At 39.7% G+C, this 70,278-nt stretch overlaps 1 protein-coding gene across 1 annotated transcript; it reads left to right on the forward strand.

The window, feature by feature from the left end:
- The first annotated feature begins 1,855 nt into the window (after positions 1–1,855).
- Positions 1,856–53,116, forward strand: AGPAT5 (1-acylglycerol-3-phosphate O-acyltransferase 5). The gene is made up of 8 exons (XM_054383699.1): positions 1,856–2,074; positions 16,545–16,614; positions 16,799–16,914; positions 21,850–21,939; positions 28,635–28,725; positions 37,037–37,198; positions 51,034–51,157; positions 52,891–53,116. Exons 1-8 carry the CDS (start codon positions 1,856–1,858, stop codon positions 53,114–53,116), a joined length of 1,098 nt encoding a protein of 365 aa, XP_054239674.1.
- Positions 53,117–70,278: the final 17,162 nt, after the last annotated feature.

The raw sequence follows: 70,278 nt of genomic DNA on the forward strand, positions 1-70,278 counted from the left end.
AACCCAGCCAGCTTAATTTCACCGTATTTTCCCAATCCCCAGCCATTTCCCTGTTCCAGTTCACTTTATTTTACAGGCTGCTAATGTACATTTTTCACTCCTGATCACAGTCTCATTAGCAAAACACACCTAGGTGCTCTGAATCCTAGTCTCTTTCTGCAGTCAGCTTTCTGAACTAGCAGGTCTGGATCAACTTTCCAGCTTGTCTTGCCATTCCAACCACACCACGGCATTTGTTCCTGCATACCTGGCTCTGCTCTACTGGCATCAAGTTTACTTTGTGTTGTGTTGGATTATCTTCTCCTCCCTGTATCATGAATTACTTTCTCTTCCATTGTGGCCATGATATAGACATCACAAAACAGCAGCTTCCTCCACAATTTTCTGTCTAACTTAGCTTTGCTTAGGTTTAAACAGAAAAATTCCTTGCTAAAAGAAGCCATGATGGGGGAAATGCCTCTATTCTGGTAGTCCTGAGCTGAAAGTAGCAGTTACGTAGTGGGAACAGAAATGTATGCACTGATAGGATGAGGAGCCCTGACAGAAAAGCTGCCATGACCCCTTCTATCTTGGAAGGAAATAAAGAACATTCTGTCTTCTGTCAAATGTGAGTTCTCACTGCAGAGCTCTGGACCTCTGAGAGGGTTTGGAGAGCACTGCCACAGTACATCAACCTGGTACCGTTGCCCATCCTATTTTGCTGTAGTATTCAGGATACAAATGTCAACACACATTAAAAACAGCTAGTAGGAGGTAAACAAAAGTAAAGGACAAAGCTCGTCCCAGTTGAAGCCTGGCAAACTAAATGGGTCTTAGCATAAGGTGTTTAGCATCTACTTTTAAAACAATGAGATATTCACAAGCTTCATGACAAAACTAGTTTTTAAAAAACAAGGCATAAATAGTTCACTGTGGGCTACAGCTTAATAAAAAATTCCCTTGGGGAAGGTTATTACTGTTGTTTTCTGCTAGAATTGCGTTTTCTTCAAAAGTAGCTGGTGCATTTGGCTGCTGCTGTCATCAGGGTTTTGTTTGTTTGTTTGTTTTTGGGTGGGGGGACGAGAGGGAAGGATATGAGGCAGGCAGCTGCCTGCTTTTGGGAAAACCTAGGGGGAATCAAAACACGTACTGGAAAGCACAAAATATGCACAAACCCCTGACCATCTCTGCGGCTGCAGCTGGTAAAAGTGAGCCGTAGCATTTTTGGTGCTCTACTCTGTACTCATGGCAGCAAGTGCGTGTGCGGGCGTAGACTTTCTTCTAACCTATGCTAAATTAAAATTAATGCTGATTACAGCTGATCAATTCTAAGCGCCAGGATGTCTCATTTCGCCTGGTGCCTCATAGCCCAACACCACATTAAGGGGGTGCAACTCTGCACCCTCGGCCCCGCAGGGCCGCTGTAGCCACTTCGCTGTGCCGAGCGTGTAGAGAGCGTGATGAGGATACAACCCCGAGCCCGCCCCCGGGCAGACCCCGCAGGAGGCAAAGCCTCCCTCAGCAGCAGCTACCAGACCCGTACTGTCAGCTGGCAGCCAAGGCGGAACCACGGTGCTGCCCGCCTGTTCCGGAAGTCCCCTCAGCCACCGACGGGCCGCCTTCCTGCCGGCGCAGCTCCTCCTCCGGCCGGTCAATATGGTGGCAGAGGCGGCGTAGGGCGAGCTGTAAGCTGGGGCTAGTGTCCGTTCTGCCTCTCTTCTTCTCTCTCAGCCGGTGGTGGCCGCCGCCGTTGCTTCCCCGCCCTGTGGCGGGTGTTCCCGGCGTGGCGGGCGATGCAGTCGGTGGGGCTGCTAGGCTGTGTGTGAGCGCGCTGCCCATGTGGGTGTCCCGGTGAGGCCGGAAGGGCAGCGGGAAGATGCTGCTGTCGCTGGTGTTGCACACCTATTCCATGCGCTATGTCCTGCCTGCCGCCGTCATGATGGGCACGGCCCCCACCTACATACTGGCCTGGGGCGCCTGGCGCCTGCTCTCCGCCGTGCTTCCCTCCCGCTTCTACCGTGAGGTGGACGATCGCCTCTACACCATCTACCAGAGCATGGTGCTCTTCTTCTTCGAGAACTACACGGGCGTGGAGGTGAGCCGGGCGGGGAGGTGGGCTTCGGCCTGGCGATCCCCCGGGAGCCAGCAGCCGTTGGGGAGCGACTGTCGATGATGTCTGCCCGGGCCCGCTGCTCTCGGCTGGCTTCGCGGCCGGCGCTGCCCCCCTTTGCCTGCCAGGACGCAGGGCCTGCCCGCCGCCATGTGAGGTCCGTGGGAAGGAGAACGGCCGCCGCCGGCAGCAGGTGCGAGCTGTGGCCTTTTCCTGGTACCGGCCAGGACTCCGGGTCCGCAAAGGATAGGCTTGTTTCACAGTTGCTGCTGCACTTCTGGTTATGCTTTTCACGGAGTACTGGTGTGTTCCTTTTGCAGGTCGGGAAAACGGAAGGGATGCGACACCGGTTGTGCTCTGCCAGCACTTGAATGGCAGCCTCCTTTGAGCCCTGTGGCCTGTGCTGCAGATGTGTAGTATTAAATTGGCAGCTTAAAAGAAAACAATAATCAACTATAAGTTATTTAATACACGTACAGGTTTTTAATAAATAAGCTCTAAATTATTAGAGCTTCTCAGTTTTTGTGCAGTCTACCCACTGTCAGTCTTTGGCCCTTAAATTCCGGATCAGTTATGGATTGTGATTATTCAGTACCTCAAAAAAACTGAACTCCAAGGTTTCAGGTTAATAATTTGAAATTTGAGTCTCTTATGTGACATAGGGAGTATTTGCACTAAAATAATACTTCACTTATTTCATGAAGCATTAAATGATCGAAAAGTTACATATTTGTCTACAGATGAGACTTAATTCTACATATGAACAAATAATTATTTAGTTATATAAATGACAGGTGCTTGCTGTGCCTGAACTCGAGTTTCGAAGTCTGAATATACAGAAGTGTATTTGAAGTTAGTGTCAGCTGTAGGTGCTTGAGAGTAAAGAATAACAAGTGCTTACATGTGCATTGGCAGGTAATAGAGCTGGTACAAATAAGACCTTCATATTTACAGCTAAAGCATTTGTCTGCTCTCATAAAGCACTATTTAAAAATCATCTTCTTAAAATTGTACTCTTGAGCGGGAGTGGTAGGCCTCATTTTATACCAGTTCTCATGGAAATGCCCAAATCCAGTTAAAGATAGAAGAGTTGCACAGTTTAACATCAGAGTAAATAGAACCGGTATGGAACAGAAGAAATGAGATGATCTTTTAGTGGTAACAAGTTTTTGATTCATCTTGACTCCTGTAATTTAACCTTGTGTCGTCTTGTTTACTTTTTTTTTTTCCCTTCAAAAAAAGGAAGAGAAAGTAGTGTATAGATTTGGTACTTAATGATTTATGTGCCTTTTTTATGTAGCATCTCTACTTCAGATATCTTGATGTGTAGTAATACTCTTTGGTTGTTACCTGCTGAAAGCAGGAATATAGTAGTTCCATTTAACCCATTCGAAGAACAAGAGCCAAAAATCAAGAAAAAAGTAGTAAGAGAAAAATTACGCAATTTTCCCACAAATAGTGTGCATACAGTAGCAATCAAATTTTTGGTAAGAACTTTTAGGGAAAATAAGCATGTGACAGGTTCAGAAAGGAAAATGCTAACTGAAAGAAACACGGCAGCCATCATCTGTTGACTTCTGCTTCCTTTTATTGCATTGATAAATCTTCATCCACAAATGGAAAATAAGTAGTGGGAGACAGTACAGGTGATCACTTAGGACAATATTAAAATTGAGCTGCTAGGTCACAGTAAGCAACAGGTGTATGCAAAGCTGAAATGAAGGATGGTAGAAACAAAACCAACATGGCATATATCTTAGAGTAAGTAAAATAGTAACTGAGACTAAAGGGTAAATAAGGAGTTGAAAAATACAATATATACAGAGAGAGGTAAAGGGTAAAACCCTTACAATACATAAATCATTAAACTGGACAATATCTCCATTTGTTTAAAGGAGAGAAACAGGGTGTCCTTTCAGATCTAGTCTTGCAAACACTGAACATATGTTGTTAACTTGAAACTCACAATGGAAAGTTAAGCATGTGCCTGAATGTTTGAGGCTGGGGTGGTAACCTGAGAGCTACTGTGAACTGCCTGGTTTCAGGCATATGATTAGATGCAGAAATGTATCATCATTAAATTTGAAAAAAAAGGCAAGAAAAGTAACTCCTGTGGCTTCATAAAGGCAGCTGTAGGGCTTTAGCAGCATTAAAGCATCTTGATAGCCATGGGAAGGAGGATCTATTAATTTATTCAATTGATTAAAGTGTGTTGGAATATTTTTTTGTGACTGGATAAATGGGATGCCAACAACCTCATCCATCAGAATACTGGAACTTGCTGCATTGTCTCACTGAAGTCATCAAGATTCTACAGATGCTTAAGTGCCTTACTGAATCAAAGCCTTAAGTGTCTTGGCAATGCCGCTATTTCACCCTGTATAAAAAGTCTTTAGCATTATGTACTGCTTAGCATTCTTTGATTTATTACTCAAGAGTATTTGTGATTTTTCAGGATGGTGACACTAAGGCAGGTGTGAATTTTGAGATGTCCAAGTGTGAGTGAGACCTTAATAAAGTAAAGTTGGTTTTGATCATAAATGTGGACTTTTTTTTTACTGAATGAAATATTAATGCATCTTGATACCTAGTTTTTATTTGTTTTGTCAGGAAGTGCTGGTTCCGTGTATCATCACAGAATCATCTGTTAGTCCATCAAGTATCAAAATCTCTCTCCTCTTCACAATCATACGCACAAATGTATATTTCTTTGGTTTTGTTTTCCTTGACTTTGATGTTTTTATCCAAGTTTATTAAAGCAAAAACTACATGCTAGGAAGGCATTTTGTCTTTGAAGCACATTCTTTTCAGTTCTGAAATAAGGTGATAACCTGATCTGCGTGACAGAAAATCCTGAAAGAGTAATAATGCCTTTTCTCTTAAATATTTGACTTGACATCTAAAATAATTACAGAGCTGAGTATTTATGTTCTAGAGAGTGGCTCACGAAGTGTTTTTTTTTTTACTTTGTCATACTGTAAATTGGTTTCCATTTTAAATTTTGGGTCAGACCTGTTTTTTCCCACCCGAACAATTTATTTTACAAAGCCTAAGCTAAGAAGCCATCTAAGCCTAAGCCACCTAAGCTACAGTGGAATCATTTGGGGTTTTCCAGTAGTACACAGCACAGATAATGGCCCTGCTTTGGCCCTATGTTGCCTTTGATACAAAAGCAGTTGTGTTGCCTTCCACCTATCCTTCGGTAAGTAGGAGAAGGGCTACAGCACTCTTTTCTAGGAGGAGTATATACAAGGTGCTTGAACTCCATGAATTATAAAGTGAGTAGAAAGTCTTACAGAGTAAAGGATGTTAATTTTATCAGTGATGGGACAAAACTGTCACAGACAGAAACAAGTGCAATTCAAATACTTGCTTGTGCAAGTGTACACCAAGTTTCTAAAGACAATCAAGTAGCCTGTGAACTGTGTTTGTTACTGCTTTGTCTTTACTGTGTTAGGGAAGTCTAGTCTCTTAAACTTCTTACAGATGATAAACAGTTGCGTCTTACCATAGAATGTGGAAACCAAAATGACCGCAAATACACCTTGTAATTAGGACTTTTGAAGGGCTTAAAGATCTAGTAATCCAATATGATGAATGCTGTCATCTCTCTGTGACCTTTAGCATCTTATCCCAGTTGCTGTCAGGGTGATGAAATTAATGCCTATTGTGTTTGTGCACATATTTCAGATCAGATGAGGACTAGATGTTCTACAGCTTTTTTTGTTGTAATTGTGTTTGATACTTTGTATTGAGTGGTGTTGAAGAAATAATACAGTAATTATAACTCAGACTGCTTCCTAAAGGATCATTTTCCGTCTGAAAGGTTTTGACAATTGAATAAAATCCATGGCTGAATTAATGTGCATGAATTTTGTTCAGTGCTGAAGTGCTTTTGTCAGCTCACTTCCCTACCCCCACTTCCTGCTGAATAGGAGGTTTTGGAAGTAATGCATTCATTAAAGGTATTATGAAATTCTGTTTTTCATTGTCACTATGAGTCTCTGGAAGGGCTGTGATAATGTGATGCTGCCTCAGTGTAGTTTAGCAGAGCTGTAGTTTTTCTAACAACTGTTTTAGAAACTACGAGAGATCCCTGTTAATGCATTGTGCTTTCTGCTTTGGTACTGAAGCTTGAACTTGCTGTGCCTCAACAAGGTTGAGAACGATTTAGAATTAGAGCACAGTAAAACCTTGCAGAAACACTGTGCTAATGAACTCTTAATGGTGCTTTGAACTGTAGTAGAGCCTTGGCTGTTTCATGTCTTCCTAAGAAATTAGTGAGGAGACCTCTATGGCTGAGCTTGGGATGGATGCTTATTCTTCTAGCTATTGGCCAGTTTGTATTGGAAGTGAGGGTTACAAAGTCTGTGCCCATCTTCATTCCCAGGACAGCAGCCTTCCCAGATGAGGTTATTGTTATTCACTTTCTGCTTTTCTCATTTGAAGCTGTTCAGTCATCCATCAGGTAATTCAGGAGGGTCCATGGTGGAAGTGGGAAAGAAAATAGGTGGCACGAGTCTAGTGGTAAAGATATGGAGCATACTCCCATTAGGGAGGTGCTTCTGATTGCTGTTGGCAAAGTGGGTTGTCACATCTTGGGAAGCTGGTTCTTTCCTCTCCATAGTGGGGGAAGCATCATAACCAGGCTTCATCAAGGCATGGTGAAGGTTCATTCTTGAACTGCAATTCTGTTGGTAGATGAGAGTTACAAAGCTTGATTGCCCTTGGTGTAAGGCCCCATCTCCTGGGAAAATGCCATGACCTAAAGGTCAAAAGGAGGCAGTTTTCACCCTCCTGCAGTTGTATTTGGAAAGTGCTGGCAATTACATTTTGGCATGAGCCTGGTTTTGTGCTTGAGATCACTGAGCTCACCTTCCAGTCTGGTAGCTCAGGAGTGGGAGAGTACTGGTGTGTGGTATGGGAGCTGAGTGGGAAGGCGCAGAGCTGCAGGCAAGGCAAACCTCCAAGCTCAGGTAGTCGCTGAGCAACATCCAAAGACCTATGCTTTCCTAGTCTGTTCCATGTTGTTAGCACCCACTCATGTTGCTACTTTGCAAAACTAAGTTAGCTGTTGAGAAGTTAAGATAATGATAACATGCCATTTATTTGCAGTGGTAGAAATAGTGAAATAACGGTCTTGGGGGAGCAATAGAAATTCGGGGATCGGTGTGGTGTGAAGATTGAAAAGAAACTGGAGAACATAGTAAAGTAAATCACTTTTGCATGGTAAACTTCTGTAAGAAGCTCAGTGAAATTTTTCAGCTGTCCTATTTGCTCCATGGATGAAGCCAATTTCCCCTGTCTTGTCTCATTACGGTTCCAATACACAGCTGTCTCCAGGCATGTATGGCTTTTAATGTATTCAGCAAAGTCCTGTGTGTTACTGTATGAGAATTTAAGTGATACCTGCTAAGCCTGAGAGATGCAGCTTTCAAATTGAGATGGATGCCTAATTTTAGAATCTTACATTCAACTGTGGTGTGAGGCAGCAAAAATAGATACATTAGCTATGTAAGCTTTGTGCTCTTTTCCTTTGTAGATATTGCAAAAGATGTATTTGCATATCTTAATTTTTGCTCTGTCTGCCTTTGGCTATTCTGAAGGTGAAAAGGAAGTCCTTCATGGCTCTAGTTCATCAGGGTATCAGCTAGAGTTCTGGTGTGCTGCAGATTTCGTTCTGCAGCAGTCAGTTGGGTACTGGTCCTGATCACCCACAACTTCCTGGCCAGTACATGAAAAATAAAAGAAGTACATTTAAACTGAGGTCTGTTAGTATTTTAGGAAATCGGGTATCAACTACCTGAACCAAAACTGCCATTTGGGTTCATAAATTATAAGCTTCACCTGCAGATTTCTCTAGCATATGCTTTCCAATTGGCAAGTCACAACTGAATCTGAATTTTATTTCAGCTTTGTCTAATGCAGTCTGCAATTTAAAACTTGTATGTTTATATTTTAAAGTTAGCTACATATATTTATAAAAATCCAAAAAAAGTCAAGGTGGGAGAAGCTAAGGGGTGAAAGGACAAGTTTGAAGGCACTTAGAAATTCTGATTCCAGGTATTTGGCCAGTAAGTTCTACAGTCCCGTGGCTTGATTTTAAAATTTTCTGTTTAAATATACTTTAAATATCTTAAGATTTTTAGTACATTCAGTTCTTGATATAAGATGTCCTGATTTTGCATAATCTGTTACATTTGAAAATAATAATGGTATTTATAACATTTTTTAAATTCCACTTTATTTTTTTTTTTAAACCTCAATGAGATTTACACACTCCCCTCTTTCTGTACTTCACTGTGTTTTCATTGCCAGTGGTCTGTGGAGTTTTACAGTTCTCTTCCATGTCCTTTCCTTCTGCTTACATAATATGTCCAGATATTTTATGTAAGGATGATTGTTAATTGAGAAGTTTTTTTTTCTCCTGGTACTCTACCATCAGACACTGTTCTTGCCAAGAGAGCACTCTATTCATAGTTAAACATTTGACACTAATTATTTCAAACTTATTTCAGACTTACAGACTATCCTTTTTTTTTGTCAGTTTTAGTTCTTCTAGATAAAGTAGGCTTAGATGTCAGGGATTTTGACATTACAATTATGAGGAAGCAGATCTGCTCAGGGGAAAATATTCTTTAATCTTTGTTCTGTCAGTTTGAATGTATGCTATGAAGAGATTTGGGATAAAACCCAGGGAAATTATTTTCTCCTTTTGTTCATTTAATTTCTGTCACATATTACTTGTCATCTTCCCTGTTACAACTAGCTCCTCAGCCTGGGACTAGGAAATCATGGAGTTTATGCTAGTTTGGTTTTCTTAAATGTAAATTTGGCTATCCATGCTTTGGTTGAATCTGTTTGGGCACATAACTAGATGTGAAGAAACCCCCAATGTTTTGGATTATTTTTATTGTATTGTGGTAGATGCACTAATTTTTCCTCTTGAACTTGCAGATTAACTTGGGTTATCTCCCATTTCCTAACACTACTTGGGAATCTGAGGGCACATTTCTTTTTGTGTAAGCAAACATAGTGCACAGTCCTGAGCAAGCTGCAAGTGAACTGACGCATTCACCAACTGTGGTGGTGTGCCAATACTGGGGTAGTTTTAACAGTGCCTATCTTTTGAGGCTGATGCAAGTTCACTGTGTTCAGGTCTGGAGCCAAATGAGTTCCAGCAAGCTCGTACGTGTTCTCTTTTGTGTTGTAATTGATTCCTTCACTCACCTTGAAAATCCATAGTGCTTCAATTATAAATGCTTACTGAAAATGGTGTGTGAAGGAAATTCTTCAAAATCTTATTCCACAATCACCAGCAGAGGACATAGAGCTTTTTTAATCCCTCTTTTTCCCATGTGTGTGTTCTCATTGGTAACTGCATACCAGTTCTCTTTGTATTTGATACAAACACTTGTAGGAGTGTTGCAAGTAAATGTCTAATCAGTTCCTGCTTCAAGTCCTTGGCGTTCAGAAGCAAAGTTCCTATCATAATGGGCTCTAGCTAGAGGAACAATGCAAAATGCCACAAGGTTTCCTGCTTCTGGCTGGTGTGATGTATGCAAAGGACAGCATTTCCAGTATGTGCTCAATGTACCAAGACACTGTAGCTGCTATTTTGGAAGGGATGTGTTGGATGGACATTATGTATTTTCTACTACATAATAGTCAACAATAGCCGCATTGTGTGGGTCACTTTTTCCTTTCTTCTAAGAAAATTACAAAAATCTGTCATACTAAACCTTCAGAGGTGCCAAAGGTTTATTAAGGGAGGCTATTTCCCTCCTAATGAAACAGGTGGAATACTTCCTTCCACTCTTGTGCTGAAAGGCATGTTCAGGCTTTGCATGGTATCAGGATGCCAGATGTTCAGAATAACCCTTCTCTTTAAATTTCAGTTAATAATTTTTTTAATGTGCCCTGTATATATTTGAAATATGTGCAGTACTTTAAGAAAAGCTATAATTACTGTTAGTTTTTCACAAAAGTTACTTAGATGCGCTAACTTTCTCAAGTGGTTGCTTATGGTAATTGTGGGCTGCTCCATGGGTCTGTGCCATAGAAAAGCACTGTAACCAAAAGCAAGTCCTTTGCAGAAATATCCAGTAAATTATTTGGGCACTGAAAACAGGATTTATTCAGAAATTAGATGCCAAAATCTTAAAATTATGTTCATGGTAAGTCCTCCTTTTTTCTGTGACCAACGCTGAAACAGTGATGTTACGTAGATGATTGGTTGGTTGGTTTGTTCTTAAAGTCCTCATATAGCTAAGGAGTGTAGGCAGGAATAAAGTAATTGTGTGTGCTTAAAGCAAAGTTCCTAACCCATGTACATCCCTGATCAGCATTGTTCTAGAAGCAAAGCTTCTGAATCTTCAAAGTACTGTGAAACATATGCTAGCCAGAATAAGGACCTCAAAAAAAGTTTTCACTTTTTTTTTTCCTTTCCCTTTTTAAACTATTTAAACAAAGAAAAACCACAAGGGAATAAATTACAGTACCTTTCTGTAGCTTAACAGAGAACTCAGTTTACAGGATACAGCAGCTCAATTTTCTCTACATGCACATATCACCGTTAGAAGAGAGAATCGTTGCTCCTTAGGTGTACCTTCTAATATCAGTGAGCAGTGTGCTTGGGCAGAATAGGCTTTAAGATCACTGGAGAGATTTGCTGAATTTAGTCTGGGACTGTTGTTTAAATAAGCATAAACTAACTGAAATTGCCTGGACATACTTGGTATTGTGGAAACTTACTTTCTCTGAAATCAGCCCTTTGCTTAGATTGCATGTTCCAGTTATGGGTGTTACCCGGAACTGCTTTGCTTTGCTGTATGCCCATTCTCTAAACAGTACTCATCACCTAAATCATCCTTTTAATGAGAAGTTGCAAAACTATAGACATCACATCTTATTCACACCAGTCTATCATTACCTAAGTGGTCTGTAATATTCTGCTCTAAACCAGCCTCTGAGGCTTTGGGGAGGGCTCTAAGGAAAAATGTACAATGCTGCTGTAGGATTAAGTCCTTCACATGTTATTCCTCTGCAGCATCTGGGAAAGTTGCAGGCAGGTGGGCTTTGAAAACTAATCTAGTCCCGTTAAAAACACGTGATATTGTTTACCTGTTGACAGTGTCTCATTCCTTTTACAAGACTGCAGGAGTTTTGTAGTATTTTTTTTTAGAGTTATATTAACTCCGTTATGAATATTGGCATTGTTTAGCCTGCTGCTGTAACTACATGTGCTGTGCATATACTCCTAATTTTTCACTTTATGAAACTCCATTTCTGCTCTAAAATAAGTGTGGTAGTTATTTGTTGTTGATTTGAGTTCTTTCAATAAGCTAATGGCAGTGAAACCTCTGAGATTTTTCTTCAGACAGCCTGCCTGCTGTGAAATTTACTGAATTCATTATAAAACTCTAGAAAACTAGCAACTAATTTCTTACAGTCTAAATATTCGCAGGTCTCTTTCATGCTCAAATACAAGCAGTCAAATTTGCACAGAATAAGAGGCTCTAAAGCTGTGTTTTTACTGACAGATATTATAAATTTTATTATACACATGTGTATAATATATATAATATGTATAATATATATAATATATACATATTTATACACATGTTGACTTCAGAAGCTGCATAATCCATATAGGTTGCTAATACAGCCTTCTTACAAAAAGGAAATAAAATGGCAGCAACTGTATTTTTCTAAGTTCTCTGCTTTCTGAAACGAATGATTTATAAAAACAATAAAGTTGAATTGCATATAGGAATCTTCACCATATTCCACAGAACTCAGTCTCTTGGCAATGGTTTTCTTCACTGAACAGTAAAATACATAATATTTGAGTGAACTCTCTCCTTCAGTAAAATGAATTGTATTGTGATTTTTTGTGGTTTGATGCTGTGCCTGAGCAGCAGACTTCAGACTTACAAAATTATGTTTTGAGTAGATAGTCTAGTTAAAAAGGCTATGAAGTATAGCAATAATATGGTTGTTACCTAAACCCTGTTTGTGATACAAAGGTATTTTTAGAAAAAAACCCATACTTAAAGGTAAACCTTTTAGATCTAGAGAAAAGGCAATTTAAAAGATGAAAGTACTTTCTCCTTCTGTCTTATTTGTATTCTTACGCTGCAGGCAAGTGAAACCCGTAACTGTTAAATATGAATAAAAGTGCTTCTCTGCCTTCTGTGAAGAAAAATAAGTATTTGAAATTCTTATGTTAGGACATTGGAAAACCTGAGAAATTTGTCATCACCCAGTACAAGTTTCCTATTTATATCCTGTCTTGAGCCTGCTGGCTCAAGACCTGAGGGGTAAATAATTTTGTGATCTGAGGCACTTTTCTTGAAGATCCAAAGACAGGTTATATCATCAGGCAGGTTTTTAGACTAAGAGAAAATTTAAATAACTTGCCATAGGATGCCTGCAGCAATGCTGAAGAAGTCATCTTGCACAGGGTTACACACTGACTTCAGAAGCTGTATCTGGTTGCATTGGTGATTTATTCATACAGCCATCACACTTTCACCACAAAATTATATCCAGGCTTCTTAACAACACGAGAAATGCATCCAAGCATATTATTTATTTTCAGAAGCACTTAACATTGCAGCAGTTCCCAGCTAACAAAGATACTCTTGTGCCAAAGAGCTGCAGTCCTAGTTACGAATGTAGTGAGGAAGAAATAGCAAAATGGAGTGAAGTGCATGTTTTAAGGATAGCACAGCTAGGTATATGAAGTTATGGTTGTTTTTAAGTGAAGTGTTGATGTCTTGAATATTTTGTTTCTCCTCTCTCCAGGAGAGGGAAGGAATGTTTTCCTGCTATTATACTACTGCTATTATTCTCCTTTTCAATAACTGTTGCAGTGTTCAAAGCTGATGTTTTTCCTGATCAGAATGCACCTTCTCAATAAAGGGCCCCAGTGATCTTTCTGAAGTAACACCAAAAAAACGAGTATCATTCTACAGTTCACATCTAGTTTCTTTGAACAGAAAAGAGAGGAGGGTTAAGAAGTCTGAGGAACAAAGAGTGTGCTGGTAGACATGATAGGACATCATATGAAGTGACCTGACTTTTTACCATGACTAACCAGCTGTATTGCTTCTGAAGTAGAAGTGCCAGGTCTGTTTGCACGTCAACTTCTGAACTGCTGTCATTATCAGCCATATCCAATTATCATACTAAGAGGCATTAGGTGTGATTACCAGTTGGCCTGCAAGCCGGTCTTCAGATAGTGTGATTACTTACAACTCTTTAGTTGTTTTCGTCATGGTCCTGTTCACTGAGCTGATGTATCTAGGATGTGATTAAATGATCTGTTCAATTTTCTTTGGTATGTGCAGATTTCATAACCAAGATATAAAACTCTCAACTTTCAATTGTGATTGTCCGCCTTGCTGCAGTGAAAATCTGTGCAAATTCTGAGTTGCTTAGATGTGGCTGCTAGACAGACTGTTTTACATTGCTATGTGACCTACCTCAATAGGACAGTCATAGCTGAATATGTTGCAGTAGAAGAAGCAGAGGCAGCCATGGAAGCTTAAACTGGTGTCACTAGATCACTCAGGAGCTCCCATTTGCATGCCAAGATCAGCCTACCAGTGAATAAGTAAATTCTCCTACCAGGAGAACTTGTAACCTCTTGGTGGTGAACCAGAGCTTCTCTTGGCCATGACACTCCTGAAGTCTGTCTGTGCCTGTTGAGCGTGTGAACAATTTGGTGCATGGCATCCAGGGAAACTGGGTACAGCCTTCCTGCAGAAGAGAATCTGTTAGCAGTTTCCTTTATTTGAGACCCTGCTGAATTGAGTTTGACAGCACTGCTGTGTAAACAGATCCGAAAGACCCAAATTAGCAGTAACTCTATTGCTCATTATTGTGAGCTGGACTGCAAGGCAACCCAAGCATGGCTAAAAGCACACATCTGTACCCAAGTGATAATTGCAATATTAGACAGTAAATCAACTTTTAAAATATTTCCCTTCTGCTTGCTTTGGCTGGCTGTACTGCTCTTTTCATTTAACTTGTTTTCTTTGCTTGACTTCATTGGGGGTTTTTTGTGTTGTGGGGTTTTTTTTATGTATGTATTTTTCTGTGGTTTGGTTTGTTTGTTTGTTTTTTAACAAAGCAGCATCTTTTCAAATGAACAGGTTCCCCACTTGCTTCATTGTGGCAGACAGGACATGGAACTTGTCAGTTTTTCAAGCTGATATATAGGTAGAACTTACATGTGCATACAATACCAGGAACACTAGGGACCTTATGTTACAGAACTGAAAATAGCCTCCCAAACATGTCACAGAATTAACTGGGTTGGGAAAGACCTTTGAGATCAAGTCTAACCTGTCACCCAACACCATCTAATCAACTAAACCATAGCACTAAGTGCCTCATCCAGTCTTTAAATTTTAAATGCTTCCAGGGACAGTGACTCCACCACCATGTACCACTTGCCTGGTGCTGGCTGGTGAGTGCCTCGCAGATGGGAAGACCACCCCATCTTGTGCTCTGCAGACCCTAGGGACCGCACTGAGAAGGAAGACTAGGAGTTTCTTATCTACTCATCTCTTCAGATTGCTTCAAAAGGGGTATGCACCAGACTGGCACTCTGGACATTTGTGTCTGTATTGCTGTCCTTGGTAAATCATGCAAGTATTTGCCTTCACTGTAGTCCCCAAATCTCTTCTGCAGTTGCAGGCGTAGGATCCAGAGACTGCAAATTTTCTGCAGCAGGGAACTGTGCAAACTTAGCTGCAAAAAACAACAGAGAGTCAGAGGTTTTCTGGAGACCATCAAGAAGAGTACTGTATCATTTCATTCTGTAGCTATAGTATTCCTTAGGTGCTCTGGTTCACCTAAAAGCATCAGATTGCTGGAAATTAATGGCTTGTGCTGAGGGGACTCTTCCTCTGCTTAGCCACGAGTAGGTGAATTCGCAGGCGTTATCCCAAAGGGGAAAAGGCAATGTTTCTGCAAGATTCAAAGCTATTAACTGTTAGCCCTGTGCTGTGTAAGGTCTGTGGAAATGTACAAAATTACAGTGGTTCATTCTGAGAAGGAGATCAGTGTGGCTGCCCAGTTAAGTGTCTGAATCTGAAGAAGCCTCTAGAGAATGCAGGTTGGAGGTTGCTATTCTGACTTGGCTGTAGTAAGAGTTGTATTTTAAGTTTGTAGCTCTCAGTTCCTAGCTGTGTATGTCTGAAACATGAATTGCTGTTTGCTGGCCTTCCATGAACTGCACATGATAACAGTGCAGTTGCATTTTCAAAGAAATAACAAGGTGAATGCAAACCGTGCAGCTTTATGTGGGGAGTTTGCTTTGTGTTACAATACAAGGTGTTACCCATCTGGTACCACAGAGAGGTGGGCAGATTTTCCAGAGGTGCTCGTGGAGACCTTCTGTAAGGAACAATATGAGACTCAGCATACTAAATGATACTAATCAAAATCTGAATACTAGTTAGATCTTCCTGTTAAAATTCCCAGATGGTCCAAACTAGGGAAGTGGTGGCAGTAGTGGTAAACCTTCCAAATAGTGGTTTGGATTTTGGTGAATGGAGTTACTATGAAGAAAGGTGTGTGTTTATTACAGCTCACTTCTAGGAGCAAGATACTGACAGAGCAAGGGGGAAATCCTGGTTGGAAAATGTACTGGTTGGAAAAACTAAGTTTCATTAGAGCATGAAAATATTTATTAATTAAATGGCTGCATAGGTTCTTCAATTCAGGATTGAAATGGTTTAATTGAGTTCTCATTTTCTATTTGAATTGCAGGTAAACTAATTAAGCCATTTTAAAAGATTGCTTTGGATTACTGCTTCAGCGCATCTTGCTTTATAGTCATGCTCTCAGAAGGTTATTTCACTATTAGATCATTACCTTTCAAGGGCAAGAAATGACAGGTAAAGGAGAAAAATGTCACAAAACTTGCTGGCTGGAAGCTGAAGACCAATTTAAAGACACTCCTCAACCTCATGGTTTTTTGTTCATTTTTGGCAGTTAGAATAGTGGCAAATGCTTGAGATTCTGTTCTTGATTTAATCCAGGAAAATTTACTGTTTTAGACTGAATTACAATTAGTGTCTGGCTGAAACATGTCTTGTTTGTTAGATGTATAGTGGGTTTGTACACATCTATGATTCGTCTTTACCCTTAATTATATTAACGGATCTGGTGGATGTAGATCAGCTCCCATGGATCTAGTTCTAAGGCTGAAGCACAGGAACAGAACAGCTTTCTTAAGCCCTCATTAACTAATGTTCAGAGCTTTGTTGATAATAAGTCAGTCGTATGCATTTGTGAGTACTGATGCTGTTTTTCTGTCAATGGTGCTAACTTGCTGGCAGTTTTCCAGTAGATACCTAATTACTGCATTGGGTCTCATCACTGTCTAATGCAATGAGAATAATTAATAAAGTAATACTACTTTTTTTTTTTTTTTTAGGTAATAATCTACGGCGATTTGCCAAAAAATAAAGAAAATGTAGTATATTTATCGAACCATCAGTGTACAGGTTTGTATTTTTTTGTTTGTCTTACACTTTTATTTGCTGTGTCTCTAATGAGCAAGGGCTTCTAGTTCAGAACTTTTAGTTAGAAACCTTTAATGATATTTGTATGTACGACTTGAACTTTTTGTTTCATAGGTGGCAATTAAAAACTAATTTAACTAAACATTTGTGGCTTTTGTCTTTGCAGTTGATTGGATTATTGCAGACATGCTGGCAATTAGGCAGAATGCTCTTGGGCATGTCCGATATGTCTTGAAAGATGGATTAAAATGGCTTCCACTCTATGGGTGGTATTTTTCACAGGTAAGCCCAGTCACTTTTTCCTTGCTGTATGGCAGTCACATGTGTAAAGTGTACTTTACCTCCATCATACATGCTGAGAAGATGTAGTTCAAGTCATGGTTTGTAAAGGAATATATGAAGAGTAGGCAACTACAGATGTATGTCCACATAGGAAGCTTTACTCACTCCATCATCCTTGGCTGATCATTGTTCCCTCTCTCACCATTTGTACTCTTGCGTTTTTAAAGCAAGTCAGAGCAGCTGATTGCTAGAAGCTGCAAAAGGGGAAAAGTTTCGAGTATACAGCTGTGAGTGGGAAGAGTTGACATTGAAACTGCCACCAAGAAGCATGTGTAAGTTGGATTTAGAGAGCATTAGGCTGGAGGAGGTACAGATCTGTGAGCTGCCTAGTTAACATACTGAAGAATAGGAAGTGCCTTAAACAGTGGCTTTTCCCAGCAATCAGATGTTGCCATCTAGCTTGAATGTGATATCTAGTTTGAACAGAGTGTTAGATCATGTCACATAAAATGCCCATTGTTAGGGTGTTAACTATGTCACCATTTTATCTTGGAGCAGAGGTTGTGATTGAGGTTCCTGCTGTCTGTTCAGTGTGTCAGAGGTTAGAGTGTTGCCTGACATACTGGGTGATCCAAGTCTGTTTTAGCTTGGTGGTTGAAGATGTTTGTTGTCTTCTGTATGAGTGTCTCAGGGAATAGACTGTAAACCTATGCTGGAGACTGGGCAGTTGCCATCCTTTCTTCTAAAATTGCTTTGTTGGGACAAGAATGTGCTGCAGGGAAAATAAGGAAAGTGTTCACAATTTCTTTTTTATTGGTGAGGTTGCTGTCCCACTCCCCTAAATAAGTATTGACTGTCTCACCCTGTCATACCTCACTGATAGCATCCATTGGGAGAAAATTGAATTCTGTTGTCTAACACTTACCGTGACTGATTAGTCTGGTTTCCTATATTTTCCTTCTATCAAAGTGACCAGTCTGCTGCATCAAAATATTTTCTTCTTTGTCCTTCTCTGTGGTCATTATATTGTTGGTGGTTTAAGGCTGCTTTAATTAAAATACAGACAGGATATATATTCCATCCGCTATCACTAGGTGTCCAGAAATGACTTTGTTTCCAGATTTTGGAAAGTTACTAATGCTGTCTGGAATATCCGGCACTCAGTTTCCTCAGTTGTATTGACTGTTGAGATTCCTGTGGAAATTAGTCCAAATGTAGCCTACATTTTTTAGTCAAACATATATATGAAATAAAACCTATTCAGCTTTAGAGCCTTCAAACATAAACCTTCTACAAAATTCAGTGCAGGATTTTTTTTTTTTATATATATATATAAAGTCAGTGACACAGATGAAAGGCAGCTGACTTACAGTGGTGATGCCTGTGTGTTCAAATAACTGAAACGGGATGCAGCAGGACTGCAGTGCAAGCTAATAGGTATTTTTATTGTTTTTATCACACCAAACAGTGCAAAAACACAAAACACTTCCTGCCCTTCCTGTTGATGTTCTGTCAGTGATGTCACTTACACTCCACTAAAAGTTTCCAGAGCCACGTAATTACGCCATGCTCACGGAATTCATATTCCCTACCTCAGGTAAACATCCTGTTTGGAAATAAACGTGGTCTGGATGTCCAGGAGAGCGAAATTCAGGCACAAAGGAAGTATATTTGTAAACATAATCCATTGTTGACTGAGAGAGGGGCTTTTAAAGTGCAGCGGAAAAATATTATAACCTTAAAAACAGTACTTCCAGAAAGCTGTTTTGAAAAGCATTCATATATTTGATCTATTACTGAAAAGGAAATGCAATACAAATTGGGGAATTTGAGCTGTATACAATTGCATAACTAGCATTCTTCTTTGGAGGCAACTATCTAATAGCAAGAAAAAAATAAAGCAGCACTTAAATTAACCTGTTATGTTCCAGATTTGCTTTTATTAGGTAGAAAAATTTCTTTTCATAAAACTGGCTTTTATTATTTTTGGGTGGATCTGAATTATTTATTTTGCTCCTATCTTTCTCCACCAAAATGCAGCTAACTTCTATTCATCTTATACCACCTGGTGAGGCTGGGATGTAATTTTGATAAATATTTTTCAGACCCCAGAGTTTGCTTGGCTTTTTAACAAAGGAAATATGTCTTTGTCTCTTCTGTTATTCTGCATCAGCTTGTGCAGCCTTTTGGCTGTTACAGAATTTTCACCAAATATTTAACTAGTATGACATGTCTCTCTTTAGCTTTGTAACCTCATGCCATAGGGGAGCTGACATATGTAGTTGGGTTGTTTGCAGTGCGGGGTGATGTTAGAATGCATGATTTATGTTTTCTTACATTTCATGGCTGTATACTTTTATTTACTGGAGAAGTACAAATCTGAGTATTCAAGTCTTTGATGGGGAAACCAAACCCAGCTCTGGTGTTGTGGTGCCCCAAAGCAAACTGTACAAGATTAACTTGATTTCTCCAAGTTCACAAATTAACCAAGGAAAACATGGTTCAGGATTTTCCAAGTTTACTGCAGCTGGTTTGTAATTTTATAAATTGGGAAGACACTGATTCCAGTCTTCCTTCATTTATCAAAGCTTATCCTAGCTGTGCTTACACTGACTTAGCAATTACATGGAAGTCTTGTCTAGTAGATGCAGTATTTCTCATACCAAACTGAGTTTACCTTTCTTGAAAGTGGTCGTTTTGGTGTCACTGTACTGAATAGGACTTCAGCTTTCCTTCAGTGGTGTCAGATCTTAAAAACGGTCTTGTATGTGGAGTCTGCAGATAGTACATGTCTTTCTGTTTACTACGTAGATGTGTGGCAGAAAAAGACCTCAGGGTGCTGGTTGACAACCAGCTGAACGTGAGCCAGCAGCGTGCCCAGCAACTACCAGTAAGGCCAGCAGCGTTCCAGCCTGTATCAGCAACAGTATGGCCATCAGGACCAGGGAAGTGATTGTGCCCCTGTAGTTGGCACTGGTGAGGCCACATCTTGAATAGTGTGTTCAGCTTTGGAGCCCTCACTACAAAAAGGATATTCAGTTGCTGGAGTGTGTCCAGAAAAGGTCAATGAAGATAGTGAAGGGTCTGGAGAAAACGAGGCTTATTATTCACTACAACTATCTGAAAGTAGGTTGTAGTGAAGTGGGTGCTAGTCTCTTCTGCCATGTAACTAGTGATTGGAAGAGAGGAAATGGCCTCAAGTTGCACCGGGGAGGTTTAGATATAGGGTATTAGGAAAAACTTATTTTCTGAAAGAACGGCCAAGCATTGGAACAGGCTACAGTGGGAGGTGGTGAAGTCACCATCCCTGGAGGTATTGAAAAAGATGTGTGGACATAGCATGTGAGCATGGTGGTGTTAGGTTGACGGTTGGACTTGATGGTGTTAGAGATCTTTTCCAACCATAATCATTCTATGAATATTTTTCTGTTCATACCAATTTCTGTCTGGTACTGAACTCTGTGTTGCATGGTGCTGATATCATGCTCCAGCCTGCTAAAGGTCAAGCTCTGTGGATCAGGAGATTCTGTTTTTGATTTTGATTCCCTGCTAGTGACAGTCCCTCCCTGTAGGAGGGAACCACAGACAATAATGTTAAAACAGAACATTTAATATGAAGTTAATGTACCATTGACTTTCTGTTCTTTTTCACTGCAGCTTTTGGAGACCAATGTAAAAGTCATGTCAAATACCACTAAGCAGCTTCACAGCTGTCTCTCTACACCGTGACAAGCAAAGAATGAAAGCACTTTGTATAACTACCTCTTCTGCCTGCCTCTTAACCACTCAAATTTTATTGCTTCCCATGCTATGCAATTGAAATAACGTTACACACATAGACACCTCTACCCCGTTTCTACAATGTACTGTATCTCTTCCTGAATGAAGTTCAGCTCCTGGTAGTTTTCATCTTACTGTCACCTTTCTGTGAAGATTGTGTAAAACCAGAAACGGACAAATGTTACCAAGTTAGGGAATCAGATAGAAAATCCATTAAAGTGATGTATTTTAAAACATATTATTTGGAAGCTATATTTTTTATAATTTTCTTCTTACAATTTGTTGTATCTGTAGTTCCTTTTGGAGTGTGTTTGTTTACAGCCTTTTGTAGCGCTGTAGATAAAGTGACATAAGTGGGAAATGATGAGGCAAATTTTATTTCTTTATAACCCTCTTTCTTTGTGTGTGCTTTGCCATAGTGTTTTTACTGAAGTTTTTGAGATAAATTGTGTGGATCAAGTTATAAAACAAATCTTTTCCAGGGAATGGTCTAATTTGGCTAACCATGGTGGCTTTCAGTATAAATATTTTTATAAAATCCTTTACCTTCTAAAGATGTGTTATTTATTTAATTATTATCTTGGTATATAGCTTCTTATTTGAAGTTTGGTTCTCTAATAGAGTGTATAGAAGTTTTTAAGACCTATGCCACTTACCCTTGTGCTGTTCATAAATGGTTTTTTATGGTAGAGGTATGATACGTGAGGTTCCAGTATTTGCAGTATTTAAGAGCAGGCACATAAAATTGAAAACATTGTCCTATAAATGCTTATGTGTGAGTAACTTCAGCTAAGCTGCTTGTCATTGTTGCAAGGAATAGAGATCCATGCGTTTGATTCCAATGAGTCTTCCAGTTAATTATTTAATACCTTTAAACAAGACACTTCAAGTGTCTTATGCCTTTTTTTTTTTTTTTAATTTTTGGGTTTTTTTAAGGTTTGGTCTTTATTTAAACAGATTCTGTGAACTTAAGTAAATGCAAATGTGAAATTAGATTCAGGTGCTTTCATCCGAGGATAAAACATCTTATGGGTGATTTGCAGCATGAGTCATAAAGATAACTTGCCATTGTTGTCTTGTTTGTTCTTCCGTCAACTATTCTACATTGAACTGCTTGAATATTTAATATTTTTCTCCTTTTTTCTCCTCTCTTAGCACGGAGGAGTATATGTGAAGAGAAGTGCCAAATTCAATGAAAAAGAAATGAGAGAGAAGTTGAGGACCCAGGTGAATGCAGAGACTCCGGTAAGACTATTCCTTCCTTCTCGTTTCTCTGACTTCTTAAGTGGCAAAGGCTTAATGGAGAAATGAGCCTTGCCTGACACCTACAAGCTACAAGACAGTAGTTATGGATTTGTTTTCTTTCTGTATTTTTACAATTATTTTTGATACTGGAGTATCAAAAATAGAAAAAATTGCCTAGTGCTTTATGAGTGACATGAACTTTGTGATTTTGTCTGTAGAGGGCAGGGGGGATCTGGACTAAATCTTAGAACACAAGCTATATCAGCTTTCATGGGGAACCACTGTTTGTGTTCTCTGTGTTTTAAAAGACAACATTAGCACTACTCTATTTTTGTTGGAGACTGGTTTTTCTTGACTTCTTAAAGTCAAGAACCATTCTTACCAAGTTTCAGTCATTCCAATGATCAATCATTTTTAATGGTAGTAGTATCTTAGAACTGAGTAACTTTGCTGTGCCTGGAGGAGAAAAAAAAAAGAAACAACACCCCAACAAACAAACCTAAAAAACCAAAACCTCCAGTCCAAACTCTTGATAATTTTCTATTTGAAGAACAATTGTTAGTTCCAAGTGATTTTTCTCATGACTCTCTGTATGGTTTGTGGCTCAGTGGTTAGAAATACTGTGCTTCACTTCCATTACTTGCTGTGCATTAAAATGTTTTCTGCATTTTAAGGAAACCAACTCAGCAAGCCTTGATATGGAACAGTTACACTTCATTTTATTTAAAATGCTCAAAATACTAAGTGGCAAACCTTTTATAAGATGAAGTTTGGGTAAAAGGAGTGAACGGGTTGTTTTGACCTTTATAATAGTATTTTGTTTTTTTCTTTATCTTTTTTTTTGAGATAATGTGTTTATGTTTTTGTGTGTCTTGTGTTGAAAAAGTAAACTGGCCTTATGCTTACTGAGAGCCTTAAATGAGTAAGGCTCCCTTAAGACAATGCTTATTCATTTTGTCTTGAACTAAGATCTAGCATGTACAGGGAGGGTTTTTAAGATAAGAACATGGATCTATTTCCAGTTTTTAGTATACAAGTTACAGAAGCAAGAAAAATACTCCAACTACTAAACTTTTGTTGTCCAGTGTCTAATCTAATGATGGCCACATGGAGAAGATGTTCATATTTAATAGTGGCAACTTGTGCCTGCATTACTGGGGAGGGTCCTGGAATGTGAAAAGGTTGCATTGCATCACGTTAGTTTCTGTATGTCCAGGGCAAAGACTCTTTTCTGTAAAACCTGCTGAGTAATGGAATAAGCAAAGAAGAATTACAGGATGTATGAAACGTGTCTGTAATCATCCCCCTAAGCAACTGATGACGACCCTCTGAATTCCGTTGTGGAGCCAGTTTGCAATCCACCTCACTGACCAGCCATCTATGCCACATCTCCTGACCTTTTCTATGAGGATGTTATGGGAGATAGTATCAAAAGCTTTACTGAAGTCAAGATATGACATCCACTGCTCTTCCCCCATCTACTCACTTGGTCATAACTTCATAGAAGGCTATCAGATTAGTTAGACAAGATTTCCCCTTTCTTTCCTGCATAGGCCTGTGGATTTCTTGCTAGCCAGAGAGGCAGCTTCCAGTTGAGCCTTAGCTTTCTGGCTTCCCTTTGCACCTCATAAAATGCAGGGGGTGGTTGTAACAATAAGGTTTTGATTGTGATCAGTTTTTATTGTGATCTATGTGTTTATTTGAACTCTGTATTAAATTAGTTTCCTTTATAGAAACATGGATTTTGTTGTAATATAATCAGGAAGATAATTAGGAATATATGTAATATAATCAGGAAGATATGTTTAGAAACTCATCTAATTCCACATATCTTTGGAAACCTGCAAATGATGTTCAGTGTGGCTGCAGTGTTATAAATTGACTGGACAGGCTAGTGTATGGTAGCCCAATGGGAGTGTAAGGAAAATTTTAAGTATAAAGCTTTTCTGTAAAGCTACTACATCCACTGTGGGTTCTGCTTTCCATGGTAGATGTCTACATGTGATAAATAAATCTAGGAGGCTTTTTTTCTGGAATCATCATTCTTCTCTTTCCTTCGTTGTGCGTGGATTGAAGGATTATACCTAACTTATCTAAGCTGATGCCGTATGAATTTTGGATCATTTGGGTACATCTGGGTTTTGATGTAATTTGTCTGTCTGAAGTTCATTAATGTTAGAAATGGGAACAGACTCTGGACATGCTTGCCAGGCAGTTGTTGCCATTTTCCTCATATTATCTAGAGTAGCAGTATAGAAAAGAAAGAAGTGTGTTCTGTTTTAAATCTACTTCAGTCAAGCCATATAGAGAGTGATAAGTTTTACAAAACCAAAGCTGTCAAAAGCCTCTTTACTGAGACAAATGCTTGCATCTGCTCGGGTGAAAGACACAGACCATTGAGTTGTCATTTGAGGGAAGACTAAACTTTCTATAATCCATTTTATCTGAGAATTTAAATGTAAGTGCTGTAAAAATACCCTTTAACCTACAATTACTACTGGGAGAAGAGTATGATAACCTGTGTCCTTATTACTGCATTATTCATGAAGACACTTAGCAGCTCTAGTGTGACAAGCAACCATATTGCTTTTTAAATGAAGACATTTTAATCAGTAAGGCAAGTAGGCTCTGAACTCATCAGCTTCATGCAAAAATAATTTATATACTAGTCTGAAACTGGATATGCTCAATCTGCTTGTTTTATAAAGAAAGTTAACTCTTCTGAATATCAAACTATTCAGTTTGATAACTGAAAATGGAACTTACATTTCTTTTTATCATGCACCAAGAGTGGGAAATCTGCATTTTGAGGAGTGAGATTTCACCCAATACAGCAAATATTTAGCTGGTTATTATATGTTTTGGCTTTTTCATTCAGTCAGTCACAGAATAAATCTTTGCCATATGAAACAGTGCCAATCAAACAGTAAGAACCTGGAGGAAATACATTAATACAGCTACTGTAAGGGTTATTGTAATTATTTTATCATATAGTTACTAATTTGCAAATCCCTAACAACTTCTTTGTAATTCCTGGGTGCCCTTGCCTGCTTTCCTCACGTCACTTTCTGTGTTTCATTCCAATTATGCCAGATAAGCTTTTTCTTAGTTTTTCTCATCGAATTCCCCAGAAGTATATCTTCTAGGCAGTGACCTACATGGACTCAGATATGAATCTGTCCAGTTGTCAGGATGAAATAGTAATAACATTAAAACTAAACACATTGTTTAATGTCATTTTGAACTTTGTAAATAAAAATATTTAACTGTTTTCCCCTTGTCTCCTACCTAGGAACAGCACCATGAATGCAAGATATCTTCAGTTAGTTGTTACCATTTCTTGACACACTAGGTTTTTCTACATAGTAGCTACTCTCTTCAGGACACCCTCCCAAGCTCTGTCCTCTCGCTGTATGTTTATGGTATCTGGGCTGACTTTGTTCTGTACTCCACAGACTTATATGTTGCTTTTTTTCCCTTTTACCCTGATCCACTTACAGCAGCTCCTTTTGTGGTACTCTGATCTGTCTTGAGGACTTCCTTGTCTGCCTCCTCCCTGCTCTAGTAGTATGGCCCTATTCAGTGCCATTGCTGGTTTGGTTTGGTTTTGTTTTTTTGTTTTTTTTTTGCCTGGGAGACCTTGACAGCACTGGGGAAAGGAAAAAGTTTCTATTCCAGGGAAAGCAGTTACCATCATCCCTGAATTTAACCTCTATGGACTCTGCAGGTAACCCCTGCCTTTTCTCTGTTTTTCTGGCTCCACCTTGAATCGGTAGAGTTCTGCTAAATGAATCCTGATCCACTCCTTGAAGCCTTCAAATTGATGAGAGATAGCAAATGTATTGACATCCACCCATTACTTACACAAAAACAGGCATGAGAATACTATGTAACAGAACATGGTGACTTACTCTGCTTAGGTTAAAATCATTGTATCAGTGAATCAGGGACTATGATAAGGCAAAATTTTCTTTGCCATTTCGAACACAAGCACTGAATTTTGCAGTCACTGTGGTAAAGTGCATAATTTCTATATGGCTAAATGCTTTAAATGAAAAAATCTTTATAAAAGGTTGCCTTACCTGCAATTAGTGCTTCTAAGCAATTAAAATGCTTCAACAACTCATCAGTTCTTAATCCAAATTAAGGGGAGCTTATTTAGTTATTAAAATCTTAGAGACTTGTAATTCTTACAGTCTTTGAAAATAGTATTTAAGGATTGAGCTGCTGCCCATGCTGGGAGAAGAGAAACGCCTGTCATGCAGGTAGATTTGGTAAGCTGAATTGCATTGGCAAAATATCCTTGTCTTGTGCAGAACTGTACATGAATACAAGGACGACGTCTATTTACATTCATGAATTTTAATTAGGCAAAGTCCTAATGAGCTGCATAGTAGGTTTACATATGCTGAATTTAAAGCAAATGCCATTTCTCTGTCTTATTGGTGTGCTTTCAAGTCAGAGATACACATTCTGGTCAAAAAAGCTGTTCAGGTGCTTGTGGTTTAGATAGAGGTTTACAAGAATAATTAAAATATCATTTCAGCCCCTGCTTTGTATTGCACACGTAGGACTGGAGTAAGTAGATAGTGTTCTTTGCTATGTAATCAGCTTTCAGTGGTTGATTATCTGCTTTAAAGACCAGTAATGCTCCATGCTTTTGAGTGCTGACCTCTGTACCAAGAATGGTATTCCTATGCTGTGTGCTTTGCTTTCTTTGCTTTGTCAGCTATGAAATGTTACAGCCACTTGTACTACCCTTTGGAGTTGAGCCTTCAGTCTCTAAGTGAGGAGGAGGCAGGAACCTCATCTTGAAGTACCATGTTAAGGATCCAAATTACATGATTTGAATATAAGCACATTTATGAAAAGAAACAAATGAACCTGGATCTGAATACTATAACTTTTACAGATAACTCTGAAAGGTTTTACTTAGTCACTTAAATATCTCAACAGTGTACTTCATAGATGAAATGTATACGTGGCTGGGGGAAGTGTGGACTGCAGCTGGGTCTAAGGATTCCTGTACTCGTCCCTGTGCTTATCCCACTGTCACGTTACAAAAAAGTAAGCACCTTGCCTCTTCAGCAGATTCTGTTTTGTTCTTTTCTCAGCAAATCTGTATACATCTTGGGTTTCTGCCAATCTTTGAACATTCTTGAACTTTACCTTCCTCTGCAATCAGTTCTCCTCCTCCCCACACATGCCACAAGTACAGCCTTTCCTCTAGCCCTGTTTACTCCATTCTACTGACACTGGTTTTGCTATTCCTTTTTTTTTTTTTTTTTTTAAATCCTTGCCAGATTCTAGGCTATGTACTCAGTTCTTCTCTTCCTTCATCTCCTGCTGGCACAGCTCCTAGATTTCTTCCTTTCTCAATGTTTTAGTACATCTTTCAACCTTTCTCACTGTGGGGTGATTCTGGAGTGTTCATTTGCTGGGTCCTGTCTTTCTGCATTCAGCCTTTTCTCTAGCTATTCTGTAATCATTAATATCAGGACACTTTGATGATTTGTGGTCCAGAAGCACAAAGTTACATTCCTGTGTGTCTCTTTCTGAGGTTTTATTTAACTTCATCTTTTCATGACATGCACTCCCACTTGTCAGTGTCTTCCTGTACTCCTTGGAGTGTTTTGTAAATCCACTATCTCTTTTTCTTTCAAGTATTTCTTGAGACATTTCTGCAAAGATAACAAAGTAAGTATTTAGTCTAAGCATAGTAGGCATGATTTTACTGTGAATGTGTCATGTTCAGCTCCACGCTAGTTACCGTTTGTGGCCATAGCCTTTTCTTCAGGTGAGCCCCCAAAATGAAATTTTCAGTGGTGATGTTTTTCATTAACTTTTTATGCAAGAGATGATGCAAGACATACACACACACACACACACACACATACATATACACAGAAAGAGATGGAAGCCTCTGTTCTATTTCAAAAGCAGATGGAAAATTCATCAAATTTGACTACTGTCTGAGTACATAATTTTACACTCATATACAGATACTTAAGCAACTTTTACCTGTGTCATATTTTGAGAAGACATCGACAGTTGTTTCTGAATAGGCAAGCAAACGAATTTACTTGCAAAATCTAACCTTGCAGGCATGTATACTTAAAGGAATGTCATTTATATAGTTCAAATAATGCTAAACTATGCATTTAAGTTCATAATATCTTTAATGCCTAATATAATGAGATGTGTATAGGCATATCGTTGATCTATCAAGATTTCAATTAATAGTATTTCTGATAATGAATGCAATTAAATGTGTATTTCAGTATAAGAAAAGACTAGTATTAAAGAAAAAAAATACATTGTTTATGTCATCTGTGAGATGTTTGACTTCTTTTAAAAATCTTCTCTTATCCCACTTAACAAAACCAGCAGTCCTGTTGATATGGGCTGCTTCTGACTTGATCCATTCTGTTGATGCATGCTGTTTCCCTTTCTAAATCACTTGGGCAAATTTCTGTGGTGTACATTCAAAGAAAAAGTTTTGAACCCTGAACAGTAAGTTTATTAGAGCTAAGAAATTTTAGTTCAAGTATTCTGATTTTCTTTGGATCATTACAGTAATCAGTAGTGTGGATTAAATACAGTATGTACTTATCAAGTGATGGTAATTTCTGTGAAGGGAATTGTCTTACATTCATTATAAGAAGCTGTCTGTTTGTTTCTTTTTAATCCCACAGATGTATTTAGTGATTTTTCCAGAGGGAACTCGTTACAATCCAGAAATACCAAAAGTCATTGCAGATAGTCAGTCATTTGCTGAAAAAGAAGGTAAGCAATAGAAGTTTTTAAATCATTCTTTAGTTATATCATTAACATATGTTATATAAAATTGTTATATAATGTGAAGGTAATCTCACCTTAACTGGACTATTAAGCCTACTTGATTTGATATTTAAGGGTTAGAATAACATAACCCAGTATTTCTCTTCCTACAAAGTTTTCAGAGAGTAGCTTGTATGCAGACATTTCATGCATTTCACTTTGTTCAAGAGTATCAGTTGTGAAGAAAGCTCTTTTCAGGTTCTGTTTATACTTAGGACACTTCCTTTCTTACTCTTTCAGGGACATAAGAATTACCTACACTTGATCAGGGCACTGTTCTATCTAAACTGACATTATAACTCCAATGACAGTTGTTACTTGATTTTAAGAATATTTTACATAAGAGGTTGCTTGTGCCTTAAAAGAAAAAGTCTTCCACTACTTTATTTTTAATTACTATTGGTACTACCATGGCTTTTTGATTTTGTTCCTCTCTCATCTTCCATTCTCTGGTTGAACTTTATTCTGTAGGTGCTTTGATCGTTGGTGTAATCTCTATAACTGCAGATGGAATCACTTCATCTTCGGAAACACTTGCAAAAAATCGAAGGGTGTCAAGCTTTTAAATTTTTTCCCACATCATATGCACAATGCATGTAAACTTTTAAGTCTCATAGCTCAGTGAACGTGTTTCCTGGTTCTGTTTTTTCCTGTTGACGAAAACTGAAATAATTCACTCTAAACATAAATAAAGAGTAACAAATAGGTCTGGTAAATTCATTTCTGTGACACACTGAAATGAATTCTCAAGTCTGTGAATCAGCCTGTTGATATCATCAAGTATTGTTAGCTCTTGTCTAAAAGGATATATGCTTTTCTTCTCCTCCTTGAGAAGAATGGAATGTGATTGCGTGTATGAGCAGGAGAGCTGAAGTCATAATGTATTTATTTATTGCTTCAGTTTCCTTTTGGAAATGAAAGTCAAATATTTTGTTTCGGTTAGCGGTTCTTTGACAGTTCAGAGGGGATGTTTGATAGGGATTTTTTTCATCTGTCCTTTTGGGGAAAAGAGAAGACTCTTATTACTATTATTTTAATAAATAATTATCTCTATAATTCTAAATCTGTACAGTAAAATGCTCATTTTGTGCTTTCAGAGCACCTGTTATTTGCTTCTAGTGGTTTTTTTCCTCCCATATTGGTCTGCTTTTATTTTGTAAGGGCTACTCCTTTATTTATTAAAAATTGAAGTATCTCCAGTTCTAGTGCAGAACCCTTTACATGTGTTTTTCTCCACTGCTAAATTCTTTTATTTGTCTCTCCTCAACTTTTGATATGGAGAGAATGGGAAGCAGTCTGCATGTTCTCCAGCATCCTCCCCTATATGATCATGCAAAAATTGGTATCCACTTGAATTAGAGCATCTCTCTTACAAGCATGCTGAGAAGCAGGGTTGGCTGATGCTGAAAGCTGCATACCTAACTATTCTGACAGCTAAAAGCCACAGAGGCACATACCAGCTCAAGGCAGATACCAGTACCCTCGGAAGCTGCAAGGATGGGGAACTCCACATAGCTGCCAGCAGGAGATGGCAGTGGGTCTCCAGGGTGCTGCCATGCCAATGTGCAGCAGTGCTGTCCCTGGCTTCTGGCTTCCAAGCAGAGGTCACAGTATCACCATGGTCTGGCTACTGGATGTGTGCTCAGACAGCATAGGAGTCATGACCAAATGCTGCACCAGTTGCTTGTGTATAGCCTGAATACTAGCCAGTCTCCTTGTAAGTGTGCAAGGGCTGTCAAGTGGCACTGCTGAAGTGAACTGAAACTGCAAAATCGTGTGTGCTTTTTTTTTTTCTAAAAGATCCTGGAGGTCTCATTTCCTACGGTTTTAGGAAGTTAGTAAGGCCCAGGAGTTCTGCTAGTCAGAGGAATGAAGACATACTGCAACTTACAGTTTAAAATTTGTAGTTAATTCCTCATGGGGATATAAAAAAGCATGATAATTTAATCTTAGCATCTTATGGTATTTATTATAGAGCACAGTGCTTCAGTTTTGGTTTTATTGACCCATAAGGGATTTTTTTTCTTGTTTTATACTTTGAAATGTAAGCATTATTGTGATTTATATTTTTTTCCTTCACTTGTGTACAACTTAATGCTGAGGAAGTAGTACAAGTGAAATATTGGAAAAAGTGGTTTATTTAGGAAGAATTAAACTTCAAATTGATGTTATGATCAGATATATTATACTCGAAGATCACAAAACTATTCCTAGAGCACAAGCATAACTCATGTTTATCATACTCTATAAATACTGTTTGTGTTGTAAGTATGTGTACATGTTTGAGTGGTTTTGCAGAGAGGAATTATGAAAAGGTTTTGTGAGGTTAGTGCTTACTTTTATTCCTTGTGGTCTTGATTCTCTCCTAGAGACTGTATTGTGAGTCCTGTCCCGTATCAATGAGATATGGGAAGGTGCTTACTTCCAGGAATACTGTGTTTGTGTTGATGAACTGAGAATGTTGTCATCTAAGGGTAATGATAGTACCCTCAGAAACTGAAGATTACTCTGTACAGATTTAACAAATGGTAAGAAATTCCAGTCAGATCAGATTCTTAATCCAGGATAGAACACAGAGCATTTTGAACTCAAAATATGTTTGTTTGATTGCACTGGAGAAGAAGAAATGTGCTTCCTGAAGTTTAAACACAAAAGCAAAAATGACTTCTCTATAACTAAGTTGTTTGGTTGCTTGAGGTCGGATTAATGCAGGAGTTGTTCATAGAACAAGTTCAATTCTGTGGAAATGAGAAAATGAATCTGGTATTTATCTTCAGCAATATTGGCTGTGGTGTCACAGCCACAACAAATCATATAAGCAACACTGCTAGAATACCAGATGAAGACTTGTGTCAGGTTTTCTCATTTCTGTTGGAGGCAAAATACTGCCCCCCCAGCTTCCACACCAAAGGAGATATGTGCTACGTAGCCATATCTGAACCCAATACACTAGTTGTCTTCTCCTGATGGAAAATAGATGCCTCTGTGACATGATTCCAGTAATTGCTTACTAGGATGGACTCTTTCTGTTTTTCAGTATCATCAGTCATTTCTGTTTCTAGGATCAGAGAATCATAGAATAGCTTGAGTTAGAAGGGACCTTAAAGATCATATAGTTCCAACCCCCCCTGCCATGGACAGGGTCATCTCCTATAAGACCAGGTTGCTCAAAGCTTTATTCAGCATGGCTTTCAACATGATGAGGTGTCCACAACCTCTCTGGGCAAATGGGACATCTTGTATGGATGGTACCCCTTGTAAGATTCTTATAATCAAATATTTATCCTCTGTTCTCTCAAAGATCTAAGACTGTGACAGTGTGTTTTGCTCCCTCTCTCCTGAGCTTTTGACTTCCAATTTCTAATGCTTAAGTACAGTCAGTAATCCTAGAGTTTGCTTTAGTTTTCCATTGTTTGGGAGTAGTCAGCTAGCATGAATTCTTATCTTTAAAACTGAATTCAGTCATTCAGCTGACTTACTTATTGGTGACCTCTTTTAGGCTCCAGTCTCATAGTTTAGGCATCATAACATGGCAGCAGTTCTTCCACACCAGGCTTGAGTTCTTGAGTCCAGGGAATTATAATATCTAGGTGGCACTTCTGTTTTCATAGAGATTTAAGTCTAATCTCGTCATTATGCTAAATTCATCATTTGATTTATGTATTTCTTTCAAAACTGTAGATCTTTTAAGGCTGCATCTTTTTAATGGTGCAAATTTCTATAAAACTCACTTTTTTTTGTTATTTTTGGCTTTTTTTTGTACCAGCTTCCAGTCTAAAATGTATTCCCAAAATATAACTGTGTAGATTTATGATAATTTTGTAAAAGACCTCTAAAAGGTTCCAAAACAACCACACATTTCCTAGGTTTAGTGGAATATGAGTTTCATCTAAATGTTAAGAAATGTCATTTTAAAAAATAAATAAAATAAATACGAATAAGCTCTCCCTACTTCTAATGTTACTAATGCTGAAAAGTCAAGGAGAAATGGATAAGAAGGTTGTTAAATTTAATTTGGCTTGCTTTTGATGAGTGAAGATGAAACAATCTTCACTGGTGAAAGGTATTTATGGAATTTTGTATTAATGTTTGATTTCTAACAAAGGTCATTTAATCAAGCAAACATTTCAGGTATTCTTTTATCTCCCTTTTAGTCAGAAAAGTTGCAAATGTAAATTTTTTTAATGCTAAGTTTATCATGACTAGTATCGTGCTTTCTGCTGAGATGTTTGTGCATGCCAGATAATGGTTATCTGAAAACTGCTTTCACAGGTCATGCAAAAAGAGAGGTGTTTCAACTGAGTTAATCAAAAATGCTGCCATCCCATATCTTGTCGTTTGCTTTAGATTGTATTTTAAAGCAATCTGAAGTATGTAATGTCATAAATGTTATTTGGAACTATCTCTGATGAACACAGCTTTTGGTGATACTTTTTTCCAGACATGTAAGAAAGCTTGGTGTAAAAGTGCACAGTGAGACATGGCAAGGAGAATATAATTTTTAAAAAGAGTGGGTGTGGACCTCGAGTATTAGAGTGAAGAAAGGATTTCTGGTACTAGAAGTCATCCTTAGGAAATTAAGTTCAGGAAAGCAAGGAGCCACCTTGTATTTCTATAGGAACCCATCACAGAAGAAATTTCACCAAAGTGTGTTGTCCCTCCTGTTTGGCTGTGGGATCGTCATGCTCTTCTTGCACATCCTATGCTTTAGTTCATGGTAAGAGAAAACACTTCCTACAAGAGCATGCATTTTTTAATACTGGCATCAGCTGAGTTAAGTTGATAGAATAGTAGCAAATGAGCTCTCCCGTCAGATGTCATTCTCTAAGTCTAATGCTGGACTCTTTTTTCAATAAGTAAGGTTTTGATCACTGAGGGCATTCCAGAAGGCTCTAGTGGGAGCTCAGTGAGTACTTGAGACACCCCACATAGCTGCAAAGCTTTCAGTCTAATAATCACTTCTGCATACATATACATGCATGTATGCTTGTCAAGTAAAGATGGCTTTTTGGTGGGGGGGAACCCCTCTAATTCTGACATTCACTTTCAATGAGTATATAGCTTTGTTGATGAGATATGGTAATGCTAGTGTAATATGCATAGGGTACTTCTGAGTTAGAACTGTTGCTTTCATTTTCATTTTAAAATGTAGTGTGTGTATGTCAGGGATATGAACGTGACTAATAGAACCTCAGTCTGAAAATGGTGATGGCTCACCTGCACTGAACAGCTCCCTAAGTGTTTGGGAGTGTACTCAGCTATTATATATATAACTGCACTATGAGAGGTTAGATATTTGGTGACTGTTGGTTTGGGGAGTTTTATGTTTAGATGAAACATTCAGTTCTACAGATGTTAAGCATTTGGGCCTTTGTACTTCCCAAACTAAAATCTGACTCTGTTTTGTTAAGCTTCCTTGCAGTTTTCTGAAGTAATTCTACATCTTTCTATCGTCTAGGAAATGAATTGTATTTGAAGTACCATTGCTCACCGTATTCATATTTTCATGTTACTTCACTGTTTTTTTTTAATGTCTGTTTGTCTTTTAGAAGTTAGTTAACATAGAAGAGCAAAGCTATAGCATTTTAAAGTAGAGTACTGCATCATTAGACATGCAGTTCATTTTTGGGTGGCATTTAAAATCTCATGACCTCAAATACTTTGACAGAGAGTCTTAACTTTGTCTTGCACAACATTACAAACAGTTTAAGCACAGTGTGTTTTCTGAATTGGATGCAGGCAGCTTGCCAAGGTAACTATACTCTTAACTACTTCTTACCTTTTGTTCTATTGATTTTAGCAAAGATCATCAACAAATTGCAAGAATATGTGGTTAATATTTTTAGAAAATAGATTCTTTTAAAGGATGTGCTGAAGTCCTGGTGTTGTCAGTGCTTGTTTGTCATGCACTAGTGTTTCTGAATAGTAGATTATGGGCTTTAAAAATTGGTGTTAAGTAGGCGCTTACTCATTTTGTACTTAAACCTTCGAGAGTTCGTTGGTAGCACATGGAGTACAGAGTTGTACTTCACAGATTGTCACTGACTGTCAATCACCAAAACTGACCTCAGTTTCAAAAACTCAGCACTGAATAGCCTTAGATGCCTAAATAATTTGTCTAGAAAAACAGTTCTCACTGAAACCTGTTTTCGCTTTTTCTTCCCCACAGCAGTAGTTTGGTGAAGGGAAAAATGAGTTGGGCAGGAAAGGAATGACAGTGTTTTTAAAATATATTTGGGATTTGACTCAACAAGACTTGTGTTGAGTCTAATCATTGCTGACACAACACTAGAATATTCAGTGCTTCATTTACAGAGCAAACATTTGGAAACATAACATAATTAGCTGTTTGATGTAACAGTTCACAAGCTAAGAAAACACTACCACCATGTTATGCTTCAAAATATTTACACAATCCATATACCATTTTGCATAGACAGTTATCGCTGTTGCCCACGAAGTTTGGAACAATGACTTCAAAAGGAGAGCCGGTAAATAACCTTTTGTCTCGGTGTTCAGACTAGGAGGTTCTTAGCAAATGTTAGGAAATCAATATAATGATTTATACTGAAATTTTCAGGTCTAAGATTAGAGCAGTTTAGAGACTTGCATTACCTTACAGTGTTCGGTAGGTATTTCCATAAATGTAGATGAAAGTGTACTTAATCCAACAAGGAAGAGAAGTTCTGTACAAAACCAGGACATACCTTTTGAATTCATTTTGCAAGCAGGAAGATATCAAAGCAGTACCACAACCCTTTGGTCTGGAAAAAGTTCTGCTTCATTTGTCAGGAACCAATGGATGGATGGTTCTTTAAAAATGGACTGAAGAGTAAGCCAGTGAAAAATAAGCTAAGAAAGGAGTGATTGCCATTTTGTTCTGATACTTCTCTTTGAGAAAGATACACATCTTCTAGCAAAATAATCTTTCCTAGAAACACATAAAATTAAATATGAAGGAGGTGTGTTCAGATCATGAGAAGGTTTGGTGGGTTTTTTGTGGGGTTTTGGGTTTTGGTTTGGTTTGGTTTTGGTTGGTTTTTTTTTTTTTTTTTTTTTTTTTTTTTTTTTTTTTTTTTTTTTTGTTCATTTTAGAAGTCTTCGTACATTAAAATCTGGAAATGGAATAAAGTTTGTACTCTAGAGGCCAGAATATTTGTATGTTTTTAAGTATGCTCTAGGTGGAATTGGTCAGGTGAAGCAAACATGGTTACGAAATACTGTTGTTCTTAAACCTGACATTTTTGTGTCCTTGACATACCAATCTCTGTGTCTTGCCCTGGATGATTAAAAACAACAGCTGATTTCTGTAACTATGGATTTGTTAGCAGCCAAGCCAATTGTTGTTGTTCAGGGGGAAACAGAGAAGGTTTTCTCCTTGTCAGTTCTCTCTGCTATGTTTTTGCCCTCCTTGCTTAGTTGTCTATTGAGATGATGACTTCAATCAGGTAGCAGGAGGGGGGTGCCAGAGCAATACAAAATTAGCAGCAGGAACAAGCACTCAGAAACAGCAGTAAGGGATACAACTGCAAGGATAAGAATGATCATATCTAACATCCCAGAATGTACTATTAGGAGAAGGAAGCAAAAGCAGTGAAAGCTATAATCTGTAGTGGAAAATAACAAAACTATTGACATTTCTGCTAGCATAGTAGCTTTGGAGAAATGGATCATCCTGTTTAAGCAAGTGTAGTTTAAGACAACCACTTTCTTGCTACTATGAAGCAGTACTGGAATTCAGTATATTGACAAAATTGGTTTGTCCTTTGGAAGTAAAATTCCAGATGAGCATTAGGCCTGCTTAAAATTATCTGTGCTTATGCCTCACCTACCAAAACTCTCTGGTACAGAATTTCAGGAGGCAATGTACTGTGCATTTAGTATTTCTTGGTTAATTTGCTCTTTTTTTACCTCAGTTGGACAAACATAAACATGAAAGAGAAGTGCTGTTTCATCGCTTATGAACCACAATAAAGCCATCAATCCTTCTAGAGCAGGTGCTGTAAAAAGGACTTTTTGTTGAGTAGCCTTTTTGTTATTAATATCCTTTAGGATTTCTGTTTCGTCTTCTACATGTGCTCAGTAGTAGAGCATATGCAGTATGACACACGCATGTTCTCGCTCAACTGAGAATTGAGAATAAAAATAAACCTTCTATGATTTTGAATAGGCGTGCTGAAGCTCCTTGGCATGATGTTCCTTTTGTGAACGTATTCCAGTTTATTTTCAAACACTAATTTTTTTTTTTCCCCTCTAGGACTTGCTGTATTAAAACATGTGCTAACACCACGCGTGAAGGCAACTCATGTAGCCATTGACACAATGAAAGACTATCTGGATGCTGTCTATGATGTGACTGTAGCTTATGAAGGTACTGTGGACCACAAAGGGCAAAGAAAACTGGCACCATCTATGACAGGTGAGTAGATGTGTATTGGACATGCTACATTAGACAGCTGCATGCTTATTAATATACAAAACCAACTTCAGGTGCTTTGTAGTGCTCTGAAGATAATCCAAAGTGCTTCAACCATCTTGCCATATCTTGGTGGGGCATGGTTTATTAGTGACTAGGCTTTACAATAGTTGCTGCTGACACTCCTGCCCTCCCTTCCCTATTCCATGCAGATAATATTTCTGTAGTCAAATTCCGCATACCGGTGCTCATTGGAGTTACAATGAACTTGGGGCCATAGGCAGAAGGTGCTATTTACCTTCTCGTTTCTTCTATCAGTGGAATTCAGCATCATTGTTAATTTTCTCCCTCTGTCTTTGCTGTGATGGATACGTGTACAAGTGAGCTGATTGCTGAAATGCCTGTATTTTAAAGGCAGTGTGTGGTCATTGTATTTTACTGTCAATTCTTCAAATTGCTGCACATACCTGGTAACCTTACAGACACCTAACAGTGTTTTTATGCAAGTGGGCTTTGCTTGCTGTAGTATTTTAAACCACCTACAGCACCTTAAGAGAATGGAGTAAATTCAGTTGTATGTTCCTTGAGTAATCTAACCAGAAAATAAGTTCTATTAGATGAAAATAGGTTTCTGTTAAGCAAAACGGTGGGACAGAAAGTCAGGGTTTGCTGGGTTTTGATTATGCGTGGTAGTGGTTTCATGATTTTTTTTTTTAATGATTATTATTATGGCTGTTATTACTGTTATTATTTTAAACTAACTTATTTTCCTGCGCTGTCACTGGGGCCAGATGTCATCTGTCTTTCCAGTTACAGTAGATGTGTTACCCAGTCATATCTGTGCATGACTGTCTGTTGCCAGTTGGCTCAAAGTGGTACTTCTGAGCCTTTTGCACTCCTGATACCAAGTGGGGAAAAAAAGCCACAGTAGTTCCACAGAGCTGTTCAAACTTTTGGGCAAGGGACCAGTGTTGGCTGAAGGACCTGCAGAGAACTTACTAGCTAACTCCCTGCTCTTCAGCTGTCTCAGTCACTAGAACTTGGTCCTTCTGCCCTTAAAAAGTTTGTAGTGCAGCTGTTTTCATACCACTTCATTAGCAGCTAAAACTCCTTGAGGTGGTATAAAGTTAGCATGAACTCCTTCCAGGTGCTAATTGCTTGGAAGTTTAAAATTCTTCTGGATAAGTGAGCAACAACACTGTTAATAGTATGTTAACTCAACATTTGGGGTGACCCTTAAGGTCTTAGAATGCTTTATTTTTATACATTTTGTTCCGAACAGGAATTTTTTATGACTTAACATCAAAAGTGCTATTATTTTATTTAACATTTTTAATTTATATTCTTCTTTTGAACTTGATTTTTCATATTTTGGTTTTTAATATTTGTTTGGGGGTGGGGGGGCAGGGTGTCTATTTGTTTTGGGTTTTGATTTTGGTCAGGTTCATTTGTTAAATACTTTATGACCCTGTTACAGATTCTTAAGATTGGGCAGCTTCCCTCTTCTGTCACCCAGCCCCTTTCAAGACCCCCTTCAAAACAAACAGGATTGTTTCCTCTTCCCTGCAGCATATCTTGTTTTGTGACTTAATTACTAGGCACTTTAAACAATTCTCATGCTGGACTTCTTACTGCCTGTTGGTTAATTAAACTATTAAAATGTCATTACCTAATGATAAGATGACAAATGTTCAAATTCCTTATAAGACCTCTTCACCTATTGAACCTTCCAGTTTGCATGAAGGATGATAAAATTGTGGAATGGGAACCAACAGACTGAATTTCACTGTTGTCTGCTTCTTGAGTCTTGTGTCAAGTGGTAGTCAGATGGTTTTGGGTGGTTAATCTAAAGTCACTCTTTTGGAGGCTCCAGAGCAAGCAGTCCAGGCTTATCTTTCAGCCACCCTTATTGTTAGGGGTGGAGTAATTACTCTTTCAGCCTTGGATAAAACTAAAGGCAGTAACAGAGAATGAAGTGCAGCCAAGCAGTTGTTACCCATTACAGAATTGATTAATTAAATATCCAGGGCATTCCATGCTTTTGCGGCAGTCACATGTATTCCACATAATATAAATTATGTAGATTAAGGACATTTTATAAATTATAGTGTGGAACATAGTTGTCATTCTTTTAGGCCCTCCAGACACAAAGTGGAAGGAAAACAGTTTTCATTCTGAGAGGTCAAGATCATTTCACCATTTGTTATGCAGAAGTCCACCAATTGGTCTGTTCAGCAATATAATATAACAAGAATTGAATTAGACATTGTTGCGCATTTGAGATTTTATAGCATTGCTCTTTTTACAGTGTTAAAGTGGGTTATAGAATGTCATTTCCCTGTGTCCATTTCATACGGACACTTCATATTTGGGTCAGTGCTGAATGAGAATTTTTTCATTCTCATCGGAACAGAACGGCAGTGCAATCCTGGTAATTTTTAAAAGATAAGGTTGACATGGCTTTTTCAATCTAGCAACTCTGATTGAAATTTATTGCATGGCAAACAATCTTCTGATAAACACAACTTTACTTGAAGATTGTGTTTCCCATAGTGTGACATTTCCCATGTGAATGAAATCTGAATTCCACACAGATATAATGTGTTTCTTGAAATGCATTTTACTTTCAGTTCTATAAATCCCAATTTCTCAGAAGAGCTTGTGCCACTTCTGGAAGAAACCCTGTACTTACCCAGACATATGGTCTGCTCTTGGCTGCTATAGTAAACAGTAGGTTAAAAGGAACATTTTAGTGACTGTGAGTAGTATTACCATGCTTTATCTGAGAAACTGTTAGTAAACTGTAAATGAGAAAAAAAAATCTGAAGAAAAAACTAATTGCATTTGAAATTTTGTAATCTGGAACTCTTAGTGTTAATAGCCTTTCTTAGCAAAATTGGTTTGTTTTTTTTTTTTTCAGTCCAGCAACCTTAAGCGTATCATAAGGTTTACTTGCTTTACAGGATTAAAGCAAAAGGTTGTATGTTAGCAACTGGAAAACAGACATTCACCATCCTGTCTGCATTAGTGCTTTGAGAAGAACAGTGAATGCCAGGCACACCTGATAACATTGTACCTTCTTAGAGCAGGCCAATTATTATAGTATCCTTCCAGATCTGTTGAACTTTTTGTCACTGTGCATTTTAATGTTTTGTTGACACTTTGCAGCTGCAAGTTGTTTGCTTTAGAAGTCATGAGATTTGATTAGTCTTGGAAAGGGACTAAGATTAGATTAGTTTTAGATGGGGATATTGCTTTCTGCTATTGCTTCACATCCAGTTGTGACCAATAGATACTTTTTTTTTTCTACAATTTATCATTAGTCATTCCCCTTCATTCCAACAAGTCTGGATCTTGGTATGTTTCCAGTGGAAGTTTGTCCTGCACATGGCAGCCTTTCCAAAGAATAACAATTTCCCACAGATTTCTCCTGTCTCACTATTAGAGATGATTTGTCCAGATCACTAAAGACAGAGCGTGATGGTCATGCTTAGGGAGCACTATGCTGGTAGACGGTATTTATTTGTGGTCATTAGAATAAGATGCAAATAATCAAATAATCATATGGGCACTGCAGAAAATTGAAGTGCATCTAGGGTACTGAGTTCTGCAAGAACTATGTAGAAGTGAAAAAGAGGGGGCAAAAATCCTGTGCTGGATTTGTCGATACTGTTTTACTGTGTTGTCTTTAATTAAAAAGTGGAAATAAGCTTGGAAAAAAAGTAATGAGAACCTAGTTTTCCCTCTTCTGAAAGACTGTCCTAAGTGTTCACATCTAGCTTTGGCTGATGTTAAGGGGCAGGTCGTGTGAGATATGGGAACTGTTGTCATTCTGGCACCTGAAGGAGCATTATGTACACATCTACCTCTTTATTTTTCTGCCTGAAGGCTTTAACATAACCAGATGGTATTTATCTGGCCATTGCAGATGAAAGAGTGTGTAAAATAGCAGCGTGTGACAATGATAAACACTGAACAAAAATAGAAAGTACATGCAGACTGTCTTGAAGAAGTCAGAGGAATTCCTGAGAATTATTGACTCTGCTGTATATCAATTCCAGAACAAACACTTTGAAGGCATGTGTATGTGTGCGTTTCTGCAGAACTGTACATCACTTTGATCAGTGTAATTTGAGGAGGTCAGACTGGCCTAACTTCCCTAGGGGCAAGTACACTTTTCTAAGTGCTTGCACTTTTGTTAGGACCCATTTGGACAGTGAAATGCAGGACAGTAGAAAAGAAACTGGAGCAAAGAAACCAGTCTTTGGACTATGGCCCAATTTTGATCACATCTGCTGTCATTCACAGAATCACAGAATGTTAGGGGTTGGAAGGGACCTTGAAAGATCATCCAGTCCAAAACCCCTGCCAGAGCAGGATCACCTATACCAGATCACACAGAAACACATGCAGTCAGGTTTTGAGTGTCTCCAGTGAAGGAGACTCCACAACCCCTCTGGGAAGCCTGTTCCAGTGCTCTGTCACCCTCCCAGTTAAAAAAGATTTTCCTTGTTTACATGGAACCTCCTGTGCTCCAGCTTGCACCCATTGTCCCTTGTCCTGTCGAGGTCCAAAGAATGATAACAAGTACATGTTTCTAGACGTGCTGCAAAACAATTACAAAAACTGATAGAGTCCAAAGAAAGATTTAGAGTGATGAAATTACTGATAATCTGTCCAGATCTCTGCTAGCTTCCTTGTTTTTATTGGATGAAAGAATATTGAAAAGTAAATGGGGGTTATTTTAGAGCAGCAAAGAAAGGCTGTAGATTAGAACTGAGGCTGGACAGGTGAAACCTGCATCAAGTGTGGGATGGCTTTTCAACATGTATAGTAAATCTCACATGACAAACTTGTCATTCTGCATGTGTACAAGCAAAATTTAAGTAACAGCCTTTCATATTTCAAAATGTAAATTTTTCATTGAAATATTTGGAGGAATTTTGGTAACAGGAGTTGCGAACATAGTTCTGTGGAAAAAACCTAGGTTTTATTTTGTGTAAAATATTAACATGCAACTTTTAAAAAAACATAATTTCACTAGGTACTACAAAGTAAGTAAAATTCTCATTCAGTTTTCAACTGAATACATTTTCACTTGTCCTCTATAGGACTAGACTTGTCATTTTAGAACCCCTGTAATTTCCTGTTAAAAGTAGTTTGAGTAACATGAAAGCCTCTCTTTCGTTTATGGGTAACTTACTTGAAGTGACGTTTTGAACACAGATGTGGACGTATGCATCAGTGTTCTGCAAGCAGGATGGTCTGGGTAAATGCAAAGCATTTTCATACTGTAACAAACTTTGTAGTTCTGCTAAACGATAACATTTCACTGAGGCACAGCATCACTTAATGGGAATGTATGCAGGCCTGGCTGTAATTCTTTGTAGGACTCAAAAAAAGGGGAGAAAATGAAGGTTAGTCTGAGCATGAGTAGCATCTATGATTATATCCTTGTTTTGAGATCGGTAAAGAAAAAGCCCCTGTAGCCCAGTTTCTTGTCTCCAACAGCAACCAAACTTGGATGTCTGAGCAGTGTCAGAATAAGGCAAGTGTACATCATTTTCCTTTTGCAAAAATCACAAACCTGTTTGTGTGTTCATAATACCCCCTCAGTGGGGGTAATAATCCCCTTCAACATCCGTTCAAGCCCAGAGTTACATGTTCCTCTGATTGTAAATAAGGACCTTGTGTACCTCAGTAATTCTCAAGCAGCTCCTATTGAAGGTAGCTTCCCTTTAGGAATTTATGATCAGAAAGAACACAGTTGTCAGAAAACATCTGCTGCACAAAGGATTTTGTAAGTATTTACACTGCAGATTCATAAAATGACCCTGCATACTGGCCTCATGCACATGTGAGAGGAGAAGTGTTCAGCTCCCCAGGCAGTATTTATCTACAACAGATTGAGGAACTCCTGACTCGATGCAAAAGTGTATCTAAACCCTGAGGATAACAAAAACAATTTTAATTTCTTTACGCTGTCAGATTTGGCCAGGAATATGTTTCTACTCTGAGAACCTGTGTTTATTTTTGTTTTTTATGTGCATGACAGCCCTTTTCTTCTACTCTGTTCGTGGTACTATTCTCTGCTTATCAAAACAGACTGGCTGAAGGAAAGGCAAAACCATCAATACTAGCAGTGCTGGCATAGTTCCTAACAGATCCTGTTTATTTGCTACAGAGAGCATTGTTTTGAACTGGTCCAATCCTTGCATCCTTTCTTGCCCTTTTTTCTTCTTTTTTTTTTTTTAATTACATAGTTTAACTCTGTTTTTTTTTCCACTTCTGGAACTTCAAAAACGTTCCAAGGAAGATACAGATACCGCCTAAACTTGCTCCTTTTCAGTTACCAGTGCTGGGATACCCTTTAGATGTAATTCACAAACATAACCTGTTCCAAGTTCTGTTGTTGGCAGCCTGTTAATCAAAACTGTTATGCTTTTGTAGGAAACCTCCTGCTAGCTTGGCCAACATACAGGACTCACAGATTGTTCTAGAGCAGTACAAAGGCCAGAATGCATCTGTTAGAATAACACATTAAAGTCACTTGAAGACTGTTTCAGTGAACTGTAATGTACAAGGTGTTGATCAAATACCATTTTGTTTCAGTAAGGCGTCTTACAGTGGTGCTCTGCTGCTCTCCGGTATAGAAAACTATATGTACCATTTTCTAATAATAGTTTTAAATGATTCCTGAGATCTGGGTATCTTTAGGAAAGTACAGAAACATGACATGATCATTTACACTTGAATTCGAAGGATTAGTTGGGCTATAGTTCCTACTTGCCATCTTCAGAATTTTTATTTTGTAATCTGTCATATCCTTCCTTCTTCTTTCCTTCTCCAAACTGAAAGTTTAGTCTTTTTAATCTCTGTGTTTGTAATGCAGGCACTTTTTCTCCTTTAAACGTTTTAATTGGCCTTTTCTGTGGCTTTCTCTGAGTCTCAGATACAGAGACCTCCTTCAGATACAGAAACCAGAATTGCACATGGTATTTAAAATGTGGATTCACAATCTTTTTATGTATCTGCAAAGTGACTCACTTCACCCTGTTCTCGGTGTCCTTGCTGATGCTGCCGAATATTTGGGGGATTTGGGGCTAATTTCAGAGAAGTGTCAGCAAGTCCCAAATTGCAACCACTAATTCCAAGTTAAGCATCATGTAATCAGAGTTTCCGTTCTTTTTCTCCATGCTTGTTTACACTGAAGCTCAGCTGCTGCCACATTTTCACCCTATTTGCTCAGCTTTGAGGTCCTTTTGGAGTTCAGCTGCTTTTGGCTACTCAAAAGAGCTTAGGGTCTTCTGAAAAAGATGTGAAAAACTGGAGAGTTCACTGTTAGCTCCCTTCAGCTCATCAATCATGACACAGAATAAAACCAGTCCTAGTGTTCAGTCCCTGGAGGACCCCAATTGCTGGGTCTTTTCCATCCTGAAAAGTGACCATTAAGTCCTTCCATTTGTTTCCTCTCTTTAAAGCAGCTTTTGGTCTATAAAACATCATTTCCACTAATCCCATGGCAGCTTAATTTCTTTAATAGCCTTCAGTGTGGAACTCTGTCAGAGGCTTTATGAAAATTCAAATATATCATGTCCCTGAATCCCCTTTATCCTCCTGCTCCTTGACACTGTTGTAGAAATCCAGCAAATTGGTGAGAAAGGATTTCCCATTAGAGAATCCAAGCCAACTCTTTTCCAACATACTGATTATCTCTGTGCTTATGGATCTTATTATAGAGCCTGCTGTCTTACCCAGGGATGTAAGACTCTTTGTTTTGTATTGCCCAGCATCATCTCTAAAACCCTCATTTGTAGAAGGGAAGCTCCATTTTTTTCTGGCACAATGGATGTTTGTGATGGTAGGCAACACATCTTTGTTTTTAAATTTCACATTTAAGAGCTTTTGGATGAATGCTGTCTGGTCTTGGGGACTTCCTGACATCTAACTTGTTTATTTAGTCTAATATTTTCTGTCTGTTTGCTTATTGATCTGGTTCCTTTGAGCAGTATGGTACAAAAAATGCAATGGGTGTAGGAATCAAGTATTTTCAGCAAGAAAAATAATGCAAACAAGTATTTGGGCTTATACTTTACCATGACTGATGCTCTGCACACCTTTTCATCCCGCAGTCCCACCAGTGCCTTAGCTGGTTTACTGCTTTTAATATATTCCCAAAAGTTAGAATTGTTAGAGCATCCTTTGCATTTTTCAAGTGCCTTTTTAGTCTTCTTGATTTTATGTTTACATTTGGCATGAGCAGTTTTGTGGCTTTTCCTTATTTGGACAAGCTTTCCATTCCTCAGAGAGGAGAAAGTAGGAACGTAGTGGTGCCCTCCTTAATTATTCAGGTGGGTTTCAGACCCACCCAGACAGTTTTATACATCTTTTGCAGCTTTATACATCCTTTCTAATGCAAGTTTTTCTGGGATGTGGTATTTAGGGTTTTTTTTAACAGCCAGTGTTTTGCTACTGGTTGTTTTAGGAAACAGTATTTTCTTTTTTATCTAGTGGGTTTGTAGTTGGTTAGGTTTGGGTATGTTTGGGGTTTTGTCCCACTGCACCTTGTCTTAGTAAATGATCAGTGCAGTTCAATAAAGGCTGCTGGAGTCTCACATTCCTTCTTTCAGTCCTGAACTTGCAGCTCTCAGTCTGGCTCACAGTTTCTGGTCACTATTATCAAACTTAGCAGGAAATAATTTTATATATCTAACTAATACATATTTATTAGTCTGCATTTTCCATCCACAAGGATTTCGTAATGCTTCTGATTTCTTATTATATAAATTATATAATCCTTCACACACTAGCAGTCCCTCACCTGTACACATTGTATTGTGCCATTCCTGTAAATGTGATAGCCTGGCAATGTTGCCTGCTCCTTCAAGGCCACCAGGGTACCTGTATTATAGGGGTCGTTGCTCGGTACCAGTAATTCTTGTTCTCCTGTCTTTATGTTTAGGCTTCTCATGTTGGTACAGAGGCACTTCTGAGTTTCACCCTCATGCTAAGTTTTAGCCACATCCACCTCTTGTGGTATGTCCATCTGAACAAGTTGCTTTTCCTGACCTTCAGCTTTTCCCTGCTGCCAGTTGAAATGCTTTCTTAACTTTTTAATTTACAGTGCCAACAACCTGGTGTGAAAATGTTTCAGGTGCATCCTGTTTCTTGTCACCAAAGGTCCCCAGTCCTAATGTGCTCAGCCTACACTGAGCCCCTTGTGCATGCTTGGAGCCTCTGATCATGTATTCATCTCAGGCCTTGCACAGTGCATTGGCAGTATTTCTGAGAGTGCTGTTCCTCAGGTCCCAGGCTTGTCTCCTGGCTGCAAGCGTTAGTCTAGCCTGCACAACATCCCCTCCATGCTTCCCTACATCAGTACTGGTAGGTACTGGTTCTGCCCACTCCTCAACCACATCCCAGGTTAACCTAACAACCTGGATGTTTGCTTTTCCACCTAGTGCCACTTTGCCCTACCACTGCTTTATTTCGTTAGCGCAAGCTGTGAAATAGTTTCCTGTCAGCTCAGCTTGAGGTGACGGAAAGCCTGAAGGTGGGAAACAACACAGCACTTAAAATTTATGTTTGTTTTGCTAATTGATTGTTAATTTGGTGTGCAAAGTAAATAAAAGTAGAGAGATGGGATTTCTGTCTTAGAGGAGGAGATAATTTATGACCTGCTTTGGTAGCTGAACACTGAAGTCTAGACTAATGAAAATGTAAGCAGTAGAGAAAGCATCTACAGTTCAGAGAGGAATATCTTTGCCCTCGTGGTTCTGCCTGTAAAACTCTCCGCACCGCAGCAGCCAGTGCTCTGTTCCTGAAGAGGCGTACTCTTACACGTTTGAGATACCAGTTACTTAGAATAAATATACATTATTCAGATTTCCATTCCCTGTGATATCACTTTCAATTTATCATGAACATTACTCAAATCTGTTAAAATAGGAGAGCCCTGGGGGCTCTTCAAGTGGACACGACTGTGTCAGTTTGTCCTTTCTTAATTTTGAAGGGCTTTGGCAATAATTACATGGCACTAAAGGAGCTGATGTAGGAGGTTGAAACCTGAGCTACTTTACTGCTGTCATATTTAAAGTGCATATAAAAATAGACTTCATTAGTAATTGCAGACTGGAATATCTAAGTATAACACCACTGTTACAACTTTCTTAAGGGGCAAGGCAAATAATTTGGAGTGGTAGAATGAACTTTTGTGATAGCATTAAGGGGAAGGTGGTCTGAGACTATTTGTATGTCCCTTCTCAGTATCAGGTATATGATTATGTTCTGAAGCTTCTCTTCTTCCCTCACTTTCCCTGGTAATGCCAATAATTCAAAACAAAATTAATTGGCTTTTGAAGGTGAGGAGTTGAAAACTGGTAGAGTTATGTGGAAGGCCCAGCAAGCAAAACACCCTTCCTAAACATCCATTTGCAATCCAGAACTCTGTGAATCCAGTTCCTTTCCTGGAGGCTGTTGCACTCCATTCATTAATCTGAATTGCACATGGAGTACTTCAGTACAGTGTTAGTGTGAATCCTGTCCCACAGAAGGAAGGCCATAATGTCACAGTTTTAAGAACAAAAAATGCTCAATCCACCTTATTATTTTCAGTTCCTTCCTTCTGCTGTGGTTGATCACTGGAAGCATGATAAACATTCTGCACTTGTATCTGTTGTTAAATCAGACAGAAGGTTTTATTAGGAAATTAAATCCCACACCCAAGTCAGTCCACTTTGCTCCCACACAAGTTGCTAGTGTTCATTTATCCCAAGTCATGACTAATGCTGTCCCCAATATAATGTTTTATCATAACATATGATTTGCACTTATGTTTTGTCTTTTCAGTGAAAGTTCAAGCTTGCTTGTTCCTGCTGTTAATTCTAACAAATTCTGGCAAGTTTAGGGATCTGAAAAGCCTGTCAGATGTTGGCTTTAAGGACTAGTGTCCCTGAAGTTGGATGTAATTTGCACATAATAAATTGCTTCAATAAGATTGTGTTTCTTAGCTTAATTACACAAGTCTTTTGGGAGTTAAACTAATGTGAATTCAAGGGTCATGGGACCACCACAAAACCTTTAGAGGTTGTAGTGATAAAAGCCAGCTGTTTCTTCTCAAAAACAACCTCTCAGTATATTGTTGTTAGCCACTGGTGGTTTTATGGGATTTCAGTGTCATTGTGCGTCTGAAAAAAGAGCCAAAAAATTTGATTAGCTGCATTAAACACTGACATGAACTGGATAATCAAGCTGACTAGCTTGATTGCATGCATTACAGTGTCATCTTCAGATACCCAGGATGGCCCAGGCTTTGGATAACATGGCCTCGAATCCATGGGTGGGAATGTTGATTCTCTCTGGGAGAGCATCTGCAGTTGCAGGTCCCGCAGCTTTCGGTGAGGCTGTACCACAGCCAGACCACAACAGACCACCAAGGGAAAGTTAAGGCTGGGGAGAGGAGTGTTAGGATTTACAAATGTGGGAAATTATGACAAACATTTAGGATCTTCACAAATCTTCACTCAGAATGGTTGAAGAAGACTAGTGTGGGAAGCACTAAGAATCGACTTGCAGTAGAACCTGTGCTTAAGGCAGAAAAACCAGCAGCAGTATTTGCGAGGGTTTTTTGCTTTCTAAGGAGATTTCTAGGGTTGCTACATTTCAGCTTTGGTAGTGGAAGGTGTTTCTTCTGAAATAGTTATGTCTTATTTCTCTTCCGTTAACTAGAGTTGTTATTTATTATGTGTTCTGTTGCTGCCTTTAAATGACCAACTGTCAATATTTTTAAAGCAGCATAACATTAGTTTTAAAAATACCACATAACTATTACTAATGCTATCTCATCTAACTTGGAAATTTGCTTTGATCTATGGCTAGATCTTCAGCCCTAGCTGAATATGAGTAGCACAGATGTTTTTATGAGAGTCTAGCACAAAAAAGACTGTATGATCTGGCTTCTAGGCATTTGGTTTGTTGATACAGTTTTGCATATTTTTAGAATGTTCCACTTAATAGGTAATGACACTCAAAAAGAGGATTTGTACATCAGTGAGCACTGTAAGCATTTAAGACAAGGGTAATACGTCTGTCATTTAAAATATTAATAGCATGCTTTTAGGTGCTCGTATAGTGAATGACCTTCATATAGTGGTCTGTTTCTCTGAGGACCAGAGAAAATCCTTTCTTCCTATTAAAAGCAAGAAGAAACACCTGCTTTCATATACATCAACACTGATTTCTTTGTGGGTAGTAAAAACATTGCACATAACTTGTAGACAATGTCTGTACAATCCATCATTCTGGACTCCAGGTACTTGTCTTGCCCACCATCCAATAGCTGTAAATAAGAGGTGGTTTCACTAGACTTGTTTAGCAACAGTTGTGTTTGCTACTCAGTGGCTACTTGGTGGATTTGTTTCTGCTTAGAGCCCTCAGCCTCCCTCCAGTTGATGCTGTATGGGCCATGTTGCTCCCTTTACACACCCCAATGCAGTTCGGTGAAGGGCTCTTTGCCTGAGGACTAGACAAAACTGCACACAGCACCTGACAAATTTCCACATCAAATTGCCCTAAGACTTGATGATCTCTTTACATCTTCGCCTGCCCTCCCCCTCTACAAACACACAAACACATTTGCATGAACAAGCTTTTAAAATTCTTTAAGGTAAGTATATGATAAGGATTGCTTTTACCATAAAGTCCTTAAAAATCAATAATCCTATAAAAAACAAAAACAAATAGGGAGATATCTGCTTTGCAAACCATAATAAAGATGTACATGCAGTAACAATTATTTTGCACAGTCATTCCTCAAGATACCCCTAACAGTTACAGGTCAAAGTCTTCTATACATCTGCACTGCTTTCCCAAAAATGTCAGCAACCCAAGGGGACCACCCGGGCTGTGTTACATTTGTTGTCTGTCTGTATTGTGGGAAGGCACTTCTCTGCCCTTTGCAAAATACAAAGATTGTCCATGTTTCCAAGGGCTTCCTTCTTCACATCAAGCCTCTCCATGTATGGAGATGCTATGGATAGTGCAGTACTCCTTGCTACTGATAAATGCAGATGGTTACTAATACTCAAATGCTGGTGGGGTTTTCATCCCATATGCAGAATTTTAACAACTTGTTAGTTATAGGAAATCCCACAAGGCTATGTGAGTAATGGAGTTTTGTTTGTAATTAATGCTTGCTTGCTAAATTTTTGTAGGGACAAATTGAGGAAATGGGGGACGGAGATTGCAACAGGGCTGCCTCAAGCTTTTTTTAAGACAGATGAAAAATGAAGAAATGCAACATGGGAAGCATTTTGCTATTTAATTATAGGTTATTACTTAAACTGGAGCCCATTTTCTTCTGGAGATAATTTGGGAAATCACTCTAATTCAGACTTTGTCATCCAAGAGCAAACAAAATGTAAGTTTCAGAAAGGACAGGCAAAGAAGATCAAATCAAACTTCAATCAAAATTGCAGGCTGGGTGACTTCATGACACAGAATTTTCTGCATCCCACACTACAGAAGTGAGTGGATTGCTGCTGAGGTAGAAGTGTTAACATTTTCAAGCACAGCATTTTATAGATAGCAGAGTGCATTCATGGATCATTTTCCCATGCTCCATGTGATAATGGGCCACCATCTCAAGAATGTGTACGCCAGATGGCTTCTAAGTTCATTGAAGTGCTCAGGATCCAAACATAAAGAAGGAAGGCTTTTGAGAACTGAAGTTAGGCTTCCAAGGCAATTACAGCTAGAAGGTCAGATCTTCAGTGTGTTTCAGACAAATAAATGCCTTAGAGTGGTTTTGTGACTCAGGCCTGTTGTTTTGTTCTTTTTAGAGTTTCTTTGCAAGGAATGCCCAAGAGTTCATATTTTCATTGATCGAATTGAACTGAAGGACATTCCAGAAGAGCAGATATATATGAGAAGGTGGCTTCATGAACGTTTTGAAATAAAGGATAAGTGAGTAACAATATGCAAAACTTTCTGTTTCAGAAACCTGTCTTATTTCTTTTATGTTAGCAGATAAACCCATGATTTCTGTGTTAGCAGCAGTGCAAGCTGTAGGGCTCTCTGAAGAGAGTTGGTATTCACACTCCTCTGTGTATTTTGTATAACAAAATAAATTTGTGGTTAAACCTTTTGCTCAGGAGGTTGAAATGCCTGTGTTTGAGATGTTCCTTACACTGAGGATCTGTGAGTTCGTGCTGCAGGAAAGACTCATACTCATCTGAATACTCTCAATTTATCCTCTTGTAGCAGAGTTTTATGCTCAGCCAAGAATGTAAGATGGTCATGGTAAGCAAGCAGGCAAAATGCAGTTTGATTCTAGCCTCATAATCAGTGTTTAAAAGCGCCAGATCTTGATCTAATCTCATCTGCCAAAATTGTTTATGCATCTTCCATCAGACAGTGATTGGATAAAAACACAACCCTGAGATCCTTACCTTCACTGGGGAGATTGTGAAGTAGACATTTCATCTTCCATCTTTGAGTCATGACAGAACTAAAGTGCCTGGATCCCTCCAGCATCTCCAAATAAGGTCACTACTGAGCATACACAACAGATCCTGGGGGACCTTATGCTTTGGAAGGACTTTGTGCCTAAATGTGTGATTAAGTATTGTTTGAGAGATGATGGTTTAATTTGCCATATGTGAAGTCCAGATTAAGAGAGCTGAATCTGTTTACTTTCTAAATCCTTGAATACGTTGTGTGAGACAGACATTTCCCTGCTTCTTCAGCTGTGTTCTGCTGTAAAATTGTTCTGTCAGTCTCGCACTCCATGGAAGTGAAAAACAGGTTAAGTCATCTTGTGATCTTGGAATCCATGTAAAATATAACATGGTGGCAACTGTTACTAAAGTGTCTTAGAAGTTTAGGATCACTGAAATAATTTTTCTTCTCTTTTGAGAGGAAGAAAATCTGAATTTCATTTTATAGATAAGCAACTGAGAGATGAAATAAAAGGCTGTCCAGTGTCCCTTAAGTAGTCTTCTGGTGAAGATCAGCAAAATGGAACAGATCTCTGTCTCACTGTAGACTCCTCTTGACTGGAGCATCATTCCTGGGCCAGAGCAGTCTATCAGTGTAGCATTTTACTCGTGCGCATTTGGCTTCCAAAATACTTTGTAGATTCATGGAATTGTTTATGTTGGAAAAGTCCTTTAATGTCATAGAGTCTGTTAACCTAGCACTGCCAAGTCCAACACCAAACCATCTCTCTAAGTGCCATGTCTTTATGTCTTTTAAATGCCTCTAGGGATGGTGACTCAAGCACTTTCCCCAGGCAGAGTCTCGTGAGCCCATGTAGTTTATTAGTTTACTTAATGAAAATTCTCTTTTCCCATCCTTTAGTTTTCACCTATTAACTGTGTGTTGTATTTTGTCCTACAATATTGCCCACTACGCTGGGCTTTGCTGCTAAATCCTGAGTGGAAAGGATTATTGTCTTTTATATTCAGTGTTAAAATTGATCCCCAAGGAAAAATCTGCTTCAGTGTGCAATGTTACTTTGAATGCATCGTATTCTTAATGCATACTGATTGTTTAAAGCTTACAGATGGGCTGCTACATATTGTGAAATCATTTCTTAAATGATGCGTGATTAGAAGCAGTTAATGGATGAAAGTAAGTTCCTTAAAACTTCTTATGCTAATGTGTAACTTTAACCATCTCTTTTTATCTGCTTGTAGGTTACTAATAGAGTTTTATGACGCGAAAGATTCTAAAAGAAGAAACAAGTTCCCTGGGAAAAGTGTTCATTCGAAACTAAGCCTCAAGAAAACTTTGCCATCCTTGCTGTTTTTAGGTGGCCTGACTGCTAGTATGCTTCTGACAGAATCTGGAAGGAAACTTTATGTAAAAACATGGATATATGGGACTTTAATTGGCTGCCTGTGGGTTAGCATTAAACCATAAGCAGATGTTAGTCTCCCGTCAGTGAAATGTGCAGTCTTTTCTTGCACATTGCACCAAACTTTTTCCTGAGTTTATGGTAAAAAAAAAAGTGTAAATAGAGCCTTACTGATCGAACATTGGAAATAACAGAAATGATGACTTAAGCCTCTGTGTGGTTGGTTCAGGGAAAATAAATGTAGATTTTCAAGTTTGCTACTGACTTTTGCAGATAAACTGAGTCACATGATAAATTGCTTTCCCATGAACTAACATTCATCTCTATCTGCAGATTCGATGAAATGAGTTATGCATAAGGGTGTCTTAAGTGGACCTGTGAATGTATTTACAGAGATTAATTTAGGGTATATATTTATTATTCTGGTATTCATGTTGATTTTTTTTGTTGTTGTTGCTCTGGTGCACTGCAGCAGCTCAGTTGCATCTATCCCAGCTGTACTGCAACTAAATCAAAACCTTTTTTTCTTTTTCTTTGATTTTGCTTTTCAGTTTTAGCTAAATACTTCTTTAAAAGGGACTATGTAAGCTAGCAAATCATGAGATGTTACCTGAAGCAGAATAAAACATTCCTGAGAACTACTGTACATGGGGAAGAAGCTCTGTTTATCTAGTGCATGATTTTTGTGTTATATTGCAGTATTAGCTGATTATTTTACATATGTGAAACATTGAATTGTACTGAGCAAACAACTTATTTTGCACACTCTGTAGTTGTGCATAGAAAGAACATATGCAGTAGAATGAAATGTTAAGGTTTGGGGGTTTTTTTTTGGTCTAACCAGACTGTAGCCTGCCTTGTGTCTGCATTGTCCTTAGCACCTCAAGAGTTTCAGCTGAGCTCACAGACCTTTCATGTGTCCGTGCCACAAGCAGAATTTTCCTGTTACCTCACAATTGTTGTCCAGGTAGTGCACAGAATTACTGTAACTTATGAGCATTAGGGTACGGTAACAAGGAACCTGCAGGTGTTCCTGCTAAATTTGAAACATGTGCCTTTTCCTACTAACCTGATTTAGTCTGGCAGTCATCTCTGTGCTGTAGTGTCACACTAGATTCCCCAATCATTCCAGGCAATGCAGACTGCAGTTGGATTGAAGTTACAAGGTTGATAGGTACGATTTGTACCATAGTCTAATAGTGAAAGAAATACTTATCCTATCTGTATTTCACTTGCTTGAAAATATACTTTTAAAAACAAAATCAACAAACCCTTACTACCAGAAAGACTGTGATTCCATGGCTGGTATTTTTGTTGGAGAAGTGGCCATTTCTTGGTATCAAGGGAGTAGTCTATATGTACAGTGGTGGGATAGGAAAGAGGATGTATTTTGTCTTCTTCCATTAGGGAATCAGACTCCCTATATCAAGAAGAACTAGAGAATATTTTTATATCACACTTGCAAGCTTTAAATGTGCATCTCTCTCTAGCTTCAGTACTATTTGTCTTGCATTAGAGTACGTTGTGAGTTAAGTGTCTCTTAAAGTTCTAGCTTAGTTTTTCAGCTTCCACCATTGCCAGTTAATTAAAGATACTACTTTTACTGTGTGGTGGTTTTGTTTTTACAGAATTTTATAGAATAAGTATAGTTCCACCTTAAAATCATCTGGTACAGCTTTCAGTTTGCAGCTCCATGTACTTCCATAATGGATTTTGTCACTGGAGTTATTTATATCAGTGATTGATTCAGGATATGTTGATGAACCATTTTAAAAACAATGACTGGGAACAGTGTTGAAAAACAGTATTGTTATGAGGCTGTGACACCAGAAAAAAAAAAAAAAAGCCATTTTATGTAACAGCCAAATGTGCTCACATGTAGTTCTTCCTATTCTCAGCTGACTGTTTTTAGTGGGTATAACCAGAAGGCAGTGTTGCGACGTTAGTGTGACTTCTCTGTCATGGAATGGAATTTTACTCTGACATGACTAAATTTCTTTGTAACAGCTAAGAGTAACTTTTAATTAGACATGAAAAATAAATGCAAACTGCTTAATTCATTTGCAGAAAAATAATTGCTATTTTGGAGAGCCTAATTACCACAAAATACTGTATCTATTACTGTTTAAGTACCAGGAATATAATTGATGCAGTGCAACAAACAAACAGGATGTTTATTTTGAATCTTAAAAAATAATCTTTTTTTTTTTCTGTTCTTGCCATTAATTTATAAAGTTTTGAAACTGTAATTTGCTGATGTATTTGGCATTGGGAGTATCACATGCTATTTCGAAATATGCACTGATATTAACTTGAAATATTTCTTCATTAAAATAAGAGCCAGTGCTCATTCAAGTTTTCGTCCTGTGTGCTTGTTCAGGTTTTTTTGCTGCACTTCTATGGTTGTAACCTGGTTAACAGGAACTTCTTACAAAACAGCTACAAGTGTGATTTTAAGTCCTTTACAGAAGGATTTCTGTTAGAAGCAGCCAATGAAAAAAAGGACTTTGAGGATGAAGGAGCACTGAAACAGGCTGCCTAGAAAGAGGTGGGTGAATCTCCATTATTGGAGTCGTTCAAAACCCTCCTGGATGCATTCCTGTGCTATCTGCTCTAGGTAAGCCTGCTTTGGCAGGGGTGTTGGACTACATGATCTCCAGAGGTCCCCTCTGTGATTCCATGCAGTTAAAAAATGTGTTAAAATCAGTTTGTTCCAATGCAACACACCACCAAGCCAATCAGATTGCAACAGCTTTTCACCTGCGAACACCTGCATCACTTGTTGCTTGTTAGTGATGTTAATTTATGTTCTGGCCAGGGATTGGGCTGTGCAGTAGTAGGTGTTGCACAGGCAACACTGGTAGAGTGTGGACATACCCACCTCTGATCGTGTGTATAAACCATATGTAAACCTCTATAGTTGGCAACATCACCACTGGCTGCTAGTTCCACAATGATATTCTTGTGTTTATTTTCACGGAAGGAAAGAGGCTAGCGAGGAGGCATTTAATGGAGAACACAAAGTGAAGTGAGACACAAACCTGAAGCACTGAGAGATGCTACAGTAAAGAAATGACCGAGCAGGACATGTGAGGGGCTCCAGCCTGCTGCAGTCTTTGCTGACTCCACTGAAGCATTTTCTTAGTGTAATACTTGGGGTTTCTCATTCCAGTGGAATGTAGCATACTTGTAAACCCCAAGTTTAATCACTAAGAAGTGTTTAAATTGCCCCTTGACTATTTTGTCATTTTAGTGTGCATAGAATATATATATATATTTGTGTGTGTCTGTATGTATATATATATACACACACTTTGGGGGAGAGAGAGGTAACTACTTTAGCTTTGAATAATGAAGGAGACCAGGAGTAGATTTGGGATTTTTGGCTTTGTTAAAAATGAAAAAGGAGATTGCTCCCACCACCACCACTTCCAAATAGCACATAATGCCAGAAATGTCAATCATGCCCAGAAAGGCAATAGGAAACCAGTTAATAGATTCAAGATCCTGGCACTTGCTTTATAAAGATTTTTTCCGTTATAAATATGGAAACCACAGTTTGGTCCTACCCTGCAATTCTGGGTCACTTTTTAGCAGAGTGGTTCTCATGGCAGGACTTGAAGCAAACATGACAGTTTCTTTTCTCCTCATTTTCATGCTCTTGCCTGTCTCATCAGTTTGGAGCACTGTGGTCCCCACTGAAGTGGGTTGCACAATTTACTAAACATAAGACAAAAAAATGTTACTTTAAGTTTGTATAATGGCAAAAATCATGCAAGTAAAACAAAACAAAATACAGAGCAAGACCAGACAAGGAAAAGCAATAATCTAATGAAAAAAAAACATTAAATACATCAGCTCCAGTCATGCAGGGAAGATTTGTTTTCCATATGGGGACCAATTTCCCCATCAGTATGGTGAGTATTTCTCCTGCCTATCCTCTTTTGATCCCAGGTCTGCAGCCCCTCTCTGAAATAACTGGTCTGTTTCCTTACAGTGAGTGCCTCACCACTTTTCAGAGTGATGTGAATCTTCGGTTTTCTCCTTCTCCTGGACTCGAAAGAATTTCACTATTTGTCTTCGGTCTGATAAACTGCTGACAGACAGACCACTGACACCCATCTCCTTCAAGCTACATTCTTGTGAGGACTGGCACTTAGTGGGCAAATGCCAGTGGAGAGGCTGGGGGCTGTTGCTGGTGAGCTGGAAGAAGATGATGCTGTTGAGAGAGTGGTTATTGGCAAGTGTATATTGGACATCCATGATGGATTTCCCTCCCACGTTTGCTGGAGCCTACTTTTCCACTGGTGGACAGTTTGTATGAACATAAGGAACAAGAAGACTAGATAGTACCCTGTGAAGTGCTTGTGCAAACTGTTTCAGAGCCCCTCTCTCGCTTTCACCTTGTGTGGGAACTCAAGTTTTCGAAGGGCATTTTGATGCCTCTGTGTTCCCTGCATGATAGTTGGAACCAGAGCCATTTCAACCTGTTTGCCCAGCTGGCCCAGAGGTACTACAGAGGATGCAGATGTTTAAGGACAGAAGTTGCTGTCACTCTTCTGTCCATGAAGTGACAGAGCTCCTGGTCTGAACCACCAGGCTCCCCACAAAGCCTCTGCAGTAAATGAACCTCTCAAATCCCAGTCTCATGACTGCGGACAGACAGGCATCACCATGGCTGCCAGTATAAAGGAGTTTAGAGAAAGGTAGGTCCTAAAACCTACTTGGCTTCTTTGCAAAGTATCCAGGATGTGATGTTCTCTCCAGAGGGTCCCTTTGAGAGGTGGGCTGAGGTTCATTGGTGCTTTGAAGCATGGACAGGCAACAAGTTGGAAGGATGATGCCTACTTTGAGGCAATAAAGCCGAGAGATACAGTCTCAACATTTGGCCTGAGGAAGACCAGAGCTACGATAGGTCCCCCATCACCCCATGTCCTCAGGAAGTGCCACTTTTCACCTCTTTTGAGTACTCTGGCAAAGCTCAGAAAAAAATTTCCAGATTTGTAGGGCCATCAGGACTGTAACAGATGCTGAAGGCATTAACTGGGTATGTGGATGTCTGCATTCAGCTTCAGCCTTGGGGCATTTCTGCACCCAAAATTGAACCACCCTAGGGACCAGAGATAAAACCAGAGATGGCCCCATGAGTGCGCACCACTGTGCAGACAGCCGTAGCCTTTAGACTGGTTATGAAATGAGGAGTGCTCTGAAATGTCACATTTCTGAAGTGCCTTTCTGTGTGAATAGTGAGCCTGGCACATTGTGGGTGCTAGCAAACCTTACTGCTGCTATCCCTGTTGTGGTCTCACATGCTGCACCAACACCTTCCTTCCCCATCCTCTTCAGAGATGCCCACAAAGACTGAAAATGCCAAAGCAGTTCTGAATTTCTGGATGCAGCTAGCCCCCAGCCTTACCCAGCTGTGCATTTATTTCATCTAGTTGGGACCACAGGGGAAAGTGAGTTAGGGAGAATTCAATTTGCAGTTGGCCAAGATGAGAGAGTTAACACTGTAATGATCCCAAAAAGTATCAAATGCAGTACAACATCCTTAGGCACAATGAAAGGATAGGCAGAGTTCTCAAGGCTGAAACCTGAACTGGGTATTAAGTTAAACTACTTATACTGTGGGCATGACAGTCTCTGGTGAAGATTTAGCAGCCATTTACATCTCCTACAGTCTAATATTACACTTTCAGCAGAAACATAGGCCCAGAAAATGCATTGCCTTCACATTAGTTTACACCCAAGTCCTTTAAAGTCTTGCATGATAAAGAGACTATACAAATTTGACCCTAATCTGTAGAATCTCTGAGTGATTTTGGCTTCTATAAACTGAGAAGTCTTCACTTCTTATTGCGTAAGGTGCATGAGGCATTAAAAAATTGTTTTGACATCAAGGTGCTGTAGTAAATTCCTGCTGACCACAAAAGATGACAAGTGTACAGTCACACATGTTGAAAATATTTTTTTAAAAGCACACACAGGGAGGCTAAATTCAAATTCAGAATTACAGCTTTCTGGAACCACACACTTGTGGTGGTGCAGTCACAGGCTCACTTACTTTTCTAACCAGAGACACATAAATACAGGTTAATAACATAATCCCACACTGCTGTTTGAAGACAGAAAAATAGAAGTTACTGAAAAAAAAAGTGCTTTTATTGTCCAGAAAAGGAAAGGTATTCCGAAGAGACGACAAATAATTTTGCATAGCTAATAGTACTCCTGCCAGCACAGGATATAGTATTGTTTGCTATGTTTAAACAGTAATAAGAGATTGTGTGCACGTATCCTGACACTGTCGATTGTATTCCTGTTCTGTGACAAAATAACGAGAGAGTCAAGAAGCTGCAGCATTGAAGAACATCCCCTTTCACACTGCAGGGCTGCAAATGCCAAGTGGCTGCTGTCGCTACCTCGTCCCCTGCATCCCTTTGGAAGCCAGCTGCCGCTTTTGGAGCCAGTTTAAAACCAACAGTTATTCTTGGCAGTGCAACACGTGCAAAAGCTGGGCTGGGACACGTACTATCACCAAGAATGCTGGTTAGAGATAAATCTGAGGTGGCCCATCAACAAGCCCTGCAGAAGCTGGGAATGGGAACTCAAGCCAAATGGCAGAGCTGTGGTCACAGTAAGATGACAAAGTGCCAGCAACTAGTGGGCGCTGGCAGCACCACTGGGCTTGTGCAGTGTGCGTAACAGGGGCAACACCTTGAGAAGAGAATACTGAGAGGGGATCTGATCAGTGTGTATAAATATCTGAGGGGTGGGTGTCAAGTGGAGGGGGCCAATCTATTTTCAGTGGTGCATTCTAATAAAACAAGAAACAACAGGTACAAACTTGAACATAGAAGATTTCACCTCAACATGAAGAGAAACTTCTTTACAGTGACAGAGCACTGAAACAGACTGCCCAGAGATGTTGTGGAGTCTCCTTCTCGGGACACATTCATAATGTATCTGGATGCATTCCTGTGCCTAGATGATCCTGCTTTGTCAGAGAAGTTAGACTCAATGATCTCTTGAAGTCCCTTCCAGCCTCTAATGTACTGTGATACTGTGACCTCTGGATGCAACCCAGGCTGAGCTGGAGTAAATAAGGACTTTGCATTCCCAGGTTGGGGGGTTGTTTGATTTTGTGGAGGGTTTTTTTGTTTGTTTGTTTTTTGGTTTTGTTTTGGGTTTTGGTTTTTGTTTTTGTTTTTTTTTTGGGGGGGGGGGTTTTGTTGTGGGTTTTTTGTTGGTTTGGTTTTGTTTTGTTGTTGGGTTTTGTTTGTTTGTTTGTTTTATCTAGTAAGACAAATTTGAAGCTTTAGAAGAAGAGCCTTCTCCAAACTTTGACATCCTGGAAATGAAACAGTGCTCCCAATCTCTCAAAATTCAGAGTGACTTTGGTATCAAATGATACCATAGATAATTGAATAAGGGTCTACCAGGCCAGGTTCCACATACAGTTACAAGTTTTGCATCCCTTAGCCCTTAGATATTTGATTTTAAATAAGCCTAATTTCTGAAAGAAGCTAGGGCTTACTCTGCTGTAGGAAGCAACAGGAATCTATAAAATACATCCCCATACCACTCTACAGCAGTCTCCTGGTACAGCAAATATAATTCTTGGACTGAGCAATCAGGAAATACTTTCAGGCTCTGGCTTTCTGTTTGTAGCCTGATGGTAAAACCCTTCCTTGCATTTCAGGGGGGTTCAGTGAGCACTTCGGTTTATAAAGTTTTGGAGCATTTTTAATACTATGTAACGTGACAGTATCAGGGGAAATTATGGGATTCTGTCTTTGTATCCAGAGTTATTTAATATACAGGTAATAAGATATGGGAAGATACCAGATGAGCTCAAGTGTACCTGAGTGAGCTCAAAGGGTTCCAAAGTGAGCTCAGAATAATGTGCAAAGAGAGGCTGAAATGAGATCACTCGCATCATTCCCCCATGCATGGTTTCCCAGTTGCCTTGCCAGACTGCATGCTTTGCCATGCCTCAGTCTCCTCTCTGTCATCCAGTTTCCCACTGGTCTCCACACGCTTTAGGTCCCCTCCGCTCCCAGCTGTCATTTTGTCTGTTCTGAATCTACTTTTCCAAACTATCTCCTCCTCTTGCATGCCTCACCTCCTCTGAATGCTGTTCAGCTGATGTCCTTCATGTAGCCTGGAAACAAACAGGTTAAATAAATAAATAAAAAATCATGTTTTCAGCATTGAGTATCTGGATTTAATGCTGCTCTGGTCTGAAGCAGTTGGCAATTGCAATGCCTAGGGAAGTCCTGCTCTGCGCCCTGGAGCATGCTCATGAACTCACCAGAGAATGAAGTCTGCAAGATCTAGCTGGCCTCTGGTGAGCATGTGTGCACTACAGCTGGCTTGGTTTTTTTCCAAAGCCTTATGAATTAGCCATATTGAGATAGATTTTTCACTAAGAACTAAAAAAAAAGTCTGTCTCAGCAGTAAGGTTAACTTCTTTGTCTAGTTCCAAGTCCTTCAAAAAAGCACCACAGCTTTCTGAAGAAGATTGCCAGAGTATTGGGAGGGGGGTGTGGGGTTTTGTTTGTCTTAAATCTGGCCATGGTTAAGCAAACAGGGTGCTCTCAGAAATGTGGAACTGTTTTGGCTGAGGAAGAAACCCAACCTTTAGTGCACACCTGGCAAGGAAAGCTCTGGTATAAATATTACTGATTGGGCAAAGACATATACAAGCCCAGGATCAAGACAGCAAAATATGCTGGGCCGTCCTAATCATAGATTGCACCACCAACCAGGTATGTTACTTGCATCTTTCCCTCCCTTGGTCTTGAATTCTGAGACAACTGGGACTCAAGGATTGATGTTGGATCACTTGTGGTTTGGGCCAGACTTGGCTTAGTCTATGTTTTTAACTGGGTGTCTTCAGTAAATCCATTTTATGGCTGCACATATCTCAGATTCTGCTTTCTCTGTAGTGAAATTTGGCTGCTTGAGCCAAACCTGGTACTTGGCTATTCAATGAGGTTAGAAAGGTTAACTAAATGAAAAGGCTGAGGCGGAGAGCAGCTAAGTCATGTTCAGAATATTTTTTTGCTTCTTCATGTGAGTAAGTACTGCTTTGTGTTCACTGAGTATTAATTTCTAACAGCTGTTCCTGAGCACACTTTCACCATCCAGCACTGATGTGTCTATAAGTGCTCAGAATCAGTCCTGCCACCCAGGTGAGGTCAGTATTACTATAACCAAATTATCTGTCTGATATTACTAACTTATGCCTGGAAGAAGTTTGGTAGTGTGATTATAAAATGTATTAGAAACATGAGACTTAAGGCTGGGGGAAGAATGCAGCCCTTAATCAAAAAGATTTGTCATTAAGCAAGCCCTGTAGCTCGTAGGTCCTCACTCATACAGTATGCCAGTACTGCGTGTTCAGCAATGGACACGTAGCTCATATGTTCAGGCTCACAGGACTCCTTTGGGGAGTTTCAGCATCCTCTATAGCTCTGCTGTAGCTGCCAGGGCAGCTGGAGTTTGCATCTTTATGCTATGCAAGTCAGTTGTGAAAGACAGGACTGCAAGACCCCCAGAGAGCTCTGCCAAGTCTCATGACCTTCTCTTGTCTGGATCAAAGAGGCTCTCCTGCACCACCTACCATCTGAGTGACTCTGCTGAGTTTGCACAGGAGCAGACCCAAGGAGCAGCTTCATGAAAAGAAGCAGAGGCCTTGGTCAGGAGGCAGCAAGTATGAGTTGAGAGATTTATCTAGTGGTTGTTAGGACCTAATTTGTTCACAATAGCAGCAGTTCTGCCAGCATCTTGGATTAAACCCCAGAATCTGGGTCCAGCTGACACATGTGGTGTGGACACTGTCTTACAGGTTGCCTGACACGAGCCTCTCCTGGCTCATATCCATTCCTGAGGAGTCAGCTCGCACAGTCCTGTGGGGCTCCCTCTGTGCTCTCCTCTGCTGTGAGAAACTTGCCTTTGTGTCACCTCTAAAGTCATCACTGCACCCATGAGCACCAGGGTACCAGCTACTTTTCTGTGTGTAAATGAACTCAAACTCACCTGTCCTTCCAGCAAGCCACCCACAGCCACCAGTAAGTGGCACACCCCCACCCCTGCAAGCTCTGACTTCTCTGGAGGCAGGAGCCCGGGGCTGGACACCCCATTTGATCCTACTGTCCATCCCCTGTGTCCCTGCAGTGATCTGGGCTACCTGCTTTTTTTGAAACATTTCACACCAAAATCTCCTACATTGACCTTTGCAGAAGGACTGGGTGAGATATTAAAAGTTTATAAGCCAAGGGGTTACAGTTGTAAGGGGGCATTCGTGATTCCAGCAGCAAGCACATGCTGATGCCAAGCATTCTCCAGGACTGTGGCAGTGCACATTGAGCCATCTGCCTGTGGGACTCTGCCCAAGGTGTGCCTCACACAGCCGCAGCAGGGCACACTGAGTACAGGGGACTGCATGTCTGTTTGAGTGCAAGGACTGGTGGGTTTTTCTTTCCAGTCTTCCATGTTTTAACACGTGAAACTGAAAATGCAGAAGGCTTTTCATTGCAGTAAAAAAGTCAACCCTGGATCATGCTGTGCAGTTTAAAACAAAGCTTCAAATCCCAGATGTCTTTTCTGCACAGCTTGTATAATGTGGTGGCCAATCTAATGTAGTCAATGAATATTAAGGTGCTTTCTGTAGGACAGGTATTCCCTAAGGAGTCCTGTTCCCGAGCACCAGGGAACCCAGGTGGAGACGGACCCTCTTTGCCTAGATAATCCACCCCCCGAGCCCTAGGCAGCCACTGGTAAGAGCTGTCACCTTCTCTTCCCTGCATGCTGTGAGGCAGCTTGTGTGCAAAACATAGCTGGAGGACCTCTGCAGAGGAGGACCCCTAGCTCCCGTAGCAGGGAGAATGGCAGTACTGATAACAAGGGGTAAAGGGATGATCATCTGCGCATCCAGGGTAGAGGCAGTAACACAAGAAGGTAGAGGAGTCAGAAGGAGAGAAAACGAGGCTGCGGTGAACGCAAAGTGCCTTGCCGGCGTTTGTGCATGCCCAGCACGAACTCGTCACTCCCCAGGGTTTTGCTAAGGGAGGGCAGGAAGCTGCTGCTGGCCAGGCGAAATCTCCGACCCAGCGCTAGCGTTTACCGCCATCTCGTGGTGAAACGGGAGATAGAGACCAGCTCTGTGCCCTTTACACTCACTCGTTCATAGCAACGGGAAAGGCCAGTGAGCTCACGCTCGCGTTTTACAACTGGTGATGCTCCTGGACAACCCCAGCACAGAGGAAATGCCAGGAACTCACTGACCAAGAGTGAAAGAAGCATCACTGCGTTCATTTCATGGAGATCACAGGCAATGTACAACATGTGCCCAGTCCGGGACAGGCCTGAGAAAGACAGTCTGCCAGATCTGTGCTCACCAGGCTCACAAAACTTTAGTAAAAGACCTGCCTTCCAAGTAACCTTCAGGAGGAGTGCTGCAAGAGGATATGATGCTTCCCCAACACTGGCATAAGTGGTCTGTGTTTGGAAGGAGGTAAAAAACAACCTCCCTGCTCCTTTTCCTTTGGAATGGTAAAATATAGGACACTAGCAAAGGTAGCAAGTCAGGTTCACAGTGAAAGGAATGATGGAAATCAGTTTAGAAGACAGAATTACACAGGAGGGCAGAGGAGGAAGAGGGCTGCCAAAACGACTGAGAAGATTTATGATTTCCTACTGAAAATATGTGAAGCAGTTACGAGCTTTGGTTCAGCTGCTTTCAGAAACCAGTGACATGGTAACAAGCCTTAATGCACCATGCTTTATGTAGGAAACTCACTTAATGCGCCATGGACTAATGTCTACCTTTGAGATTCTCCCCAGCCTGATAATAAATCAGAAAAAGGTCTTGGCAGGGGGGTGGTGAGGTTTAGCAAGCTGCAGTTTGAACCAGATGGAAGGTAGCTGAGGATTAATACAACGTAAACCCAAGGATGCTTACTGAGCACTCTTGGAAAACAAAGTATCTTAGCAAATGCTCATCTCATGATCTGGGTGGTTTGCATCTAGTTTACCCATACAGAGCCTAGTCCACTGGACCTCAGGTGCAATGTATTGACTAACCTGTAGCCTACAGGAATAAAATACATATTTTTTCCCTTTCAGCTCCTACTTCGAAGCAAAATGAGGGAGAGGAAGAGGGATCCCTGTGTTCTGACTTTCATCTCCTGTGGAAAAAACCCAAAGACTTTCTCCTGCCGTTTTTGAGGGATCCCTATTGTGGACTGTTTTGCCTGTGCATCTCATGCCAAGCTCCCTGCATTCCTTTGCTCGTTTCTTGGATGTCCTGACATGCAATGTGTGCATGATTTGGCTTCTGTGTCTTGACATCCTCACATAGAGTATCTCACCCTCCTCCCCTTTGGAGATGGGTGTGGGGAGAGATCTGCCCTTCCACAGGGTTTGCTTTCTCTGCCTCTGTTTTCTTGATATCCAGCTGACATGGAGCTACTCATGTCATACAGTGGAGAATGGCAGAAGCTGAGTTATACTTAGCAATGTTCCCATACAAAAGATTTGTCTTGTTAGGCAATGTTTGATGTACTGCATCTGGTGAAGTATGTAGCTAAATGCCATGCTCTGATCCAGAAATTTCTACCATCCAAGCAAATGAGAAGCCCAGAAAGTGCAATTATGTGCCTACTTTTACAAAGTAAAATAAAAACCATGGTTAGATTAATTTCTACCTAACTTTGGAAACTTCTAAAATTAATTTCAGGGCAGTCAGTGGCACTCTTATAGAATGACCAAGAAAAACCCTCAAAGCTAACCACCATTACCCAAGTTGAAAGCTCAGCATGGTGAGACAGCTGAGGCTGCAGACACTGCACCGTGTTCATCTGTGGCACATCATTCCCGTTGGATTCACAGTAAATTGCTCCTATCTAGTTTTCAACAAACTTACATTAAACTTTTTGAGTCACTGGGCCTGTTATAAGTTTTATTTCTTGTTTTAGACAAGATCGCTTGCTCTGTGGTGTTAATGATCTCCTAAGCATTCCTGTTGTTTAATTTTCCATGTAGAGTGATGCCTGATGAGAGCAGGGCTGTATTATATTGCATTATAATAGTGTGTCTCAAACTGATCTAATGAAATACCTGCAGTGGAGCCAGAATGTCCGAGGCATCCTGGTGTGTATTCAACAACAGACCGCACGCAGCTGCGCATATTTCTGTCTGTGCAGCCTACAGACAAAGAAAACCAAAGGGCAGAAAATGAAGGAATTTGTCTAGCGTCTCTGCGACAGAGCCAGGTTTATCTGCAGAGCGCCATGAAGCCTGTCTTCTCAGCTGAACTGTGGAAGGACAGGCAAACCTGAACTCTCTCTCTGGAAGCAAGCAATCATTGTAACTTCTGTCCTGGCTAATACACTTACTGCAACCTACCACCTCCCTCACCTCCATGCTGTACTCTATTTGCAGGCTCTAACACATGCTTTTACTGCACACAGAGAACATAACTTACAATGCCAACAGCTCGGTTTATATTTAGTCATTATTAAAAGCCAGGGGAAGCAAATAAAAGACTGTTGGCTCTGAGAAGCTCTCTGCTCTGCAGGCAGTCAGATGAGATGACCTTGAGAGCTCCTCCATTGCTGGTTACTGCGGAAATCACTGCAGTTGAGAAAATGGGCCTGAACAGGACAAATTCAGTGCTCTAGTTCATCACATTTTTCTGTACTTGTTTTTTATTTTATGGAAAAGTCTCCCACACTCTCAGCTTTAAAATGTTTCTGTGTTCTTCAGCTGTTCTAAAGGTTTCTGTCCTTCTCACTTCATGCTGTCTTCCCTCTTTTTGTTCCCTTCCTTGTGGTTTCTAGATCACTCCTCTCTGAGCCAGATGCACTGTGTTTTCCTTTGTGTACTGGTTTCTTGTGTCCTTGCTACTTCTGTTACTTTATCCTGCCCCTTCTCTCTGTCTTTTATTTCTCTTCACTTTGGGGTACTCTTTTCCCCATCTGTTTTTGCCTCATGCTTTTTATCTTGGCTTACATACTGTTACTTGGACTGGTTTTTTACATCTGCAGGCAAACCCCACTGTATTTCTTTACTCTTCTCTAGTGCAGTATCAACATTACTTACAATACATTGACTTCACTGATTTCTGGGACATGGGAAAGAATAAGAAGGTAATCTAATATGGAAGAGATCAGGACCCAGATAATACCAATAGTGACCCAGATAGTGGGAGAACAAGGAAGAGAAAGCTCATGATAATTCTCAAGTTAGATGCTTCTGTGTTGCAAAGGGAAAACTCTGCCAGGTGTATGGATTTGCTTGGCCCAGGAGCAGCAGGAGACCTGCTGGCACAACTGTAGCTGGCTTCATTGCCAGAGCATATGAAAGAAAGTGTGACAGCAAAATTAAAGGATCAGACCTAATAACAATGAGCATCTGAGCCAGACTGTCCCTTATTCCTGTCATCTTCCCGGTGACCAAGCTTGCAGGGCTGGTAATGCTGTTAGGAGCATGACTGCAAATAGGGTAAGGCTTCTGAGGAGCAGTTTGTTAGTGTGCTTTCATTTAAAAAGTTGCATCTAATCCATTCATATTTGGAGTCAATTATTTAATATCTGAAACATCCTCATCCTATATAATTCCCATTAGATATGTTCAAAACTCCTTATGTCACTCAAAGCTTTTTCAAAGTCCCCAGGACACCAGGATAAATATATCCTCTCACTGTTTCTGCAGTGTATGGCTGTTCTTTTTTGGCTCCACATGAATAATTTCCTAGTGTTCAAAAATGTTCTTTCCAACAGAGTGATTTAAAAATAAAAAGAAAACTGAAAGAACAACATAAACTAGTAGGCAGGCCCTATAAGGCTGACTTTGCAAAACCAGCCTGCTGAATGCTGCCCCAGATCAGCCCAGTGGATGCTGGCCATGCCCATGCCTCTCCATCAGCCTCTGAACACTGCAAATGGAGAGCACAACCCTCCCTAGTAGTGACAGGAACTAGGTAGCAGGCTGCATTCCACATTGCTGTCAACACTGGAATTGCTGTGAAGTGTAAAGCATCTGTGAGTGGCTAAAGGACTCGAGGAAGTGGATACAATCTAGAAGTACATCAAATTGTGTCTTTTTCAATTGTATGATGATACAAATTTCTTAAAAGAGCTGCATGAAAAGTTGTCTTGTCAACATTGCTGGTAAAAATGCAGTAATTTTATCTGTTTTTCCTAGAGCAGATTATAATGGGGATATGAATATATTGTCCCTTACACTGAAGTGGCAGCTCTTGTACTGAAATAGTTAGTTTGCACTTTACAATGGTTATATTTCTCATGGCAGGAATGTTTGAGCATAAATTTTCCTAATGAATGCAGACAGTAGCACAGCTTTCCCGCACTGCCCTGGAGATGTAGCATGGCCTTACATTTTGTTGTCCAGAGCTGTCAGGGTTGTACATGCAGGCTGAACTGGGATATGTTTCCAACTTTTCACCTGTCTCCATGCACGTCCTCACCATTTGTCATTCTTCCATCGGTTCACATGACTTTTTATGCCCCTTCCAGCAGTCTCCCTGCATCTCACTCCTGCTGCCCAGCAGGGTAGGTTTTTGGGACCTGTCCTTGGACAAGTGTGTCAGGGAACGTACTATCTTCTCCTGTATATCTTTTCTCAGAGGAAAAATATACCAAGTTTTGCATAGAAACTTCATTTTGATGGCAAATGTGTTCAAGTGGTTAAATCTAGGTCTAGCACTCCATCTTCATGACTCTGAACAGGGCAGTTAGTTAAATTTCTCTTCTCTTGCCCCTGTCATTACAGAGCTTGGTGCTTACATACTCATGGAAAGGTTGAGATGGACAGGGATATTAGGAGATCATCTAGACCAAGACCAGGGTCACCTAGCAGGGCCACCTACTGCAGATTTCCCAGGACTCTGTCCAGTTGAGTTGTTAGTATCTCCAAAGATGGTTCACAAGGTGATAGGGTTTAATGTACTACTTTGATGGCACCTCCTGTGTTGAGTTGCTGAATTGCTTGGTGAACCCCTGCATGTAGGCCAACAGTTGACAGACCCCTGTTTTCCACTATGCTCCTGCAGCAAGAGGCCACCAATGTTGTGGCTGCTCCTTGAGTTTGGCTGCAGGAGAAGATATGAGGCAGGAAAAGTAGGAAACATGGACTGATGTGAGAAAAATAAGGATGGGGAGAGGTGAGATAAGGGATCCCAGGTGCTGAAGCAAGGGAGGGAGGTTGGATTATGTATGGGATCCCAGAATAGCTGGTAGAAGAGTAAGATCCTGGACTGAGAGGAAGTTGTTAGTAGGAGAGGGGTACATGGGATTGATGTACCAAGGTAGTGGGATAAGTTAATGCTAAAGAAAAGGTAGGGCTGGAAGTGTCTCTTCTTTCCTGCTTGTGTACAGCCCATCCAAGGTGTATTTGGAGAAAACCCATTTTCTCTCCTCCCCTGAAGCCTGTGCAGGCCAGAATGACAGCGTCCCAACTTAGGACTTGTCTTGTGCTGCATCACTTTTCCTCCCTGGGATCTGTTTTTCAGTAAGCTTTGTGCTCTTACACGTTTCAGCTGCAACAATTTTTATCAGGCAGGAAGCCTGATGGTACATCAGCCTTTCAACTACAGGCTGTTTGATCAGCTGCAGAAGAGGTAGCAGGGAGAATTAAAATAACTCTCTATATAACAGCTACTGTTTCCTCAATCTCCAACTCCAGAGCTAGAAAACAAAGATGTTGTCTCCCATCTTTGTTTCTAAAAGCCAAGATTTTCAAACAGCCTTTTGATCTGACTTTCACTGACTGTAAGGCAACCAGTTCCTGGCTTGCATACAAAGGGCGCTCGCTCTCCCTTGCCTGCTCAGGTCATTGAACTTCAGGGCCTAAGTCACTGCTGCTGTTCGTTTCAAGGTGGGAAACTACTGCTTCCATTACAAGCCAGGTAGGCTGTAATGGAATTCTTATAAAGCTGTAATTCTTATAATGCTGTAATTCTTATAATGCTAGTGTGACATTTTGATAAAGTTTCATTTCTACTTTCCAAAGCCATGTGTAAAGCCACACAGAGCTGTGCCTCTAGCAGTAATCTCCTCATCGATGAATTGCATCAAGAAAACCATCTCTCGATCATTTCAATGTCACATAAAGCATAGCTCAAGAAAACCAAAGCAGCAATGTACAATGAGAAAGAGTGGACAGATAAACACCATGGTCTTTATGATTTAAAAGCTGCATG

This window comes from Indicator indicator, chromosome 9, assembly GCF_027791375.1.
Source record: "Indicator indicator isolate 239-I01 chromosome 9, UM_Iind_1.1, whole genome shotgun sequence".
Taxonomy (NCBI): domain Eukaryota; kingdom Metazoa; phylum Chordata; class Aves; order Piciformes; family Indicatoridae; genus Indicator; species Indicator indicator.

Bases quoted from the DNA above. Each gene is read 5' to 3' on its own strand.
- AGPAT5 (XM_054383699.1), top strand. From the start codon at position 1,856: ATGCTGCTGTCGCTGGTGTTGCACACCTATTCCATGCGCTATGTCCTG. The intron at 16,615-16,798 runs GTTTGTATTTTT...TTGTCTTTGCAG, and splicing joins ATCGAACCATCAGTGTACAG to TTGATTGGATTATTGCAGAC. The intron at 51,158-52,890 runs GTGAGTAACAAT...ATCTGCTTGTAG, and splicing joins CGTTTTGAAATAAAGGATAA to GTTACTAATAGAGTTTTATG.